Genomic DNA, 72,089 nt, shown 5'->3' with positions numbered 1-72,089 from the left:
CCCGAATCCAGGTTTCATTTCCAACTGTATATAATATTTATCTATTTATCCATGTGATCTTCATATCCATTAAATCGCTATGAACTACAGATTCCCTGAGGTTGCGGAGCTGATCGACGTCTGTTGGCTTGAAATTAATGGAAAGCTAAGTACGGAGGTTCTGTCTCGAAACACTTTGTATGGGGTTTACCTGGTATTTAAGCTGACATCTGAAGCACGTGGTATGGATTATAATGAATCGGTGGAAGTTTCTTGCGGGATAATCGGAGGTGCATCCAAAACACAAACTGTCTTTCTCGACCAAAGCCATAGGAGAGATAGGAGGAGTAGGAAAAGAAGTAGAGCAGGGAAAGTGCCAAAGGTGAGAAGAGATGGGTGGTTGGAGATAAAGATGGGAGAGTATTTCAGTCTGGATGGAGATGGAGATGACTATGCTGATTTGGTGATGAGTTTGAAGGAGGTGAAAACACTCAACTGGAAGAGAGGCCTTATTGTGGAGGGCATTGAGGTCCGTCCAGAATAGATCAGCCAGTCACATCAGAGCTACTAATTTTATTTTGACTTGGAAGATTAAAATAAGTAAATTTTAGTTATTCTAAATTCCAATAATATATATATATATATATATATATATATATATATATATATATATATATATATATATATATATATATATATATATATATATATATATATATATATATATATAACAACTACCAAATCACAATCATTTTAATTTAAAAAAAATTAAAAAATTAATATTTTAAATTATTTTATTAATAAGTTAAATTAACCTTTATAAAATAATTTATTAAATAATGGTTTATAATATGTAAATTAATTAAGAATATGTTGGATGATTCATATAATTAATTAGAATGTTGATATATAAACAAATTATTTACATTAACATATTTAAAATAATTAAAATTTATTTTAAGTTTAAAATTTTATATTATACAATTGCATCTCCTCACCTGTTACAAAAAAAAAGTTTATATTCATATTTAAATTTTAAATTTTAAAATATTATTTCATTTAATATTTTAATAAATTATAAATCAATATTTTTATATTAATTAATATCTCATCAACAAAATAGAACAAAATAAAATTACACAATTATTATTAAATTTAAATTTATTTTATTATTTATTTTTATTAATAATTTTTTATTAATTAACTTTTTAATTATTTTATAATTTTTTAGGTTTGTAGTTATATAAATAATTTAAAATTATAATTATATATTACTAATATATATGTAAAATATATAATTTTAAAAATTATAGATTACTTTATAATTTTTAAAAATGTATATTAATATATGTAAAATTATATATAATTAAAAAATATTTATAGCTTATATTATTTTATAAATTTCAAATATATATAGATAGACCTTTATATTTAAATTTATATTTTATTTAAATAATATATCATGTTACATATTATATTATATTTAAATATATAATTTAAAATAAATTGTATATAAATTATATAATAATTTTTTTTATTAATTTATAATTTAGCATTACTTTTTTTAATATTAATAATTCTAAATTAATAAATAATAAATATTTTTGAAATCATTTATATAATATAATGTAATCTAATAAATAATAAAATTAATAATTAAGGTTACTTTTTAAGTTTTATTTTATTTATGTTTATTTTTATTTAAATAACTTTGAATGGGTAAAACTTTATTTATAAAAAATGGTTAAATAATGATATATATTAATTTAAATTAATCATCATTTAAATCATTCAAATAAAATTTTTCATTTTTGAATGTAAAATATAATTTTTTTTGTAACGCTTAATTTTGGGTTAATTAATTAATAATTAATCACAATTCAAACACAAATAAAATAAAATAATTATTATTAAAATTGAAATTTATTTTATTATAGTTTTTTATTAATAAAAATTTAAATTACTTTTTGTAACTATTTACTTATTTTCTTATTATTTAGAGTTTTAGTTATATAAATAATTTAAAATTATAATTATGAAATATATATAAATTATATAATTTTAAAAATCATTTATTAATTTATAATTTACAAAATTTAACATATTTTAAAAATTATATTAATATATATAGAAATTTTATAATTAAATTTATATATATATATATATATATATATATATATATATATATATATATATATATATATATATATATATATATATATATATATATATATATATATATATATATATATATATAATATACTTGTCTATATTAGTTTATATTATATTTAAATAATATATTATTTTAAAAAAATTATTTACATATTTAATTTATAATAAATTTTGTATAAATTATATAATTCTTAAAAATATATATATTAATTTAAAATTTAAAAAAAAAAATATATATATATATATAATATTAATAATTCTACCATTATAAAATTTTAAATAGTTCTATCTATATATATTACAATAAATAATAAAATTAATTAAAAAATAAATTATTAATAAAATAAATTATTAATAAAATAAATTAAAAAATAATAAAATGGATTAAAATATAATGTCTGACTTTCCTTAGTTTTTATTTGATTTAGATGTAAACTGTTTATTTATAGAATAATTTGTTTATAAAAAATTGTAAAATAATAATATATATATAAATTTTAATTTTTTATTTAATTACATATAAAAAGTATTTATAAAAAAAACAAATAATATTATCAATTTTAATTTTTATCCTTTAATAAAAAGAACATAAACCGTTAATATTAATAATTAAATTGATATTTTATTTCATTTGTTTTTTAGATTTTAAAAATAAAAATGAATAAATATATTTATATTTTATTTATAATAAATATTTTATTTTATTTCAAATATCAAAATATTTTAATATACATTAATATTATTATTCATTTATAAATTAATAAAGATTTTATTTGTGCATTTGTTTTTTATTCTCTTATTTTATTAATAGCTTCTACAATTCATATAAAATAAAATAAAAATAAAAATAATTATCATTAAATTTAAATTTTATTTTATTAATAAAATTTTTAGTTAATTTATTATTATTTTTGTTTTTAGTTATATAAATAATTTAAAATTATAATATTATATATATTATTAATATATAGAGAGATCTATTCTAACTTAATTTATATTTTATTCAAATAATATATTATGTTACACATTTTATTAAATTTAAAATAAATTGTATATAAATTATATAATAATTTTTTTTATTAATTTATAATTTAGCATTACAATATATATATATATATATATATTCTTTTTTTAATATTAATAATTCTAAATTAATAAATAATAAATATTTTTGAAATCATTTATATAATATAATGTAATCTAATAAATAATAAAATTAATAATTAAGGTTACTTTTTAAGTTTTATTTTATTTATGTTTATTTTTATTTAAACAACTTTGAATTTGAATGGGTAAAACTTTATTTATAAAAAATGGTTAAATAATGATATATATTAATTTAAATTAATCATCGTTTAAATCATTCAAAAAAAAATTTTCATTTTTTAATGTAAAATATAATTTTTTTTTGTAACGCTTAATTTCGAGTTAATTAATTAATAATTAATCACAATTCAAAAATAAATAAAATAAAATAATTATTATTAAAATTAAAATTTATTTTATTATAGTTTTTTATTAATAAAAATTTAAATTACTTTTTATATATTAACTCTTTACTTATTTTCTTATTATTTAGAGTTTTAGTTATATAAATAATTTAAAATTATAATTATAAAAAATATATAAATTATATAATTTTAAAAATCATTTATTAATTTATAATTTACAAAATCTAACATATTTTAAAAATATTATTAATATATATGGAAATTTTATAATTAAAAAAATATTTATATATATATATATAATATATATATATATATATAATATATACTTGTCTATATTAGTTTATATTATATTTAAATAATATATTATTTTAAAAATATTATTTACATATTTAATTTAAAATAAATTTTGTATAAATTATATAATTCTTAAAAAAAAAATATATTAATTTAGAATTTAAAATATATATATATATAATATTAATAATTCTACCATTATAAAAGTTTAAATAGTTCTATCTATATATATTTCAATAAATAATAAAATTAATTAAAAAATTAATTATTAATAAAATAAATTAAAAAATAATAAAATGGATTAAAATATAATGTCTCACTTTCCTTAGTTTTTATTTGATTTAGATGTAAACTGTTTATTTATCAAATACTTTGTTTATAAAAAATTGTAAAATAATAATATATATAAATTTGAATTTTTTTTTTAATTACATATAAAAAGTATTTATAAAAAAACAATTAATCTTATCAATTTTAATTTTTATCCTTTAATAAAAATTTAATAAAAAGGAAATAAGCCGTTAATATTAATAATTAAATTGATATTTTATTTCATTTGTTTTTTAGATTTTAAAAATAAAAATGAATAAAATATATTTATATTTTATTTATAATAAATATTTTATTTTATTTCAAATATCAAAATATTATAATATACATTAATATTATTATTCATTTATAAATTAATAAAGATTTTATTTGTGCATATGTTTTTTTATTCTCTTACTTTATTAATAGCTTCCACAAATCAAATAGAATAAAAATAAAAATAATTATCATTAAATTTAAGTTTTGTTTTATTAATTAACTTTTTAGTTATTTTATTATTATTTTTGTTTTTAGTTATATAAATAATTTAAAATTATAATATTATATATATTATTAATATATATAGAGAGAGCTATTCTAACTTAATTTATATTTTATTCAAATAATGTATTATGTTACACATTTTATTAAATTTAAAATAGATTGTGTATAAATTATATAATTTAAATTATTTTTTATTAATTTATAATGTAGACATTATATAATATTATATATTTATTTTTATAATTTGTTTTTGTAATTCTTAACCTTTTTCATTTTAGTTTCTATTTGTTTTATATATTTTTTAAAATTAATTTTTTATTTAATTATATATATAATAATTTATATACCTAGTATTATTTTTAGAATAAAGTCTTTATAAATAAAATCTTAATTTGTTAGTTTAGAAATTAAGAAAGGAATGTGTTTGATTAGATGCTTCCATCTTATAAGTTAAGTTGTTTAGGGGGTTTCATATTCTCTTATATTACCATTTCTTTGTTTACTATGGTACAAATTATTAGAGTAATCTCTAATAGAAAAATAACATATTTACAGCTAACCATGTCAGTACTATACAATAATAAGTTAGGAGTTTTTCTCCCCAAAAAAGAATAAGTTAGGAGGCTAAGCCCGAAATAGATTTTATGCAAAAATATGACATTTAAACTTTCAAATGACAAATAGCACCCAAATTGATTTTATCCACTTAAATTGAAAATATCCAATATATTGAAATTTCAAATGAAAAATATAACACATTTTCTGTCAAAAGATATTATTAAACAAAGTTTAATGTGTGGGTAGAAACTACAATATACTAAGCTTGATAAATTTCACAACTTTTGTCAAAAGATTGTAGGACATATTAATTAAACACTAAAAAAAAAAAGAATAATAACTTATTTTTGCAATCGAAATGGACTTAATGTAATTTATTTTACCATTGGCAAGTAATTTAAAACCAAAATATTATAACTTATTTACCAACATAAATGATACAAATCTAAAATATTGATTTTTTAGTGAAATGGATGTAAAATAGTAAGTAATTTTAAAATTTTGTTCTAGTGAAATTTCATTTTTAAAATTTATATAAATAAACCATAACAACAACAAAAGAAATATAAAAATCAATAAAAATAAGGTATAGCAAACTATAATGAATTTTTCTTAAATCTTATAATTTTTTATTTTGTTTGTAATAATAATTTTTTTTCTAAATAACTAAATAGGTTGTAACTGTATAATATTTTTTTTATAAATTAAATACAACATGTATTACATTATAGCAAATTAGATTGAAATTGCAATCTATTTCGCAACTTGACACACTAGTATAATAGAAAAAAATTAAAATAAAGTGACTACTTTAGTTGTATATTTGCGTTGTAAACGTTTATTTCAAATTTGTTTGTATATATTTTCACCATTTCTTTAAAGTGCAACTTTATTAAAAACCCGTATTGATATTCATTAGGTTTTATTACATTCTCGAACATATTTTCTCCACGTGTATGAAATCAATGTTATGTCGAATAAGGAGTCGTTCCTGATATGGTAACTCTCTAAAAAATGCTCTTCGTCCACTTATGGGAATTCCCGTAGCCTCTTGAATATATCTAGGATATTCAGTTGCATACTCGAATTGTGAAAGTGCATCCTATATATTGACTCTATTAAGTAGTGTCTGTTTAGGCGTTGAGACGGTAATAATTTTAAGAAAATTTAATATATCTAATTTATACGGATGATCAATTGAAAAAAACTGCCTGCGAGAATCAAAATAACATAGCTTTGTCTCATACTTCAGACAAAATGATTTTGAATTCTTCATATAAATAGGGCAACCATTAATTTCATGAGTACTCTAACCAGATAACATACGATAAACTGGAAAATCATTGATCCATAACAACATTGTCCTTGTATTAAAAGTATCACCTCTCGATACATTGTAGGTACGCACACCTTCACTCCACAACATCTTTCAACTCTGCAACAAGTGTTTAAAGATAGACATCTATATTTTTCTAACGACTTTTTAGACACGGGACAATAAGTGAAATAAATATATGTGTGTCTTCGTGCACATTCTTAGTGGAAGATTGTAGGTGTGTTAAAATGACATGTCAGCATGAGCAGAGTCGGCCCCGAGTTTTGGGCTGTCCCAGCCTCTGGTAGAAAAAAGATCGATATTTTTGTTGTTGCTCTAGGTCTAATTTAAAAAATTGGTTTTTTATGAGATTGAACCCATGACCAAATAAAAGTTTTACAATATTTTATCTTCAACCACTAAACTACTAACCCTTTATGTTTAAAATTAAAAGCCTGGAGTTGATTAATTTCCCGAGCGAATTGAATGAAATCAAAGAAGCATCACTACTCAAAGCCAAGGGAAATAGATTTGCAACAAGCGTGTTCAAGTGCGGCTTTGGAGCAGTGGTGTATAACATTTGGCAAGAACGGAATGCAATGGTATATGGCAGAACCCGCATGAGCGTTGACGAGTTATGAAAAGATATTGTATCAGATTGCAGCGCCCTCGCGAGAACGTGGAGAGAAATTCCAAGCACGGAGCAGAACTGGAATCTGCAAGAACTGGAGTTTATCGTTTTTTAAACTCACTAGAATTGAAAGCATTGTAAACAGATAATTCATTTACGTTTTTAGCTTTTGTTCAGAATGTTACAACTTCAAAATCATTTTAGGCCTGTCTAAAATGATCTCTTAAACTCATGATTTTTTTCCCGTTTTTAGGAATTTTTAATGAAATGATGCAAAGTTATTTTTCCCAAAAAAATTACAACAAATTTAATAAAATATCTTCTTATTTTTAATCAATGGGTTGGGATGCCCTAGGAGCGGTCCTGAGCATGAATAAATCATACTAAATTGACCGAATGGAGCGAACCCATATGAACACAAACTCAAGCGTACATTGCACACTTCCTTTGAAAAACTTAGATACGCTTGATCAAATGTTTTCTACACATTGTCAAAATGGATGACACGTTATTCCGTGCATGTTAGGTTCACAACATGTGAGAAACCATCACATGTGAGGCATATAATCTTTGTAATCATGGGACCAACATAAGGTAAAATAGTTGTTTTTTTGGTTTACGTTGTTGATATATTCTATTATATTATGGATCACTACAAAATTTGCATGATTCTAATTAATGTTATCCCTCCCTCCAAAATAACATGCACCCTTATTTACATGCATCAATTCTCATTATAGATAATCCCAAGTCGTCAATCAACTTCTTCATGTCGTAAAAACTTTCCAGTAAGACAATCAACTTCTTCATGTGGTAAAAACTTTCTAGTGAGACAATATCGTTAGGTAACAACGATTGGATGTAGTTGATACCTTAAGACCAATTGTTACCTGACTTTATCTTAAAAATTCTAATTGAAAAGCTCTAAGGAAATTTTTTTCCTTCTCTTAGACAATATTTTTTTATAAGTCAAAAATATTTGTTTTTTAATTTTGAAGGAAAAATTAGGTGCCTACTTTTAATTCATAAACTGTTTATTTTTAAATCAATTTTCCAATTTAATTTATGATTCTCTAAGAGAGTTTTAATTTATTTGAAATTATTTATTTTCTTTTAGTAAACCGCAAGGATTTTAAACCTAGTACACAAATAAATAAATATCTATATTTATATATAATATTTAATTCTAAATTATTATTATTATTTAATTAATATATATTTATTTAGAATTTTAATTTTATTAAAAAATTATAAATAAATTTTTAATAACTATAGAAATATTCTATTTATTTCAAGCCAACTAAAACAATGTTAAATAAAATCATTTTATAATATATAATTAACATTTTAATTTAATTATTATTTTATTATTATAAAATATAAGCTAATAATATATATTGAAATTATAGATTTTTTATATAAATAAATCTATTTCTAATACATTTTATTTATAATAATTATTTAAATATTTATTAAATAAGAACCTATTAAGTAAATAATAATAATAATTTAGAATTAAAAATATTTCTATATATATTTAAATTTTAATTGATAAATACTTTTATTTTAAATTATTATTAATTTTAAAAATTACAGTTTACAAATTTATAGACACTCAAATTTTACTCCACGGTTTAATTAAAATTATCCCAAACCAATAAATAATTTTTTTAAAAATTCATATACTAACTTATTACATGAGATAAAAAATAAAAATATATTTTGGAAGGTTGGTTTTAATGAAAGAACCAACATGTTATTCTTAAAAACCGGATTATCAAACTCCTAATACATGCTAAGAAGGGAGAAATCACAATAGTAAAGAAAAATCTCAGCAAATAACAATTCAACTCAATATTCATTATCTTCGGGACTGAAATTTACTGAAGAAAACAGAATATGAGGAGATATATATATGGTCAGTTGATGCAATGAAAGAGCCGATGAAGGCTCCCAAAATTAAGACCTACACTATCTGGAGTAATTCAACATGGAAAGTCAACGAGGTTTGGAAGTAAAGTAGAAAAAAAATCTAAAGACCATGCCTACAAAGAAAAAGTCTATTTAGGAGATATCCAAACAAAGGTAGAGGTACTCAACTCTCCTTTTGAATTCAAACTCTCTTCTAAAATAGAGGAGAAATGTATTGAAGATTGAGAGTTTGTGATGGTTGGAAACTTTATTGGGAAAAATAGAGTATCATTCTCAACTACCAAAGAGGCTATAATTAAATAAAGGAGAGAAAAGAGGTTTGAAAAAGTTTATGAAAATATACACGATATCTACTTCCTGCAGTTCAAAAAGGACTCAAATCTGAAAGAAATCTTGGAGAAAGGGCATACTTACATATGATCAAATTGCATGAAACTGGAAAAGTGGTCAGAATAGATGAATCTATAAATCAGACCAAAAGAAATTGCCCAGATTTGGTTCAAGCTCTAGAACATTCCAGCCCACATGTACAATGCTGAAGCAATTAGTCATTTCGCACGTACAATTGGGAAACCATTATATATGGACCCAATAACTGAAGAAGGAGAGCACTTATCCTTTGCTAGAATTAGCATTGAAGTGCATCATACGAGTGTTCTGCCAATGAAAATGGAAGTAATTGATAGAAAAGGAAATCACAATTTCATGAAGATCTCTTATGAATGGAAACCAAAAAGAAGTGCTTTCTATAACACTTTCGAGCACAATAAATGTGATAAAGCTAAAGAAATAGATCAAAAAGCCAGGAAACAGAAAAGAAAAAGAAGGAAACAAAGGAGGCTAAACTCAAATATCAAACATTTGTAGAAGAAAATAAGAAAGATTCTAGGAAAAAGGAAAGCAGCGAAGGAAAGAAAGTAAAGGGAATCAAGGTGAAGAGGAAAATAAATTTTTTATGTAATGCAAAGGATTAAGATGAAAATGGAAGATGAACCTCAAGTTGTTGTTGAGGAAACTCAAGAAAAAGATACACATAATTTTAAGGCTGAAACAGAGAATTCTAAAACCGATAAAGAAGATTCCAAAATCAATGTGGAGTCTGAAACTGAAGTTGGAAAAAAGGAAGACAAGAATACATAAGTTCAAGTTAAAGATAACAAAGATAAAAACCCTGAAATTGTCATATTCTTTCTATCAAATCAGAACGAGATCGTATAAAAGAGAGAATTCAAAATAAGAAACAACAGTATTTATCATCCTCATCAATACAATCTCCTTTCATCGTTAAAGTAAGAGGAAGAAGTATGGGCTCAATAAAAATAGATGGTATGCAAAAATCCCAAGTTATGATGATTATGTTTGAATGTAGTTTTTTCTGTTTGTAATATCTATTTTTTATAAAATGTATGAATGCTATCAATCAGTTTTTTAGAGTATTTTGATTGTTATTTTTAATCATAAATAGGGTTTGTCTAGATTTGATTTCTGACCTTCCCACTTTTGGATTTTAATAAATGGTTTTAACCGTTTTTCAAAAAAAAAAGTTCTGAACTAAATAAATATGTTCATGTAAAAATAACTAACACATTTATGTAAAAACATTTATACATTCATGTAAAAGCATTTTGTCTTCATTTAAGTCTGCAAAAGAATAAAAAAAAAGCGTTACCCGGTGAAGCAAGCTTCACCTGGATATTTACGGCACTCAAATGATTGAAATAAGCACTACCTGGTGAAGTTTGCTTCACTCAATATTTACAGTGCTGATAGAAGTGAAGCAAACTTCATTAGGTATTTACATTTGTAAGATATTTAAATTAATTTATTTTAATTATTTTATATGATTATATATTAAATATATATATATAACAACATGTTCAAATTTTTAGTAATATATTTAAATGAGTTTGTAAAACAAAATATTTAAAAATTTATTTGTAAGATATTTAAAAAAATTATTTAAATTATTTTATATTTTATATAATTATATATTAAATATATATAAATATTCATGTAAAACCACTAACACATTTATGTAAAAACATTTATATGCTCATGTAAAAGTATTTATGACTTCATGTAAGTCTGTAAAAAATAAAAATAAAATTAAAACAAGCGTTATCCGGTGAAACAAGCTTCACTTAAGTATTTACAACGCTCAAATGAGTGAAACAAGCACTACCTGGTGAAACTTGTTTCACTCAATATTTGCAAGCTGATAGAAGTGAAGCAAACTTCACTAGGTATTTACATTTGTAAGATATTTAAATGAATTTATTTTAATTATTTTATATAATTATATATTAAAGATAAATGTAAAACAACATTATCAAAAATTTTTGTAATATATTTAAATAAAATTGTAAAACAAAATATTTTAAAATTTATTTGTAAGATATTTAAAAAAGAATATTTAAATTATTTTATATTTTATATAATTATATATAAAGTATATATATAAATGTTTATGTAAAACCACTAACACATTTATGTATAAACATTTTTACATTCATGTAAAAACATTTATGCCTTTATGTAAGTATGCAAAAAAATAAAAATAAATAAAACAAGCGCTACCAAGTGAAACTTGCTTCACTTAATATTTGCAGCGCTAATAGAAGTGAAACAAACTTCACTAGGTATTTACATTAGTAAAATATTTAAATGAATTTACTTTAATTATTTTATATGATTATATATATAATATATATATATATATATATATATATATATATAAAACAATATGTTTAAATTTTTTGTAATATATTTAAATAAATTTGTAAAACAAAACATTTTAAAATTTATTTGTAAGATATTTAAAAAAAATATTTAAATTATTTTATATTTTATATAATTATATATTAAATATATATAAATATCCATGTAAAATCACTAACACATTTACGTAAAAACATTTATATGTTCATGTAAAAGAATTTATGTCTTCATGTAATTCTGTAAAAGAATAAAAATAAATAAAACAAACATTACCCGGTGAAGCAAACTTCACCTGAGTATTTACAACGCTCAAATGAGTAAAACAAGCACTACCTGGTAAAGCTTGTTTCACTCAATATTTGTAGCGCTGATAGAAGTGAAGCAAACTTCACTAGGTATTTACATTTGTAAGATATTTAAATGAATTTATTTTAATTATTTTATATTAAAAATATATATAAAACAACATGTTAAAAATTTTTGTAATATAGTTAAATAAATTTGTAAAACAAAATATTTTAAAATTTATTTGTAAAATATTTTAAAAAAAATATTTAAATTATTTTATATTTTATATAACTATATATTAAGTATATATAAATGTTTATGTAAAATCACTAACACGTTTATGTAAAAACATTTATACGTTTATGTAAAAATATTTATATCTTCATATAAATCTGCAAAAGAATAAAAAAAATAAAACAAGCGCTGCTAGGTGAGCTTCACTTGGGTATTTACAGAGCTTAAATGAGTGAAACAAACATTATCTGGTGAAGAATGTTTCACTCAATATTTACAGAACGCTGATAGAAGTGAATCAAACTTCATTAGGTATTTACATTTGTAAAATATTTAAATGAATTACTTTAATTATTTTATATGATTATATATTAAATATATATATATATATAAAACAATATGTTCAAAAATTTTTGTAATATATTTAAATGAATTTGTAAAACAAAATATTTTAAAAATTATTTGTAAGATATTTAAATAATTTAAATAATTTTTTTAAATATCTTACAAATAAATTTTAATATATTTTGTTTTACAAATTAATTTAAATATATTACAAAAATTTTTGAACATATTGTTTTATATATATATATATATATATATATATATATATATATATATATATATATATATATATATATATATATATATATATATATATATATATATATATATATTTAATATATAATTATATAAAATAAAGTAAATTTATCTAAATAATTTACAAATGTAATTAACTAATGAAGTTTGCTTCACTTTTATCAGAGCAACAAATATTGAATGAAGCTTGATTCACCGGGTAACGCTTGTTTTATTTATTTTTATTCTTTTGCAGACTTACATGAAGGTATAAATGCTTTACATGAATGTGTAATTGTTTTTACATAAATGTGTTAGTGATTTTACATGAACATTTATATATATTTAATATATAATTATATAAAATTTAAAATAATTTAAATAATTTTTTTAAATATCTTACAAATAAATTTTTAAATATTTTGTTTTACAAATTCATTTAAATATATTACAAAAAAAATGAATGTTTTGTTTTACAAATTCATTTAAATATATTTACAAAATAATTTAAATATCTTTCAAAAATAATTAAAAATATGTTGTTATATGTATATATTTAATATAAAATTATATAATTATATAAATTTTTAAATAAATTTTCAAAATATATTTTAATACATTACAAACAAATTTATGCATATTGAATATATAAATATATACATTATAAAATAATTTGTACAAATTCATTTGAATATATCACAATTATAAAATATAATTATAATCATTCATAAAAATTAATTTAAATATCTCAAATCACATAATTTATGATTATTATTTTAAACAGATCTTCAAATAAAATTATATTAATTCATAATTATTATTTTATATATATCAGAAATAAAATTATATGAATTATTATTTAATTATTTAAATACATCACAAATAAATTTATAAACATATTTGTAAGATATTTAAATAAATTTATTTTAATTATTTTATATAATTATATATATATATATATATAAAATAACATGTTAAAAAAATTCTGTAATATATTTAAATGAATTTTTAAAATAAAATATTTTAAAATTTATTTGTAATATATTTTAAAAAAATTATTTAAATTATTTTATATTTTATATAATTATATATTAAATATATAAAAATGTTTATGTAAAACCACTAATACATGTAAAAAATATTACAGCGCGCTAATAGGAGTGAAGCAAACTTCACTAGGTATTTACAATTGTAAGATATTTAAATAAATTTACTTTAATTATTTTATATTTTATCATGTTCAAAAATTTATGTTATATATAATTATATAGACGATAAAATAATTAATATGTTTATTCTTTATTTATTATTTTGTAGATTTATATGAAAATATAAATGATTTTTAAATATTGAATAAATGATTTTACATGAATTAATAAGTGAATTTACATGAGTGAAGTGAAGTAAGGTTCACTAAAGAACACTTCCTAATGTGCCTTCCTTTGCAATGTGATTCTCAAACATAATTTTACATGAATGAAGTTGACCCATAATTATATTCGGGTTTCAAGTTTTTTTCTTTATTTCAACCCAAAATATAATTTAATAATATAATAATAATAAATATAATTTAATAATGTAATAATAATGTTGTATTATGATTGGTCAAAAATAAAATAAAAAGTATTCAGTAACAAAAAAAGATCTAGCAGAATATCCGATCTGCGAAAATTAGCAATTAGACCTTTTCTTTTTGTGAGTCAATGATGACAACTACATAGCACTAAGTTTACCTATCAACTTAAATATAATATTTAATTTTCTTACATACAAAAAAATAAACATAAGACATATAACTGTGATTAAATGTATATCATAACATATACCTATAAGGCTATAAACTCTTAAAAATATAAATTTAGACAAAAATATTAATATATTTGATGCTAAAACAAACTATTATTACTATTTTTTGTAATTTGTCAAACAACCCTAATTAGCAACCTAATATATATGCTCTCATTTCCCAATATTTTTTAGTATAGAATTAAATTACTAAATTATTAGATTATGTGTAATTGTTAATTTAAAAAAATATTGTTTTTATATATTGTGCCGATTAATATGTTTGAAAATGTAAAACATTATATTGTTATATTTTCTAATTTTGAATTGAAAATGTAAAACAATTTCTTTAATCCATTTTTTTTTAGAAGTTTGCATAATAAATAGTTAACTCCTATCCAAAAACATATATATAATTTGTTATAAATTATTCAAAAAAATATAAAACAGATTCAAGAACTAACCAAAATCATGCTCACATAGCATAAATAAAAATCACATTCAATCATCCCCTCTCATGCCCTCTCATGGTCTAGCGATAATAAGATATGGATATTAACCCTAAGTTCTTGGTTCGAGCCCGTCAGACAGCAAATTCTGCGTTTAATTAAATGATTAAGTGTGTGTGCGGGCTAAATAATTAATCCGTTGTCCCATTTTTTTTTTCAAATTACATACTTAATCCGTTGTCACATTTTTGGCAATAAAAGACGATTACTAACCCTAAGTTTCCGGGGGTTCGAGGTCATGCGACAAATTCTATGTCTGATTAAATGGTTAAGTGAATTTGCAGGTTACTTAATTAATCTTTTTTCCCTTTTTTTATCAAAAAAAAATAATCACATTCAATCAAAAATATAAAGTAGTTATATCTCAAAATCACGTTTGATACGAAAGGTTAAAACTTCAAGAGGCAGGAGATTCTGCGTTTTCTCACTCCTTTAGGAAATGTATAGTTATATTATTAATTGTTTTTAATTATATAATACAGCTAATGTTATATAATTGTTAACATAATATTAAAAAAAATGATTCTATTCAATAAATAAAGAATTTATTAGAAATAAGAGTTGAATAATTAAACAGCTGTCAAAATGAATTATTAAACCTACTTTGAAAAATGAATTTATATCTCTTAATAATTGATGTGTAAGTTAATTTATTTTTAAAAGAAAGTTAAATATATAAAATTAACTGGCCAGTCCATTAATATGATTAAAAATAGAAATTAATTATTTTTTGTCAATATAAACCAAAAGTGTGATCTCCCGTATATCTCTATGATCTCTCTCTTTAATTAATTACTATTTGCTTTCCTCCTATAACTTGTGCATTTGAAATATTGAAGAAACAATAGAGAGAGAGGAATGGATTTGTTCAACAAACTGACAGAAAATTGCATAACGAAAGTGATCTCCCTTACGAGTCCCCAAGATGCCTGCAGAATTTCTGTAATGGGGTCCATCTTCAGATCGGCGGCAGATTCCGACTCTGTTTGTTCATTATCATTTTCTGCTTTTTTTTTTTCATCGGTGGTTTTTGTATGTTAGTGTAATGTTAAGTGTTTCTGTTCAGTATATATTTTTTGCCAGTAGGGTTTCTGTTCAGTATATTTTTGTTGCCATTAGGGTTTCGCTAGGTACTTTCCGATTCGGTAAGTACCTAGCGATTCGCTAAATACCTAGTTGTGGTCGATCATTTTCTGGTTTTTTGTTTATGGATTTTGGTCTTTGCATGTTAAGTTTAAGTGTTTGTTTCAGATTTTTTGTTTAGGGTTTTTGCATGTTAAGGGTTTCTAATTAGTTTCGTATTGTTTCCGATTCGGTAATGCTGTCTTATGTTCAGTTAACGGTGTCGCCCGGTACCTCTCGATTCGCTAAGTGCCTCCCGAATCGCTAGGTACCTCCCGATTCGCTAAGTTCTAACGTTGTATGTGTTTGTTCTAACATTTTTGATGATGTTGTTTCCTTTTGTAGATGGAAGAAACAACTGTTACTGAGTTTCCCGGTCGGATTTCGTGGAAAAGTGCCCTCACCCTGAAGAAGATTGTGAATAAGTTCGAGGAAATGGATCTTCTGGAGAGTGTGTACAATACCCAGTTCAGATCATTATTCACAGCCCCCCTCTTGCAGTTCTCAGGAAGTATTGTACATCAAATGTTGTTGAGGAGGTTAAGCTCAAACTCCAAGGAGATAACTTTCATGGTGAATGGGCAAAAACTTGTATTTGGTATGAAGGAGTATGCGTTGGTTACCGGCCTATGTTTCGGCTTTTATCCTGAGTTGGACCAAGAAAAATTGCGCTGTTGTCCACCTCTCTCGGTTAAATACTTTAAAGGGAGCATGAGTGTGAAAATGTGCGACTTCGAGAAGGCTTTTTTCAAATGCAAAGACAAGGAAGATGCATTCAAGATGGGGCTGGTATGCCTGATTTGCCAGTACCTATTCACATTTGACCTAAAAAGAGTTATATTTCCAAAAATACTCAACATGGTGGAAGACAAGGACACTTTCCTCCAATATCCATGGGGGAAGGTCACCTTTAGAGCCACCCTCAAGGGTTTAAACAAGAACATGAAACATCTCTGTACCTCATTTTTTGACAAGAAGGAGAAGGCTGAACAACCTTATGCTCCTTTTGCATATAACATCTATGGGTTCGCATTGGCACTTCAAGTGTGGACGTATGAGGTCATCGAAAACTTTATCCCTAAATTCGCCAGAAGGAATCAGATTAATGACCCTCTACGCCCAAGGTTGTTACTCTATCATTCCAACAGGAAAAACACATCGATGGAGGTAAAGACTGCCCTAGAGACCACGGATGTGACTGAGATGGAAGAGTCCTCCATGGAGAAGAGGTTATACAGTGGTGATGTATTTGAGCAAATCGACGAGACAGCTGATGATTTTTTTGAGGGATTTACTGATGAGAAGGTAATAAAAGATGATTTTGATGAAGATGATGAAAGTGAAGATGAAGAAGTTACTCCGATTCCCCCCAAACCTGCCACGAGGAAGAGAAAGGCTGATGCTACTCTTAAAGAAGCAGCCAACTTGAAGAAGAAGCTTGCTTATGAATCGATTCCGGCCCGCATTCTTACTCCCCCATCCGCGACCTCAAGTCCTCGGGCTGACACACCTTCTCCTCGAGCTCCAACACCTACTGATGGATGTGATTTTAATGAGATGGAGGAGCTGAAAATAGAGATGAAAGAGGAGATGAAAAAGATGAAAACAGAGCTCATCAAAGAGCTAAAAATCACAATCCAAGAAACTCAACAAGAAAACATTGAGTCATTCAAGAAGATGGTTTTTAATATGTCCAAATAGTTGTTAGAAAAATCCAACAAAAGGATGTCCATATTATTAACCAGATTAGATGATATGGAGGAGAATATAAAGAAGAAGAAGAGTAAGAAGAAGGATTCTAAGAAGGCTGTGAAGGTCGAAGTGGAAAAGAATACTGAGGTATGGAGATATTGAATTTTGCACTTTACATTTCATTTCGTTAAGTACATATCTGATCTGACCAGTACCTATTTTGCAGGTTAAGGATTGTAAGAAGGATGTCGAAGTTGAGAAGAGCAAGGTTGAACAGGAGGAGGAGGAGAAGAAAGAGGTATTCTGCGTACTTTTCGTTTCGCTAAGTTAGTATTTTTCGTTTCGCAAAGTACTTTTCGTTTCGCTAAGTTAGTATTTTTCGTTTCGCAAAGTACTTTCCGTTTCTCTAAGTTAGTATTTTTCGTTTCGCAAAGTATTTTTCGTTTCGCTAAGTTAGTATTTTTCGTTTCGCAAAGTACTTTTCGTTTCGCAAGTTACTTGTTGTCGATTCGCTAAGTTTGTACTGACCAGAATTTTGTCTATTTTGTAGGAGATGATAGCGATGCAGGAGACTGTGGGGGATGATGAGAAGGTGAATGATGGGACTGATGGGAAGAAAGACGATGTAATGGAGGACAATGAGAAGGTGGAGGATGAACAAAAAGAGGACGGTGAGAAGATGGAGGACGCACAGAAGGTGGAGACCGATGAGAAGGTGGATGATGATGAAAAGATGGATGAGGATAAGGTGGAGAACGATGAGAAGGTCGATGATGATGAGAAGGTGGAGGATGAAAGAAAAGACAACGATGAGAAGGTCGATGATGATGAGAAGGTGGAGGATGAACGAAAAGACAACGATGCGAAGGTGGAGGACGTAAAGATGGAGGTTGAGGCTAAATTGGAGGACGGTGAGAAGCTGGATGGTGTGGCTAAGGTGGATGATGTGAAGGTTGATCTGAAACTGAAGGTGAAGGATTTGAAGGTGAAGGATGAGAAGACTGTGGGGGATGTGAAGGCACAGACAAATGATGACAATGATGACAATGACGATTTCCAGTTATACAATACTCCTCCTAAAGGAAATTATGGGAGGAGAGTGAGGAAGCCGAAAAAAGATGACTCGTACACCAACCCTTCCTTGTCAAAAATGCCCAAGACAAAGGATCCTATGAAAGTGAATCACCTTCAAAAATTTGAAGATGAGCTGCTGGATAAAGTAAAGGCGTGGTTGGATGATCCAAAAACCGATAATTCGACAACGGATTTACATACGGTTCAAGCAAAGAAGGAAGTGTTGGTTAGAATTGTAACAAGGTTTACATGGATTGAAGACACTGTAAGTCGTGCAAATCAATTCATTAATCTTCGTTTCGCCAAGTACTCATCGTTTCGCTAAGTACTCGTCGTTTCGCCAAGTACTTGTCGTTTCGCCAAGTACTTGTCGATTCGCTAAGTACCTCTCGTTTCGCCAAGTACTTGTCGATTCGCTAAGTACCTCTCGTTTTGCCAAGTACTCTTCGTTTCGCTAAGTACTTAGTCAATGTTGTTTGATATGTACTGAATGTATGTTGTATGCTCCCATTGTGCAGGAAATCGATGCATTCTGCCATCTTCTGCGGAAAAGGATTTCCTGCTATCCCAAGACATATAAAAATACACATGCGGCAATTGGGGATTGCGTATTGTCGGATAGAATCAGGCGACAGCACAGGGCTTTTATTAAGGATCCTGCCAAATATCCAGTCGACGAATTCAAAGACTATTGTATGGGCGCACCACATAGATATATGCCAGAATGGTCAACAATTGACGATGTCTACATGCCAGTGAACATTAACCAGAAACATTGGATTTTGTGTGTAGCACGTCTTCAAAAGTACCGCATTGACGTGTACGACTGTGATGCCTATCTTTATAAGAATCTGGATCCTTATTTGAAACCCTTCTGCGACATGATTCCAATTATATTCGCCAAAACAATCACTCCCGGTGAGAGGGTAAGGTATCCTAATTTCAACTTCGAAGGCCCCATCCAACCAATGACTTACAAACGGTTTCCACACCCCAAAGTGAAAACCGCTGCTGCTAAGGTTGGAGAAGTCCCACGGGCAACAGAGAGCGGGGACTGTGGGGTCTTCACGCTAATGTACATGGAACACTTGACCGCTAATCAACCCGTGCATAATGTGACCTCAGAAAATATGGGATTTTTTAGGCAGAAGATGGTGGTCCGGTTATTCCATCAGATTATGGAACCTTAAACATTATTTTTTGTAAATTGGATAACTTATTTTGATGTATTGTAAATACTTGATGAATATGTTGGAAGTTGGATTATGTATTGTAAATTATTTTGTGTAAATTGATGTATTGTAAAATTTTGACCCTTCAACCTACAAAAAAGATAAGTTAGTAGCCTTCGTTTCGCCAAGTACTCTTCGTTTCGCCCAGTACTTTTCGTTTCGCCAAGTACCCTTCGTTTCGCTAAGTGCCTCCCGTTTCGCTAAGTGCCTCCCGTTTCGCTAAGTTCCTCCCGTTTCGATAAGTTCCTCCCGTTTCGCTAAGTTCCTCCCGTTTCGATAAGTTAATACTCATATACTACTACTATTAGAACATACAACAAAAACCTTAAACCTAAATTAACAACATACCAGTACCCCATAGTTCAATTAACAACATATATTACAACATAGTATCTATCAAGCTAAAGGTTCATATTGTTGAGATGATGAGTCATGCTGCTTAGATGATGAGTCATGCTGCTTAGATGATGAAGCTCGTGCAGTAGATGGTGCAGGCATCACTGCTTTGCATGTTGCCCTATTATGTCCAAGCCCAGCACATGAGCTGCATCGTCTCGGGATCTTACGGACCTCACTCTGGGATGACCTACGCTTTGTTTGTGGCCTGCCTTTCTTAACCTTCACATTTGGTTTAAGACACGAACGTTGCTTAATATGTTCGGGAACATCGCAATTTTCTTCATCACCGGGAGGATAACATGTCTCGACATATGAATTTATCCAACACTCAGTTGTGTAATACCTGTGTGTAGGGAAAATATAACGAATTATTAATTGGTTAAACAGAATGAACACGTGAGCTAGATATTAATACCTTGAACAGAAGTCATAAGAAACCAAATTCCGACTACGGGCAGCAGCCATTGCATGCGTACAAGGAAGTCCCGAAACTTCGAATACTCTACAAGTGCAGTTCATGTCTTTCAAATTGACTTTGAAATGGGACTGATTGTCATGCACATAAAACTCGAATCGGTTAAGCGATTAGACTGTATAGAATCTGGCCTTCTCGAATCCCTCACGTAACACCTTCTCATAATTTGGAGATAAAACTTTTTCGTGATTAGACGCTCTTTCTCTTCTATCGTTAAACCATTGTTATATTGTGAATCTTAAATACTCAGCCATTTCTGAAATGGGATACTTTCTGGCTTCCCTGCTCTGACTATTGAAACTCTCAGCATAATTGCTTGTCAGTTGATTGTATCGCTTACCGGGAAAAAATGCTCTACTCCATCTTGGGAATCCAATTTCTTCCAAATAGGCAGCAATCCTGTGATCTTTAACCTTGATTTTCTCAAACCAACGATTAAATTCGTGGACAGTGTATGCCCTTGAAGCCGAATCAAACTCCGCATGACACTTATCACTTTTGAATTTGGCCACAATATTCATCTTTATGTGATATGTGCACGCACCGTGGTCTACTTCTGGGAAAACAGCACACAAGGCATTAGCGATGCTTGGGTGTCTGTCGGATACGAAGACGAGATCATCAACTAATCCAATTGCGTCTCTCAGTTTTTGCATGAAATAAGTCCAGGAGTTATTATTCTCTGAATCAACAACGCCGAATGCGACAGGATATAGTTGCTCATTCGCATCCAATGCAATAGCCACCAATAATTGACCACCCACCTTGTGCTTAAGAAAACTAGCATCAACACATAATACAGGACGGCAAAAGGATTTGAAACCCCTAATTGAGAGGCCTAGGGACATGAACATATACTTGAAGTGACCGAGCTCGTCTCTCTGTATGTCGGTTATGGTACCAGGATTACACTTCTCCAACATGTAAAGGTATGATGGCAGTATTCCATAAGAATCCTCTACTGTTCCTCGCACCGCTATTAAAGCATTTTCCCTTGCCCTCCATGCCTTATTATAAGTCAAAAATATCCCATAAGTTGTCTGCATGTCTTCAATTATTTTCTTAGGCAAGTGGTTATGATGATGGTCCATGTACTTGCTCTTCACGCACTGCCCAATAACCCATGCTGGTGTTTGCATTTTTTTTCTTGGGCCTCGACAAAGTTGAGCATGAGTGTTGATGCTCAAATGTCCGGATCTCAAACATCTCAGAAAACTTACCTTTCACAGCCCGCAAACTCCACTTGCATGTCTCATCCAAACATTTGATTTCCCAAAGATTTTTTCCTTGACTTCTCCACTTTGAATTCAAAATGATTGGTCATCGCATATTTATATAGAGCAAGTTGAAGTTCTTTTTTATTTTCAAACAACGAACCAACTTCCAATACGGTTTCACTAGTTAATGCCATCGCAAATGTGGGGTCTGGCGGTGATGTGTTTGTCGGGTCTGTCGATGGTGTACCCATTGAAGATCGTCTTGCACTAGATGGTGTACCCATTGATGATCTTCTTGCACTTGTTGGTGTACCATTTGATGCCTTTCTTGCACTAGTTGGTGTACCCAATGATAATCTTCTTGCACTTGGTTGTATAGGTATTGATGCTTTTTCACCACTATTAACATGCAAGTCCTGAGTAAGTGGGATGTGAGGCAAAGAGGTTTCTCCGGCTTCATTTTGACTTTCAACAAAGAATTCCAAGGGTACAACAGGTGGAACAAATTTCTGAGTAAGTTGTGGTGGTAGTATACTTTCTTGAGTTGGGTATGTAAGTAGTGGTATCTTTTCTTTACTAAACGCTGACTTCTCCACTACAGATACACACAATGGTGACACTGTTCGACCCAAAATCAAGCGTGATAGATATGTGTTCAAATCCCCATCATTATCAATAAAAACAGATTTTGGATTTCTGATATTCGGAATATCATACTTCACTTGGAGCACTAAATCGTATGCTGATATCTGGAGATTAAGTCTATCGTAGAGTATATCAAGTAATTCAGCATAACGAGTATTTTGGGGTAGATCAAATGTTTTGATTGAAGATGCATCAAAATACAGTATTCCATCAGCATCAAGTTTCCACTCTCCATTATAGAAAACGAAAACTTCAGCTGCAATATAAAATCATGATTTGATTTAGAGACGGATAATTAATACTTCGCGAATCGCTATGAACTTAGCGAAACGGGAAGGCCTTCGCGAATCGTAAGGCACTTAGCGAAACGAGAAGTCCTTCGCGAATCGCTGGGCACTTAGCGAAACGGGAAGTAAATCCTAATCAATCTCAGAAAACGAACATCAATAAAACATGCTTCAAATAGACGTACCTATTGGAACAGTGCTCGTGCACGTCGTCGAGCTCATAGTGGATTTCGAACGAACTTCGCCGCCGAGATCTCCGACGAGATCGCCGCCGCCGCCGCCGGAGTTTAGAGAGAAGGAGGAGAAGAGCGGGAAGAGAGAGAAGGAGAAGAAAAGAAATGAAAAAAAAGTACGGAGGTTATATTAAATAGTCACTAGTAAAAAAAGAGGTATCAGTAAGGGCGAAAACCGTTACTGAAAGCATCAAAAGCCGTTACTGAAAACCATCAGTAACGGTAAATAAAACCGTTACCATTCGTTACAGACACACTCGTCACAGAAACTTCTTAGGTATCAGTAACGGCTTTCGAAAGCCGTTACTGATAGTCATTGAACAACAGTAACAGTACTAGCCGAGGTAAACCGTCACAGAAACTTTTCAGGTATCAGTAACGGTTTTCGAAAACCGTTACTGATAGTCATTGAACAACAGTAATGGTACTAGCCGAGTTAAAACCGTTACTGTTGTTCAATGACTATCAGTAACGGCTTTCAAAAACCGTTACTGATACCTGAGAAGTTTTTGTGACGGATTTTGTTTTGTTAAACCGTTACATAGCAAATTACAGTAACGGGTTTTTAATGCATAAAACCGTTACTAAATAATAATCGTTTTTTTATATATATTTCATATTCATTTGTACCTATATAAACCTAACATTCAAATATGATCAAAATCGAATCCCCCAACAATACCTGCAAAGAGGGACTTTACAAAGATCAGGATTATCGCAGATGGAAGAGTGGAGTTGAAGCAGCTACCACTTTCGCTTGTATCGGTAACAACTGCTGTTAACTCTCCTCTTGCACGTTGAGAAATGGCGGAACAGGAGCTGCAAGCCTTGGTAGGTTGCGAACTTCTGACATGGAACCTTCTTCTTGTTCCCCGGCGGCTCTATGTCGTAAGGGCCTATGTTTGTACATCCTTCTGTGCAGATGTGCTCTAAACACTCCATTGCTTCGCTTAGCTGTAAACACAGCCTCTTCTCCTCCCTACGCTTTCTTCTCATTTTCCTCCTCTGTTTTCATCAATATCAGTTATCAGTATTGGAATTTCATAAAAATTGGTTAGATATGAGATTGGATGTTTACCGATTCAATTTCGTCTATGAACTGGAGAATCTCAAGCTCCAGGCAAGGATCATTCTCCTGGAGGAACTTCCATCCCACTGTTTTCTGAACAAACTTTATGTTGGCTGATACAAGTTTCATGGTGCGGAAGTAAAGCTCGGATGCATCACAGAGCCTCGCCAGCTGAAGCGTATCGATGGCGTCGTAGATCTTAAGCCGTTGAATCAGTGCTTTCGCACATCGTTGCTTCAGCAGTTGAACGGAGAACACATGAGATAGTGTCAGCAGGTGAAATCCATACATGTTCATCTCTTCTTCTGTGCATCTGTAAACAACATTGTAGAAGAAAATTCTCTGTTACTACTACATACTACTCATCATCAATTCATCCGTGATGATGATTTTAGGCTTTACTTATTATCATTGAGAGAAACTAACCTGGAGGAATAGAGAAATCGAACGAATACGGCGACGGCTTCGGTAGGAACGCCTAATATCTGAATTGTCCTATTATTATCAAAATTCTTATTCTGCCGATGATCTATGATGTTCTTCAGCACAGAAGACGCCGATGCCTGCAAATAATTATTATAATTTAACAATTCATTTCTCAACTGTTCCGATATATCTACTGCCTGCATAAGAAAAAGCTCTAAGAACAACAAATCGGCTTTTGTTTTGAGATTCAGATTGAACAGAAAAGAAATTGAATATAAAATTCTCAGATTAATCGGAGTCACAAGTGGAATAATACCAGGATGCTGGGGTGGACAGGAATGCGGATTCCTCCGGTGGTGAGAACATAAATAACTTCGTCGGAGTATATCTGCTGCTGCTGATCGGAAGATAATGATTGACCTATATAAACCTAACATTCAAATAATTTAAGAAGTAAAACCCTAAGATAAACAAATGAAGAAGTGTTTACTTACCTGAATGCAGAAGAACTAGCGACGGTGGAAGAATTCTATTTGAACCAGCGGCGGAAGAGGAAGAAGAACCCGCGGAGGAACCGGAGAAGAAGAAGACAGAGCGGAGAAGAAGAAGAACTTACCTGTTTGTAGATCGAAGACGACGAATTACGTACTCTTTCTTGTTTGCAGATCGACGGCGGCGGCGGAGGAAGAAAACAGAGGAGAAGAGAGAAGAAAGAAAGAAGAAAAAAGAAAGAGAAAGGCGTAACGAGGTAAAATTAGAGTATTAGTAACGGCTTTAGATAAACCGTTACAGATAAGAATTCCACAAATCTTATCATGAGACAGTATCAGTAACGGTTATACTAAAATCGTTACTGATAACCTTGTAGAAGATGAAACGTCAATTAACGTATTAGTAACGGTTATGAGTAAACCGTTACTGATACGTATCAGTAACGGTATCTGTCTAAAACCGTTACTGATAAGAATCTCACAAATCTTATCACGAGACAGTGTCAGTAACGGTTATATTAAAAATCGTTACTGATATTCTTGAAGTAGACGAAACGTCAGAAACGTATTAGTAGCGGTTATGAGTAAACCGTTACAGATTCTTATTAGTAACGATGTCTGTCTAAAACCGTTACTAATAAGAATCTCACAAATCTTATCATGAGACAGTATCAGTAACGGTTATACTAAAACCGTTACTGATACCTTTAATTTGAAAAATTAAAATTAACTTGTTATTATCTGTAACGGTTTTTTCTTATGTCCGTTACTGTTTCCTTCTATTAGTAACGGTCTTTAATAGCCGTTACTGATATGTTTATAACAGTAACGGTCTTTAATAGCCGTTACTGATAAAAATCTTCAGTAAGGGCGTTCGGCCGCCGTTACTAAGCATCGTTACAGAAACCTATTTTTTCACTAGTGAGTAAGGGAAATTTGGACATTTCACATATCGTTACTTCGCGAAACGATAAGTGACTTAGCGTTTCGCGACAAGGGCAAAATCGTCCAAAAAAAATAAAATCACCACGAGCGCAATTAAATTATCAATTTTCCACCAGGTCAAATAACCCAGTTTGTAAGGTCATTTCGTCAAATTTCCCAACTAAGGTACCTACTAATAATTAATAATAATGGGTTCTCAATTGTTTTGGGTATAATTTGATTTTTCAAATAAATATATATATATATATAGCTTTTCATTGGAAAAACGAACTGGGCGGAAGTGTTACATGTTGGCTAGTAGAGACCTCAGCATTACATGGAGTAATTCCCCCATGTACTGAAGATTTAGATCTCTACCCGAATCCAGGTTTTATTAATTTCCAACTGTAGATAATATTTATCTATTTATCCATGTGATCTTCATATCCATTAAATCGTTATGAACTACAGATTCCCCGAGGTGGCAGAGCTGATCGACGTCTGTTGGCTTGAAATTAATGGAAAGCTAAGTACTGAGGAGCTGTCCCGAAACACGTTGTATGGGATTTACCTGGTATTCAATCTGACATCTGAAGCATATGGTATGGATTTTGATGAATCGGTGGAAGTTTCATGTGGGATAATGGGAGGAGCTGCTGCATCCGAAACTCAAACTGTTATTCTCGACCGTAGGAGAAGTAGTAGCAGCAGCAGCGGAGTAGGGAATGAGCCAAAGGTGAGAAGAGATAGGTGGTTGGAGATAAAGATGGGAGAGTATTTCAGTCTGAATGGAGAAGATGATGGTGGTGATCTCGTGATGAGTTTGAAGGAGGTTGAAAGACTCAATTGGAAGACAGGTCTCATTGTGGAGGGCATTGAGATCCGTCCACAATAGATGCTACTCATTTTATTTTGATTCATCTATTCATATTTGGAAGATTTGGTAAAATTGTACGTGTCAAATAATTACAAAAATATTGTATTATTATTAGAACAAAAAAACTACGATTCCTTATACTCCTTCAATTAATTAATGACATATTTGATGAGGAAGTGGGATGAAATGCCTTAATAAAGGGCCTAAATACAAAACTAGACCCCGTTCGATAATGTTGGTAAAAAGGGCCTTTTTGTCATGCGAAAAGTCCGTAAAGCCCCTTGCGCGCCTAATTTACTGCTCAATTACGAGAAATGTCACTTGCGTGGTTTTATCTAAAACGTGTGAGTTCATATACGCGTTTTAGATAAAACGCGTGAGTGACATTTCCCATAAATGGAAAGTCGAGAAACGTCATTCACGCGTTTATGAACTCACGCGTTTTAGATGAAAATGTGTGAATGACATTTCTCGTCTTTCATTGTATATATAATTTTTTTGCCCTAATTAAAATAAACCCCATTCACGAATATCGACTCTCTCACTTTCCCCGCTCTAACTCTACTCTCAAACCCTAATCCCCTGAAGACCACGACTATGACCATAAGCAGCAGCTGACTACGACGACTACGACCACGACCTCTCCGTTTGAAGTCGTGACCCACTACTCTTCGTTCTCAAAATAGGTATGTTTATTTTATGTTATTTAGTGATTATGAACACTAGGTTGGTTAAATTATAGTATAGTTAGGTTGTTACGCGTATAATAGTATAACTCCTGAATGAATGTGAATCAAAGATAGATGTTACGCATAATTTGCTCACTCACGCGTATTGTTTCCCACTCACGCGAAATACTCACTGAGGAAGAGTTTTCTAGTATATTTCATAGAAATACAATGTGGCAAGAGTTTTCCACAAGTTTGCTTCAATGGACCTATTGGATAGGGGGCTCCTATCCCATTAGATTCATTGAAGCAAACTTATGGAAAAGTTGCTGCATTGAATTTCCTGAAACTCTAACAGCAAACTCCTCTTCGGTTATGGTTTACGCCATCTTCAAAAAGCAAACAACCGAAGTAATTCTTGTAATGTTGTTGAAATGTTTTCAATTGCATCTCAAGTACTTTTTTGCTTTGATGGAGAGTGAAAAACTACGAATGATATTACTCATTTTTCTGTAAAGTCAAACAACGGTATGATTGTTCCCCAAAATTCTACTTATGCCCAATTAGTTAATATAATCTATTCAGCTACTGATGTTGACAAATCTAAATATGATTTATTGCTTCAAACCAAGTATAATGTTCCTAGCATGAATGTCAAATTTTCTTATATAACTGATATCAAAAAAGATGTGGATATGAAGTTCTTTTTACATGAAGCAGTTTCAGTTTACAACCGCACTCTATTGTGTGTATCCTTAGTAGAGAAGTCACTACCTAGAAATCCAACAAACTCAACTCAAGAAAGTTTAAGTTGTTCTAGAAATTGATGATCCTGACGTATTCCCGAAGCAGCGGGAGGTTTTCTTTGAAACTGAAAATGACATTGAAGATGAACCATGTTTGCGTCTGATGAGGGGGATGATGATTGGGTTCTTATTACCCAACCTAGTAGTGCTGCTTGGGTTGCTAGTACCAATCCAAACAGTGTTTGGGTTCTTAGAATTGGGTTCCAACCAAGCTGCAGTGATTGGGTTGCTAGTAACATACCTAACATTGAAAATCTGATACTTGAGTCATTAACTTTGGAAATTGAAGTTAGTTCGTTGTTTGAGAATAAAAGAGAACTTCAAATGATGTTACATAAATATGCGATGGCTAATCATTTTGAATTCAAAGTGGTGAAGTCAAAAAAAAATATTTGGGTGGTGAAATGTTTAGATCAGAATTGCAAGTGGAGATTGCGTGTTGTGAAAGGAAATTTTTTGGAAATGTTTGAGATTTGGAAATTTGTAAAAGATCATACATGTTCAATTGTGACAAGGCGAGAGAATGAAAGACAAACATCATCATGGGTTATTGGGGAATGCATGAAGAGCAAAGACATGGACCATCACCATGACCACATGCCTAAAAAAATAATGGAAGACATGTAGACAACTTATGGAATAAAGATGAGTTATAATAAGGCTTGGAGGTCTAAGGAACATGCCCTAATGGCGGTGCGTGGAACTGTAGAGGATTCTTATGGTAAATTGCCATCATACCTCTACCTATTGGAGATGAATAATTCGAGTACCATAACAGACATCCAGACGGATGAGCACGGCCATTTCATGTATATGTTCATATCCTTAGGCCTCTCAATTAGGGGTTTTGGAACCAGTTGTCGTCCTGTATTGTGCGTCGATGTCAGTTTTCTTAAGCATAAGGTTGGAGGTCAACTATTGGTGGCTATATCATTGGATGCAAATGAACAACTATATCTTGTTGCTTTCGGCGTTGTTGATTCAAAGAATAATAACTCCTGAACATACTTCATGCAACAATTAAGAGTGGCAATAGGAAGTCCAGGATCTTGTCTTCGTATCCGATAGACACTCAAGTATTGCCAATGCATTGTGTTCGGTTTTTCCAGAAGCATATCACGGTGCATGGACATACCATGTCAAGATGAATATAATGGCCAAATTTAAAATGATCATTGCCACGCAGAATTTGATTTGGTTTCTCGTGCATACACCGTCCCAATATTTAATCGGTTTTTTGACAAGATCAGGATTAAGGACCCTCGTATAGCTGTCTATTTGGCAGATATTGGGATGGAGAGATGGAGTCGTGCCTTTTTCCCCGGTAAACGATACAATCAAATGACAAGCAATTACGTTGAGAGCTTTAATAGTCAGAGTAGGGAAACTAAAAAAATTTTCATATCAACCTTAGCAAAATATTTAAGATTCACAATATATGATTGGTTTCAAATTAGAAGAGAAAAAGCGGATAAACACAAAGAACGTTTATTTCAATATTATGAAAAATTCTTACATGAACAAGCTGAGAAAGCTAGACTGAATAACGTCAATTTACTTAACCAATTCGAGTTTTATGTGCATGACGGTGAATCTCATTTTAAAGTTAACTTACACGAAATGACTTGTAGTTGTAGGGTATTTGATGTATATGGTCTTCCTTGTACTCATGCCCTAGCTTCTGTCCGTACACGGAAATTGAATCCCTATGAGTTTTGCTCAAGGTAACAATTACATTTTTAACCAATTGCTCACATGTTTAATCGTTATCTTCAATCTATATATCTAACCAATTGCTTACATGTTTAATTGTTATCTTTAATCTATCTATCTAACCAATTGCTCACATGTTTAATCGTTATCTTTTTCAGGTATTACACAACTGAAATGTAGTTGAATGCATATTCGGAGACATGTTATCTTCTTGGTGATGAAAAAAATGGGATATTTCGAAAATTATCAAACAACGCGTCTGCCTAAAACCACATGTTAAGTTGAAGAAAGAGCGACCAACAACAAAACGTAGGTCATCCCAATGTGAGACTCGTAAGGTCTGAAGACGATGCAGCTCATGTGGTGGTCAAGGTCATAACATGACAACATGCAAATCAGTGATGCCCGCACCATCTATGCAAGAGTAGTATCTCAGCGACAACATCAACCATCATCATCTCAACAGCAACATGAACCATCATCTCAGCAGTTGTTCTAAGTTTACTTCAATGTTCTAAGTTTACTTCAATTTTGTAATGTGTGGGTTGTCTATTTTATTACTTTTTTGTGTTGGTAAATAGTATAGTTGTTTTAGCTATCAATTCGTAGTTTTACTCTAGGTTAGCCATGCTAATAACTCAACTTGTTGAACAAACAATATAGTTGTTTCAGCTTCAATGTTTTACTTTTGATGTGTTGGTAAATAGAGAGAAGCCACAAAGTATCCATCTAGGTTGGCCATGCTAATGACTCAGCTTGTTGAACAAACAGTGACTCACACATATTACAATATGCGTGAGTGAGCCATGTTGTAATACGCATGAGTCATAACTCACGCATAATCACGCATATTCAATATGCGTGAGTCATAACTCACGCATAATCACGCATATTCAGTATGCTTGAGTCATAACTCACGCATAACTCACGCATATTCAATATGCGTGAGTCATAACTCACGCATATTCAATATGCGTGAGTCATAACTCACGCATAATCACGCATATTACAATTAAGTATTACACAACATGTTAGGATACCTGACTGCCCACTTTCTAATGATGATGATAAATAACAGTATTCAGTATTACACAACATGTATTACATAACTAATGATGATAAACAGTATTCAGAATCACACAACATGTTACAACAATAATATTCAGTATTACACAACATGTTAAACAATATTCAACATATTACAACTTCATGGCTCTAAAATTTGGTGGAACAACCTGACTGTCCACTTTTCTTTATAAAATTTCATCTTATCGATATGCAATTTTGTAGACCAAGTTTAGCAGTCAGGTATTATATATACATTAATACAAAAACGCCACAGTCCTCACTTATTGTTGCTTTTGGTACTTCTGGATGTGGGATTCTACGAAATCTTAAAGTCTCCATTTTCATGTTAGGATACCTGGCCATTTGAACTTCATACGTTGCTTTATGAAGGAAAGGCGGTAACATTTGACACATGGGTATCATGAATTCTGCAAAATCGTCATCATTGAAAATTGACGGATCGCAATCATAAACATCAATTCTCCATTCTTTCATTCGTAGAACACACAGTGCCCTGTGATTGAGGTCGAGGTTGAGGGGGAAGTAAATATCATCAATAGAGCTCCAATTGAGCATATGTCTATCTTTTATACCTCAGTAGTACAAGTAAAAGGATTCATCAAAAGAATGGCCTTCTAGTTTATCAGCATCAGCCGAATCAACAACAAATTTGACATAGTGTGATGTAAACAAATGGATGAAATGACAATCTAAGATGGTGAAATCTGTTGCGTACGTCTTATGGTAGGTGAATGCTCTTTTTCTTAGCAGAGCACATTCGGCATTGATCTCCACATCAGTTAGCCACTTACGTGTTCTTGGAATTGTATTGAAGAATATAAAGCCTATAGTGCCAACAAAGAGCTCCAGCTTTTTACATTGACCTCTTTTCGCCAACTCTTTCATCAAAGTTGTCTTAAGTTTCGGATTAAACTTCGTCATAGGATCGACAATGATTGGATCTTCAACATCTTCTTTCACCATCTTTTTTAGACGAGGGACGATGTAGGGACTAAGTAGAGCTTTCGACCTCAACCTCTTTCTCTTAAATTGGACGTGGGATGCATCGTCCAATTCCACCACATCCTCCTCCTCCTCCACCATCTGCTTGTCCTTCTTCTGCACATTGTCTTCATTCTTCTCCACAAACAAATCATTGTCCACCTTCTTCTGCACCATCTACTTATTCTACACCACCTTCTTATTTTGTACCACATTCTTATTCGGCACCTTGTCCACCTTCTCCACAAACAAATTATCGTCCACCTTCTTCTGCACCGTCTTATTTTTCTGCACCACCTTCGTCTTCTGCACCTTCTTATTCTACACCTTGTTATTCTACACCACCTTCTTCTCATCCACCTTTTTCTCCACAATCCCATCCTCAATTTTCTTCTCCATAATCCCATCATTGGATTTCTCATCAAGCACATCAGCTTCCTCCACTAGCCCATCCTACAAAAAAAATAAAATGATTGAATTAGACCATATTCGAGAAATAGACCATATGCGAGAAATACACCAATTGCGAGAAATACACCATACATACCTCAATATCTTCCACCTTCTCCTCCACTAGCCCATCCTACAAAAAAAATGATTGAATTAGACTATTTGTGAGAAACATAGAAATTGCGAGAAACACACCATACATACCTCCATATCCTCAATCTTCTTCTCCATAATCCCATCATTGGATTTCTCATCAAGTAAATCAGTTTCCTCCACAATCCCATCATTGGATTTCTCCTCCACTAGCCCATCCTACAAAAAAACAAAATGATTGAATTAGACCATTTGCGAGAAATACATTAATTGTGAGAAACACACCATTTGCGAGAAACACAGCAATTGCTAGAAACACACCATACATACCTCATTATCCTCAATCTTCTTCTCCACAATCCCATCATTGGATTTCTCATCAAGCACATCAGCTTCCTCCACAATCCCATCATTGTTCTTCTCCACAATGCCATCATTAGATTTCTCCTCCACTAGCCCATCCCACAAAAAAACAAATGATTGAATTAGACCATTTGCGAGACACACACCAATTGCGAGAAACACACTATTTGTGAGAAACATAGCAATTGAAAGAAACACACCATTTGCGAGAAACACAGCATTTGCGAGAAATACACCAATTGCAAGAAATACACCATACATACCTCAATATCATCAATCTTTTTCTCCACAATTCCATCATTGGAATTCTCATCAAGCACATCAGCTTCCAACACAAGCTCATCATTGTTCTTTTCCACAATCCCATCATTAGATTTCTCCTCCACTAGCCCATCCTACAAAAAAATGATTGAATTAAACCATTTGCGAGAAACACACCATATGCTTGAAATACACCATTTGCGAGAACACATCAATTACGAGAAACACACCATACATACCTCAATATCATCAATCTTCTTCTCCACGATCTCATCATTCACCAAATCATCCTCCACCACATCCTCATTATTCTTCTCCTCCATAAGCCCATCCTACAAAAAAACAAAATGTTTTAATTAGACCATATACTCGAAATACACCATATGCTCGAAATACACCAAATGCTAGAATTAGAGCATACCTCAATATTATTATCATTCAACAAATCCTCAATCAACACATCCTCATTCTTCTTCTCCTCCACAAGCCCGACATTGTCTTTCTTCTCATCCATCTCTTCCAAATCTTCCACATCCATCTCCTCCAAATCTTCTTCATCCTTGTCTTCCTCATTCACATTCTTTTTCTCCACATCCACATATTCCTCATTAAATCTTCTCCTTCTCTGTTCCTCCCCTAGTGTGGCTGATAATATGCCAAACTGTTGTTGTAGTTGGTTTAACATCTCTTTTATGAGATTTATTTCAGTTCTTATTTCAGTTTTTAGTTCATTTAGCTCATTCGTAAGTTCATCCAATCTACATCTATCCTGAAGAGTTGTTGTTGTTGGAGTCATGGGAGAGGATTCATCATCTTTTCTACTTGAGGCGCTCTCGACAAAATAATAGATGTTGGGTGTAGGGTTGCGGGTTCTTCTACTCGTGGAAGGTTTGACTTTGGTAGGAGTAATTTGTCTTTTCTTCCTCATGTCAGGTTTATGAGGAACTACATCTTCTATATCTCAAAACTTCCTCTTTATGCAATCAAGATAAAAAAAAATATCATAAACATTACCTCTCATATCTTCAAAGTCCTCCCCAGCATATAAGATCTTCTCTTCTTCATGACAATCTTGCCTTGCAGGGCAGTGTGAAGATCATAGGCGGTGCTCATCCTGCTGGATTTGTATTGTATTATCCTTGGGCAGACATGCTCTTGCGCTTGAAGCATCGTATTCCTTGCAAGTTTGGGGACAAACGTTTGGATAACCTCATAGGTCCACACTTGTAAAGCTAGTGCGAACCCATATACGGTATAAAAAATATCGATATTCTTGTCTTTGTTCTTCTTCCCCAAGGCTTTCTTTTTATCCAGATATAGCAACCTGTAGCGACCAAGGTCCTTGTTCAAACCATTTATGGTTGCTCTAAAGGACACCTTTCTCCATGGAAAATTGAGGAAAGTGTCGATGTCCTCGACCATGCTGAGGAGTTTGATCTTTATTATCCTCTTTGGGTCAAGGGTGAAGAGATATTGGGAAACCTAGTATATCAGCCCCAATTTCCATGCATCTTCCTTATCAGAGCAGGACACGAATTTTGAATGAATGTCTGATGTTCTAACAAATTGATTACTTTTAAAATATTTAACAACCAAAGGTGGACATTCTTCAAATTCATTGAAAATGGTTTCCTCCGTAGGAAATCTCCCAAAATTGAGGTATGTGACCAATACAAAGTCCTTCATACCGAAGCACAGCTCCTCTCCATTCATGAGGAACTTCACTCCATAGAATTTCAGTTTCACTTCCTCAGGAGCATTTGGTGTATTATCGTTCTTGAGAACCACAGTAACGTGAATCCTTTGAATAAGAATCTAAATTGGGTTTGCTCTACCCTTTCCGTTAGATTCATTGAAGTAAACTTGGTGGCAATTCTTTCGATATTGGTTTTCCATGAGACCCTCCCAGCAAACTCAGGAATTATGATGAACTCCATCTATAAAACAAGGAACAACATTGGAGTAATCAAATCCAGTAAATTATAATTACCTAAACTATAACATAACAACTCAAGCAACATCAAAGAATACACGAAAATTCTATATCCCAACATCAACATTGGATTTTACATAATTCTTTGTTTCACTTTAATTAGGCATTTGTTAAGAATTCTTAACAAGTTGCTTGAAAATTATAATTACCTTAACAAAACATAACAAATGTAATTTTTCGTTTGTTAAGAACACTGATATACGAGAAATGGTACAATGCTCGTGAAAAGTATAACTATTTCTCGTGAAAGAATAAACGAAAAATACATGCATGCAAAATAAGAACACTGATATAATACTCGTGAGTGAAGAACACTGGATAAACAACAACAACATCATATACACACATAAACGAATATAAGATTCATGAACCCTAAAAGCTAAGGATACATCAATATCAAACAATATAAACGGTAGAATATATGATCGAAGAGAACATTACAAATTAAACCAAAACATAAACATAAACATAAACCCAAAACTCTAAACTCACCTGAATATATGATCGAAGAGATGGACGGACGACGAACGATGATGTTGAACGAGATTGATCGATGATGTTGAACGAAGATGGAATGGAAAATCGATAGTTGTAAAGACGAAGTTTTGGAAGTCGGAGTGGGAGAGAGTTCATAGATATTCGTGATTGGGGTTTTGTTTTTAATTAGGGCAAAAAAATTATATATACAATGAAAGACGAGAAATGTAATTCACGCATTTTCATCTAAAACGTGTGAGTTCATAAACGTGTTTTAAATGAAACACGTGAGTGGCATTTCTCGACTTTCCATTTACGGGGAATGTCACTCACGTGTTTCATCTAAAACGCGTTTCTGAACTCACGCGTTTTAAATGAAAATGCGTGAATGGCATTTCTCGTACTTGAGCAGTAAATAAGGCGCGCGAGGGGTATTACAGACTTTTCGCAGGGCAAAATGGCCCTTTTACAAACATTATCAAGCAGAGTCCATTTTTGTATTTAGGCTCTTTAGTAGGACCATTTCATCAAATTTTTCTATTTGGTGTGTAATTCTCTTGTAATATTTTGACTTGTTAGTTCAACTAGTAGGATACCTGTTCTACTTAGAAAATTATAAACTAAGTTTTATATTAATTAGAGGAAAAAATAGAGAAAAGAAATTAATTATTAGTAATTGTTTCATAATATAAGTAATCATATGAAATATTTATATAAATTATATATATATATATATATATATATATATATATATATATATATAATATATATATATATATATATATATATATATATATATATATATATATATATATCGAAATAATTGTAAAAAATATCTTGAATTTTTTATGTTTATGTATTTATAGAAAGACATGACCACTAACTAGACAAACAATGGTTAAAGAACAACTATTAGAGAAGTCCACTTATTTTATTAATATATCTTCAAATATTTGACCTACAAAGAATTTATTGGTTAACATATCTTCAAATATTAGACCTACAAAAATTTGTATAAGGTCATTATAAAGAAAGGAAAAAAATGTACACGTCCCTAAAAAAAGATTTAACAAAAATTAACCCCATCAACGAGAAAAGAAAAACATAGTATTAAATTATGGAAAACCATATCTAAAATGTTAAAACTCTTTTAAAAATAGTTACAAGAACATACACTTAAAATAAAAAAAAAATACATATTTATTTCATTATATATAAAATAGACATTATAGTATAACGTTCCACAAAAAGTTATGAAAAATAAAAAACTTTAGAGGTAGACACCAAAATACTAGTCTTGTTCTCATGCGAAATATCTCCATATCCAATTTTTTATTTGCAAAAGTTTTTCCAAACCCTAGCCATTTAATGTTCCTCACCAACAAGGGTACAAAATTTCCTCTTCAACGAGACTAGATGAACAGTTCTTTTGACGAGCATAAGGCGAGATTTCTTCATATACCTCCTCAACTTTGCAATTCCTCCAAGTATACAATTCTACACATGTCTACTAAACATATGAAGAACTCCTTAGAATTCATAAGAAGGGCCTCCACAAGCTTCATAGACCTCAAACCTCGCAACCCAAGGTTGATGATCATATTAAAATCGCGGAGAAATCCAGCATACCGACACATTAAATTTAAAAAAATATCTTTCAAAAGAGCTAAGAAATGTTAGCTCCTTGTACATAGCTAAAAGATTATTTTGAGTCAAATAATCGATCCACCCAAAAAAATAATCCAAATAGAGTCTAAGTGGATTTATAAAAAAACAAATATTATTTATATATATATATAACAAATATGTAATATTATATATAAATATAAAAATTACGAAAGTATGTGCATTTATAATAAAAAAGAATTGTTTTTATATTATATATATAAATAAAATAAATATGTAATATTATATATAAATATAAAATTATGAAGGTGAGTGTATTTATAAAAAAGAAATTGTGTATCTTGAATTAATATTTAATAATAAACTCAATTAATATAGATAATTTTTTAGATAATATATGGTAAGAAAATATATATGTTATATATATATATACTAACATGTAGCCGTGCATTTGCACAAGTAGTTATATAAAAACTAGAAAAAAAAATTACGATTAAAATGAGATAAAATTTTTAATTTACTCTTACATATGTATTCAAATTAACCATAATTCTCGACCCGACAATCCGGACACTTTGAAAATTAAACATCATTTTATATATATATATATATATATATATATATATATATATATTTAATTACTATCACATATATATCCAAATTAACCACAACTCTCAACCGGCAATCCAGACACTTTGAAAATTAAGCATCATTATATATATATATATAAATTAATTACTTAGTTAAAAAAGTTAAACTTATATTGTTAAATCGTCCTGCGTTCATCAAATTTGATGTTGAATTTAAAATATAAAGTCTTATTAGCCTAGTTGGTTAAAATGTTATATTTATTTTGTTAAGTTGCAAGTTCTAAACATACTTATAGCAATTTTAATTTTATTTTTAACCGTTTTAAGTTTCTGGGCGGGTCAACCTACAATCCGACCCAATTATTCATTACTCTCATATATATATCCAAATTAACCACAATTATATATATATATATATATATATATATATATATATATATATATATATATATATATATATGGTAGTGAAGAAAGATAGAGTAGGAAAGATGAGAGAGATAAATGTAGATTATACATGATGATGTGGATTATTGAGGTGTCTTGTTGCCTTTTTTATTTTAATAGAAGATTGATGAAATACGTAAGATGTTGTCGTAGCAGCTTGAAACGATTAAATTCATAAAAAGGCAAAATAGTGAACAATGGATTGTTGAAACATAACATAATACAAATTCAATTATTAAAAACATATTAATGATAGAGAAATTGACAAGATTACGATTGAGACCGCAAAAACTAAACGATTTTGGGTTATAGTAACTGAATATCACACTCTTCTCTCTTCAATTGGACATTCTCTCTTTAATTGGACCTTGTTAATATATGATTATTTATAGAAACTCACTCATCAATCAGACATTCATAATTTTGGTGTGTATTAAAAAATTTGGATGTTGATGAAATAAAATTAAATGGAAATAAAATTTAATCAAAAAAAGAGAGAATAGGAGAGAGGAGAGAGAAAATAGATGAAGTGAATTATACCTGTTGACTGTTGACGTGAATTATTTTGGTGTCTTGTTAACTTTAAGCATCATTATTAGAGTCGTCAATTAGGGTTAGGACCGTTGGGTTGGCCCGCCCCTCCAAACAATTTAGACGGGTTAGGTTGAAATATTAGCAACTCATTTAAAAGTGGGCCTACACGGGCCAGCCCGCTCGAGTCGCGGGCCTAGGTGGGTTGGCCAAAAAAATCTAATCTAATCATATGCCGCATAGCCTGAGTTTTTTATCTCTCTCAAGCAGCACTACAACAATCAATACTCAATACTTTGCCCATCGGCCTCCGACTACTTATTTGTTCTACCTTTATTCTCTTCGTTATTGCCTTCAAGGGTTCGTGGATTCAAACTTGGTTCCAGTTCTAGAAGCTTCACACTAAAAGTCTGAAACTTAATATTCTGTTAAATAATAGATTCATTTTCGAAATGGACTCTTCTCAAAATTAAGGTATTAATTTGGATGTTGATGAATTTGAAAGTGCTAAGCATGATAAAGGGTCATCTAAAAAGTCTAGGGAATATTATGATATTTGGGTGTATTTTAAGAAAATGAAGGGTATTGATAATATAGAAAAAATTGAATGTAATAGATGCAAAAACAGTATAAATGTGGGGGTAAACATTATGGGACTTCTACATTGTGGCGTCATGTTAAAACTTGCAACAAATTGAAGTTTACGACGTAGGACAAATGAATCTTGATCAAGATGGAAAGATGAAGTCTAAGAAAATAGACCAAAAGATTTCACGTGAGCTATTGATTTATGTAATCATTAGACATGATTTACCATTTGCATTTGTTGAGTATTATGGTATTAGAGCCTGGATGAAGCATGTAAATCATGATGGTGTTTTTATTTCTAAATATACTGTTGTTTCTGATATTAACTGATTCTACATGAGGGAGAAAGAGAGACCTAAGTATGTTTTCGCTACCATTAAAAATAGGGTTTGTTTAACTTCAGATTTGTGGACAGATGTACTAGTGAGGTGTATATTTGTTTGACTGCTCATTTTGTCCAAGCAAGGATCAAATGTTCTAGAGGATGGTGATGCAAACATTAAAGAGAAAGGCGATGAAGGAGAAGAATTTGACATGGATTATATCTTGATTAATGATATTTAAAGATGTTGACTTTACTGAAAATTCTTTTTTATGAAATTTTCAAATTTTAGTTACTTTATTGAACTATTTGGTCAATTAATGTGTAACTATAGACAAGACTCTTATTTGGTGTGTATTATGACTATTTAATTATGTTCTTGAACTCTTATTTTCTAGAACTATTAATGATTTTTATTTGTAGTGAGACAACCCGCGGGCTGGCCCACTTAACCCAAGATTGGGAATTTTCAGCCCGCCGACCGGGATGGTGGGCCGGCCCGCCGTCGATCCGTCAAACGATGTGTTTTGGTGGGTAGGTCCGCCCCGTCATGGGTTGGCATGTTTGACCGCTCTAATTATATATATATTTCTTGTTTTAAAAAAGGGGAAAAAATTCAGATGACTCTTCAAATAAAATGTATATTATCTTTGAAAAATAAACTCTATGATATTTATCTTTTAAAGTAAGATATCTTGTATATTAAAAATAATTGTAGTAACATTCACTTAATTGGAGTTTATGATTAGTCTATGTGTTTAAAAAATATTATATCATATTTTGTTTATTATACTTGTCCAAAATTAATATTTAAAATAATTTATAATTTTTTTTATTTTTTAATTGAACGTAAAAAGTGCACATATTCTAGCTAGTTAATTATAGTAATACTAAACTAGTGTGAATATATTCTTTTCTAGCTAGAAAATAAAGGTAAGACGTTTTGATTTGATTCCATATATATGAGGGAGGAAATAGAAGTGGAAATGGAGAAATGTATAGACACTTGTACATTTGTGCCTTCGTGGAGGAAATAAATTCTTACAAGAGTCGATTCTAAAGTAGTAAACCCAGCAAATTTATGTGCTCTGAGTGGAAGCCCATTTAATAAATAAAAAATTAATTAAATATAATAATATTTTTTTTATATAAATAGGTTTAACAGAGTGATTTAGAAGAAAATTTATTTATAAATAAATATTTTACCATTGTTTTGAATAATAACTAAGGCAGCTCAAATTATTTTTCATATATTTTTTATTTGTGGGTGGGGCAGCCAAAACTCGTAGTCGTCACTTGTACAAAGATGGTTGTGATTAGGTTTGTGCATAGTGTTCATAGTATTATGTAAGTTAGAATCTGACCAAAATAAAGATTTGGTTTTAAGAGAATATTAACGTCCTAATATGTGTTTGTAATGTTTTGTTTCCTCTTGTGTTTTTATGGATTAATTCATTTGTTTTTGTAAGTATTAGGATTTGTTTAGATTATACAAATAAATTATTATTTTTTTAGGGTTTTAATAAAGTGACAAATAAATTATTTTATAAAATAAATATTTACAAAATTGTGGAAATATAAAAATGATCATAATTATAATTTTAATAAAATTAAAATATATACATAAATTAAATATATAATTATATTATATATTATATAAAAATTTCATAATATATACAAAAATGTTAAATTAATTGAGAGAAAAAATATTAATTAATTTATAATATATATTAGTTAATTAATAAAATAATTAATAATACTATATTTATTTTTAAAATTTGAGAAATTTGGATAAAATAGGTGACGCAATTGGATAGGTTCTGCTATCATGACTACATAAGTGGTCCTACTTCTGGAATTGCCTTCAGTTGTATGCTAATATTTCTTGGTCTCTCAACTTTTATTTCTATTTGAATAATTTGATATTTGAATTAATGTACAAGTGGGGATAGTAATAGGGATGGCCAAACCTACGGATTGGATACGATTCGATATTTCGAATCTGATATCCGCTTTTATTTTTTTCAAAAATTGCGATCCGTATCCGATCCGGTATCCGACCACTATTCGATCCGAAAATACCGGATCGGATCGGATCGGCCAGCCGGATACCCGCTGATCCGATTTTTTTTCATATTTTAATTTTTTTTTGTATGCTAAAAAATTAAAAATGTTCTATTAAGGATTTCAATTATGAATAATGACGATTTGAGAACAGATCTAAAAGGAAATGGGAAGAAAAACAAATGAAAGAGACATATTTTTGTTTGGGTTTGTAAAAGAAAATGGGAGAAAACATAAGGAAGAGAGAAATTTTGTATTTTTGTTTGGGTTGGTAAAGAGAAGAAATGAAGAGATAGATTTTTGTTTAGTTTGTAATTGTTTAATAATATTTTTATTTGGGTTTGTAAAGAGAAACATGAAAGAAAATATAGGAAGAGAGAGATTTTTGGTTGGGTTTGTATTTATTTAATTATATTTTTGTTTGGGTTTGTTTATTTAATAAATTTTAAAAATGATCGGATCGGCTTCGGATATCCGAAATCTTTTTTGCCCGATCCGTATCCGACTCGGAAATCCGGTAAAAATATCGGATCGATATCCGAATCCGATCCATCAGATACGGATTTTTTCGGATCGGATCGGCCGGATCAACGGATCGAATCTTTCGGATCGGATTTTTTGACCACCCCTAGATAGCAAGTTACCTGTTAGGAATGAATCCTAAGGTAGTTGTTCATAAGGCAATTATATATATTAAAAATATTTTATTTATGTGTATTTTATTTCATTAATAAAAATAATAAAAATGTTATTTTTGTAGGTTTATTATTATTTTTTAATTCCACATTTTTATCACCTAATAATTTAGGGGTATTCAAATGGTGGGTTAACCGGTTAGGGTTAAGTCTGATTTTACCTCTTATTTTACAAACCGATTAACCGACAATATTGATATCAATTTTACCAATTTTGGGTCTAACGATTTTGATATTGCGTCTAACCGGTTTAATAGATAATTCATTTATTTTTAAATTAAGTATTAAATTTATTAAAAAAAAATTAAAAAATTATGATTTGTGCCATGTTTTAATGATATTCTCCATTTTTTTTATCTATGTTATAATATATTATATTATTTTTATTATTTAATAGATATATTTAAAAATATATTATATATTATTGTAATAATATATTATATTTCAAAATCTTCATTTTAAACTAATATATATAAATTAGATTTTTTAAAAGAATTTTATAAAAAAAAAATTATAATTTAAAATTTAAAAATAACTAATATATATTATTAAATAGTATTTATAATATATCTAATATCTAAAAAAATAACTAATATAAATATATATGATTAAATTATTATCGGTTTAACGCTAGAAAATTGTCAGTTTTTCCAATAATATTATTATTTAATTTAATATTTTTTCACATAATTGAAATATTTTTAATTTGTTTTTAATATACTATTATATTTTAACATAAATATTTTATTTTAAAATAATATATTATAAAATTATAATTTTAATTTAAAATATTATAATAAAATTAACCATTCTAACAAAATAATTGTATTTATAATTATTAAAATTAATAATAATTTAAAATAAAATATTTGTAAATAATTTTAGTTTACAAAATTAGAAATTCAAATATATATATATATATATAATATTTAATTCCAATTTTTATAAAATATCCTATTTATTTTAAGTCAACTAAAACTCCAATTTTTATAATATATATAATTAATATTTAAATTTAATTATTTTATTATTATAAAATAAAGGTTATAATATATTTTGAAACTATAGATTAAATATATATATTAAATAAATTTTATTTATAATAATTATTTAAATATTTAATAAAATAAATACATATTAAGTTAAAAATAATTTAGAATTAAATATTAATTTATATATTTGAATTTAATTTATTAAAACTTTTATTTTTAATTATTTTTAATTTTAAAACTGATATTTTAATATTTTTATATTGTCATTTTGCTCCAACTACTTTCTTTCAATTAAATAAAATTATTTCAAAGATTAATTATCTTCATATATTTGTAGAAACTCAAATGTTACTTTACAAATTTATTTAAAATTGTTTTAAATTAATAAAAAAATAAAATTAATTCATATACGGATAAAAAAAAATAATTATTTTGAATATGATGTATGAGATTCCAAAAATAATTAATTTTGAAATATTTTAAATAAAACTCAATGTGTAAAAATAAATAATAGATTGATAAATAAGTTAATTTGGATGAATTTATTTATTATTTTATTTATTTAGGAAAATAAATTGAATGATAGTTGGCTGAAAAATTGTCACTTATGCAAAGGATGAGGTGCGGGTCAAAGAATGTAGGACATGATCAACTAAGGCTCAAGTAGGCTTGGCAGCAAACCTAGGCACGCAATTAAGACACAGATCTAATTCCAGACCCAGGCCTAGGCACAATAGAATGTGAGGCACTGCGAGATCATGCATAGTAAGGCACTGCGAGTCCACGATAAACAATCTATTTAGTCGTCTCATTTTCAAAAATTAATTCAAAATTTAATATTATTCAGTATAAACGGTATAATATCGATATCGTATTGAAATAGCAGACCGTCAATATTCGGTATAATTAGTATAATACTTGTATCGTACCGAAATTTCAATATATAAAAATAAATATATAACTAAATAATACGGTAACAATATGTTATTTTCTAGAGTTCTCTCTATTGCCAATGAGGATAACCTCGTCAGGCCCACACGCATGAGGCGCCCTTACGGTGCTAATAACGTTGATTGAAGAGGGAGGATGGCTGGTGACTGATGTGACCTTTCGACTCTTCTGACCCTCTCACGATATTCTACGCCATTTTACCTCTAAAACTCAGATAAAGTTTTCTTACCATCAATCGGATATCGTTCTCCCTTCTATTACTAACCAAAAATTAGGTTTCCTCGTGAATAACATGTTCATTGGAAATAGGCGTACCGTAACTGTATTGAGGGTATGACTCTAAACCTTTCAGTTCATCTATCCTCTAATTGTAGAAATGATCTACTTTTACAAAGGTCATTTTATAAGTTTATTTCTATTAAGAAACATCTATCAACACTTACTCTTAATTTAAAAAAAAAAGAAAAAGAAATTCAAAGTAGTGAACTAAACCAAATAGTAAAGCTGAAAATGTGAAATAGAGTTGGATTTAATAAATTAGTGTGCATGGAAATTTCATTCTAAGGAGAATTAGGGTAGGTTTATATAGTATTAAACTAATATTGTAATTAATAAAGGGAAGAATATTAATTTTATTTATAAAGTTGGAAGGATGTGTTAAATTTGTTTATTAGTAAAATTCTATTTATGTATAGAAACTTGTTAAAAAGTGTCAAATTTATTGAGCTTAACAGATTTCTCTAACGACATTAAAATGTAAACATGTTGTCGTTGACATGTCATATCCACGTATTATTTTTATAATCAAATTTTTCAATTCAAACGAATCTTAACATTAAATAAATAAAATTAAAAATAACTTCATCTCTTCAACATGTTAAGCTCTCATAACTCCGACAACAATTCCGGTAACCAACACCGATAAAATAATGTCTTTGCACAACATCAAGAATGGTGACGCCAGAAGGGATGATTATTATTGAAGTTTTCTCCTATAAATAAAGAAATGCATAAACCTTAATCAATTTCTCTCTATTTCTATTTCGTTCTCTGTTATGGTGGATTTTTCATAGACAGTGATGAGAAGAGATCCTCAGCCAAGAAATGGACAATTGTGTCCTCGAACAGGTGGCTGCCGTCAATTGTGTTGGCTTCGATCCCGACTCCGTTCTCCCAACTCACCTCGAGACTCGCTCCCGCAAACTCAAATCGTTGCCAACCCCTTCTTCCGGTTCAAATATCAAGCTTACTTCAACGAAATCTATGGAAAGATCCACTCATCAGTCAAATGATGATGAAGAAGAGAACACGAAGCCATAGCTGGAAAATGGGTATGTTTCTTCGACATCGAATTCGTTGACTGTAAAAGAAAATCTCTCGCCAATGAAGGAAACCTGAGCACCCCAAAATCTAAATCAATGACTTTCCTTCGGATTCGTCGAATCTGTATGAGTCTTTTTCGTCTCCTTCATCGCCTAATAAAACGAGTTATTTCTGGTGCTCCCCGAAGAAGGATTCGTCGTCGAAGAAGAGCAAGCAAAGGGGAAGAATGATTCCGGCGGCATTTGTGTCGGAATGGGGAAGCGACGAAGAATTTTTATCGGACTTGAATATGTTTTCGAAGAAGGAACTAGAGAAAATGTTGAAGAATTCTACAAAAGAGGAAAAACAAATTAATTCTGAAGCATTTATAATCTCTAACAAAATCTATTGCAGATGAGTTGCTGATGTTGGTTGACGGAGTTGTTTCCTGAAATATATTAACGGGTGTTAGATAAAAATGTCTTGAGAGGAGACAAAATTATTTTTAATTTTATTTAATTTTATTTTTAATAATAAGATCGGTTTGAATTGGAAGATTGTTTATAAAAATAATATATATAATAATAATACGTGGATACAACAACACTACATATTAACAACAACACTACATTTTAACGTTAGAAAAATCAGTTAAGTTAAATAAATTTAACACTTTTTAAAAAAGTATACATAAATAAAATTTTACAATTTTATAAACAAATTTAACACATCTATCCAACTTTATAAATAAAACTAATATTCTTCTCTTCATTAATTATATAAACTAATTAACTAACTCTATACATGTTTATAATAATAATATATTAATTTTACTTTATATATATTATGAAACTTAAATAAATAATAATTAACTAAAAAAAATTAGAATAATATATTTATAACATAGACCTTAACCTTAATGTTTAAATGAAAATTATGAGCCCAATAAGCAAGCATAAAGGCCCAGAGATTTCACTTTGGCTTCTTCATGAAATAAATATATATATTCGACTTTCTGAATGAAAGTGACGATGATTAATAAAAGAGTAGAGGAATTTTCTTTGATTCGTATTAGTAATAATTTGCTTTGACTGGAATTAAAGGCCGACGACGATGGCTGCTGCTTCCACACCGGCCGGCGGCTATACCAACATCCCGCCGATGAGCAATCCATTACATCAGCTACCCACCGACTTCTCTTCCCGCGCCGCTCAAATCCACCACTCCTTCGCCTCCGCACTCCGCCCATGGCGAGAATTCCTCGACATCAACGTAATCAGCCCTCCAATCTCTTTATCGGAAGCCACCTTCCGCGTCCGCAAGAATCTCCACTACTTCCGCTTGAATTACACGCTCCTCTCTCTTCTCGTCCTCTTCCTCAGCCTCCTCTTTCATCCGATCTCACTCATCGTCTTCTTGATAACCTTCGCCGCCTGGCTCCATTTCTATTTCTATCGGGACGAGCCTGTGACGATTTTCGACCATCAGATTCACGATCTGGCGGTGCTGATTGTTTTGAGCTTGGTGACTATCATTGCCCTAATGTGGACCGGAGTTTGGCTTAACGTGTTGGTTTCGGTACTGATTGCCGGTGGATTGATCTGTTTTCACGGTGCGATGAGGTTTACGGATGATTTCGATGAAGCCTCGCCTTATGGATCTCTGCTTGATAGTCCTCGAGGGTCTTATTCTCAGGTTTGAATACGGATTTTACAATTTTAACTTGGATATTATTATCATAGGTATCATCATCATCATCATGTACTGCCTAAGAATTATTATCTTAATTTATTAAAATATTTCACTACTGGTATTCAATTGGTTTGCATATTCTGATTCTTTGTGGTTGTAATTCTTCTTGTTAGCTAGGGCTAGCTTCATGAATCAAAACCCAATTGTCAATTTGTGTTCTTGCTTGATAAGTCTGGATTAAAAACTCTTTTTTTTTTTCAAATTGAATTTCTACAGTGAGGAAATTTCCTATTGAGACTGGCTTAGTAATCTCATTCCTTGGAAATTGGCTCTATTTGACTTTCTTAAATTTTAGACAGGCAATAAAGAATTCATTTTTAACAGGGGACTGCTTCTAAATTATTCTCAGTTTCTCTAGGAAGGAAGGAAGCATTTGTGTCCTTACTGTCCTGTTAAGCTGAATTATTTGGTTTCATAAACTGATTAGTTTGAGTTGTTCATAATTGGGCTCCTTTTAGGCTTCATGCTGAAGAAAGGGAACTTTAAGAAGAAGCTCTTTTAGACAGAAAACCAAGAATTATGTCAAATGAATCTTCTTACCCCTCTCATTCTTAACACAAGATTTGCTTGAAGCTTTAATAGCTTAAGGGTATGCGAATTGTAGGCGATAATTGTCTAGCTTCTGCAATATTGTGTAAGAATCCCTAAGAGAGACACAATGGGAGAACACAAAGGTTATTTAACCACACATAAGATTGTTACATATTGTTGAAGTGCATCATATGTGCTCATTGAAATAAACTGGTTAGAAATCTTTTTATTACATAATAATGATTCCTCCTGCGGTCACTGTATTTATACTACAAATCTTAGTTAAGAAGCTCAAAAGCATTCTAGTTGGACAACTCTTGTTGTCATAGATCTTTGTGTTTTTCTTTTGTGTCTTTTCAATAAAAATGCCCCGAATTGGGAAACTTTTAGCAAGAACAATCATTTACATCAACATATTCCAAATTAACCAATTATATCAGAAATGTTAACAATCGTATAAAAAGGGAAGTTATCTATCTAGCGTTATATTAAGTGATTTTTGTGACTTCGGCAAAATCAATACTCGTAGGCAATTGCCTTATTCAAAGATGGGGCCGGGTGACTTCTCCTCTTCTTCTTGTTCACATCTACCTCGCCATACTCAAACTATTTGGTTATAAACTTTGACATGTTTTCTAGTTCAGTTGGTTTATGGAGATTCTTATTGTACGTGTGAGTGATGCTTAAATGTCGTGTTCCTTTCTAACTATGAATTCCATCAAATTATAGGAATTGAGAACCATTAGTGCAATGTTGTAGTCTACCCAATACGAACATACCTAAACCCAAGTTTTTATGGTTCTTTTTTTTAAATGGGATAACAAATTTATTAGTCCAGTCGGATGATAGTGGTGAAACATTCCAATAGAAAGTTACATGTGTATAAGCTATATCACATTTACATCACAAAACAATCAAATGACACATGCTTTGAACGAACCTTAAAAAGCAAGATTGAGATTATTGAAGGTAATGAAGTCAATTTGGGCACTTGTTCATCTCAATTTGCATAAGAGAAATATTGTCTTTTATATGAATTTTAAAAGTATATAATAAACTTTCTAAATTCAATAAAATCTCAAATATCATGAACACATATGTTTTTACAAATACTCTAGATAACACTAGTAGGACTTCACACCTTCATTCAGTATTATCCATCTTTTATTGCATAAAAGTATGATAACACATTATCATTTTTAATTTTGTTTATTAATCTAAGTTGTCACAAAAATTACTTAAATTTGGAGAGAATTAAAAAATAAAATGAATTAGGCAATATTTTTTTTATAAATATATATATATATATATAATATAATATAATATAATATAATATAATATAATATGATGCTTAATTTTTAAAGTGTCCGGATTTTCGGGTCGAGAGTTGTGGTTAATTTGGATATTTGTGTGAGAGTAAATGAATACTTGGGTCGGATTGTGGGTTGACCCACCCATAAAATTGAAACGGTTAAAAATAAATTTAAAATGTTATTTGTATGTTTCAAACTTGTAATATAACAAAACAATTACAAAACTCTTTAACCAACTAAACTAACAACACTTTACATTTAAGATTCAACACCAAATTTGATAAACGCAAGACATTTTAACAATAAAAGTTTAAATTTTTAACTCTTAATTTTTAAAGTGTCCAGATTGCCGGGTCGAGAGCTGTGGTTAATTTGGATATTTATTTGAGAGTAAATGGATATTTGGGTCGGATTGTGGGTTGACCTATCCATAAACTTAAAACGGTTAAAAATAAAATTAAAAATGCTATTTGTATGTTTCGAAAAAATTAAAAATGTTATTTGTATGTTTCGAACTTGCAACCTAACAAAACAAGTACAACTTTTAACCAAGTGTGATTGAGATGTGGTTTGCCGATGGATAATAGACCGGTATCATTTGAAAGTGGTTAAAGAAATATGAATCAAATATTTGATTGATCAGAGTGTGAGGTCACGATGCTAATTATTAAAAAAATATGAATCAAATATTTGATTGAAAAAGTGAAAGTGTAAAGTCACGAGATGAGAGATTTATTCGGAAAAAAATATGTGATGAAAATGTGAGAAAATAAGTTGTTTTAACGAAATGAATAAAAGGTGGAATGAGAGCGTTATATTTTTATTTTAATAATTTTAAACATTGAATAAATATTATTATAATTTTTTTAATTTATTTTGTTTTTATCCTTATCGTATGCATCGTACGAAAATTTTCCTAGTTAAATTAATTTCATTACATTGTTTACTACCGAAAAATTTTAAAAAAAAAAGAAACATCCAATCAAAATCTAAATTACTCAGGTCTCAATATCTCGTTCTATTAGAGAGATAATGTATTTGGGTTCAAAGTCTATGAACTAGATTAGAATCTTTTTCAATGAGTCCATAAGCAGTGATCCCTTTTTTTCATCGGTCCTGAGTGACTCATGAAGCATAAGATAAAAGCTGGTCGGAGGGCAGTAACTAAAAGATCCTGGAAGACCAGCATAAAAGCGGGGACCGTTAGACCATATACGCAAGATCCTTTTGCATATCATTAATTTGTTCATGCTGGTTCCAAGTTTGTGAATTTTTTCTATTCCTTTAGAGGATGTATAGGTATATTATTAATTGTTTTTAATTACATAATACATCTAATGTTATTTAAATATTAACATATATGTTATTTTTTTCTAAAATTAATTATAAATAAAAATTTAATAAAAATAAGAGTTGAATAATTGAACAACTGTCCAAATAAATTATTAAACATGCATACCTTGTTTCATGTTTCTTATTATTAATTGATATGTGAGTTATTATAAAAAAAAATCTAAAAAATTAAATATATAAAATGAGCTAGTCAATTAATATGATTAAAAATATAAATAAATATATTTATTTATTTATTTTTTTGGTCAAATTAAACAAAAATAAAATGGAAAAATCAATATAAACCAAAAGTGTGCTCTCCCCTATCTCTATATATAATCTTTTTCTTCAATTTCTTGCGAGAGAAGATATCAAAGAAATTGTAGTCTTCTCTTGTGAGAGAAGATAGAATGGATTTGTTCAACAATTGAATAGCGAAAGTGATCGGAGATCTCTATGATCTCTCTCTTTAATTAATTACTATTTGCTTTCCTCCTATAACTTGTGCATTTGAAATATCGAAGAAATTGTATTCTTGTCTTGTGAGAGAAGATAGAAATGGATTTGTTGAACAAACTGCCAGAAAATTGCATAGCGAAAGTGATCTCCCTTACGAGTCCCGAAGATGCCTGCAGGATTTCTGTAATGGGGTCCATCTTCAGATCGGCGGCCGATTCCGACTCTGTTTGGGAGGCGTTTATGCCGTCTGGTTACAGGGACATAATCGCTCGAGCAGCTGCTGCTCCTCCAACGTCCTTCTCCTCCACCAGGGACCTGTTTTTCCACCTTGCCGATAAACCTCTTATAATCGACAACGGAACTAAGGTATCTAATAATTAATGGGTTCTCCTCAATTCATGTGTTGTGTATAATTTGATTGATTTTTCAAATAAATATATATATATAGAGCTTTTCATTGGAAAAACGAACTGGGCGGAAGTGTTACATGTTGGCTAGTAGAGACCTCAGCATTACATGGAGTAATTCCCCCATGTACTGGAGATTTAGATCTCTACCCGAATCCAGGTTTAATTAATTTCCAACTATATTTATCCATGTGATCTTCATATCCATTAAATCGTTATGAACTACGTACAGATTCCCTGAGGTGGCAGAGCTGATCGACGTCTGTTGGCTTGAAATTAATGGAAAGCTAAGTACGGAGGTTCTGTCTCGAAACACTTTGTATGGGGTTTACCTGGTATTCAATCTGACATCTGAAGCATATGGTATGGATTTTGATGAATCGGTGGAAGTTTCATGTGGGATAATGGGAGGAGCTGCTGCATCCGAAACTCAAACTGTTATTCTCGACCGTAGGAGAAGGAGAAGTAGCAGCAGCAGCGGAGTAGGGAATGAGCCAAAGGTGAGAAAAGATGGGTGGTTGGAGATAAAGATGGGAGAGTATTTCAGTCTGGATGGAGAAGACGATGACGGTGATCTCGTAATGAGTTTGAAGGAGGTGAAAAGACTCTACTGGAAGAGCGGCCTTATTGTGGAGGGCATTGAGGTCCGTCCAGAATGAATAGATCAGCAGCCACATCAGTGCTACTAATTTTATTTTGATTTGGAAGATTTGGTGAAGTTGTGTCAAATAATTACAAGTAGAACAAAAACACAACCATTCATTATACTCGTTCAATTAATTAATGACATATTTCATGTGTAATTTTCTTGCAATATTTTGACTTGTTAGTTCAATAATTCTTGTTTTAAAAAAGAACAAAAAAATATATATGTGGGATGAGGGTGGTTGAAGAAACTGAAGGAATTAGATGGATGGACGGATCATGATAATTGTCGGAACGGACGGACGAGCTTTCCGTTTGATGGACTCCCACCAAAGATATGACATTGAAAATAGAGCGACCAGGTCTGCAGATGTTGAGCATCATGGTTCGGACAATGCTAAGTATGGTGGGATGGATAGAGCTCATTCTCTTATTAGGAGACCTCTTGCCGTCGTCTCCAACATAATGTGTGAGGAGATAGGTATATAAGGGTTATCATTTGCAAGTATGGCAGGAAAACCAGGAAAACCAAGGCGAGCGGTCTGGGAAGCTTGGATGGAATCGATTGTGTGTGGGCCAAAAACTATCGAGCCGTTTACTAGTCTGTCGGATCTAGAGCTTGTCGGCGTGGTTGAATCTGGCCCAAGACTTTGTAGAGAGTTTATGGCAAATGCTCAGGATTTACGGCTGCTATGTAAGGCAGTGGTGGCGAATGAACGTAGCAATAGGCGTTTGGGTTCGGGACCGTTGAAAGGTCCATAAAATAGCGAACTTTGGTATGGATTCAATAATCGCGATAAGTATGTCTCTCTATGAAATAACAATAAAACTATTTTTATTTTGCCTATAGACGTTTCGTTGCTGCTATTGTTAGATAAGAGATTAAATAGACTAATTAACGGTCGTCCCAGGATTTTGAAAGATGGGTATCCAATTTTGGTGCCATCATCATCTGAGGTCCCTTATGTGAAACCATCAGGCACACTTCCAGATGTGTCGCTAGTTTCTCCGATTGTGGAACCTTCTTTGGAGGAGACTCAATCGATGAATATAATGCCTATTACTCCCAATGTGTCATCTATACCTAGTATGTGGGTTCGCTTCTACGGTTTACTAATGATATGTGGAGTTTTATGATATTAAGAAGGGCAAGAAATATTCTAGGGGAATTTATGTATATGGACTCGAATACTAGACATCAGAAAAAGAACGATTGTCATGGATAACGAAAAATTACCGTCTTCGATTGTCATGGATAATGAAAATTTTGTTGTGGAAGTAGTTGTTTGACTACAACAATCTACAATATCATTTCGGTCAAGTGGTATTGGAGTTCAGGTTTCTGATATGCAGGTTTGTTTGAGAGATACGAGTGTTCTGTCGTTTGAGGTTGAAGATGTTGATCAAGATTCTGTATTTTAAGGAATTGGCTAATCTTGCTCATGTCGAATGGATTGCGGTGGAAGTAGAAAATAAGTTTGTTGGTCCCTTTAATGGTACATCGGTGTTGGCGGAATCTCTTGGGAGTTTGTCTTCAGCAACGATCCAAATTTCTCATCATGAAGTAGTAGAGTGTCTAGACGAGAGTTGCTTTTATTCACTTGTTCCAATTATGATTGATCAACCGTCTTCGTTTGTTGAGCAATATTTTTTATCGTCTATCTCAATTGAGATCACTACCCAAGTGGGGATGCTCTGATTGTTTCGTCTCCGATAATGGGTGTAGTTATTAAGGAGTCGATTTTGGTTTCAGAGACATCACCTTCAAAAAAATTTTATCTAATTGTGATCTCATGGTTACATCAGATGGACCTCCACCACATCTTGAGCTTCAGCTGACAGTGTTTAATGAATGTGGGATGATGTTCCCGCATCATATCTCTGAGTTGACTGCCAATGTGGACACAGTGAAGTTGTTCAAGGATGAATTTATGTCTCATATGACCAATGTTTTCTTTGACTCCCCTATTAGAACTTTTTATATCTTGAACCACATGTGTACACGCATGATGTTTTAAAAGAAGAGTCTGTTGATTTAGAACCTGAGTAGATATTGATGAGGAGGTTTGTGAGGGTTTCTCAATCCATAATATGTTTTTAAATGAAAATAGATACCCTGTTCATGAGACAGTTCTTGAGGCTGAAGCAGAGATGTGGCCAAAAGTTCATGAAATTCCTCCACTATCGTATAGCTATCAGCGTAAATAATGAGAAAACTTGCACTCCCTATCAGTTATCTAAATAATTGGAAACAAGTTTCGAAGCATAGTAAGGTGTATTATAATCAGTTTACCTAATGATTGGAAATATTATTGCGTGGAACGTTTATGGGATCAATGATACTAATAAGTGTATGGTATTTAAGTCTATGTTTGGTACTCTCAGTTGTTAGGGATATATTTGTAATTGGAGGCATTGTGGTTGGGAAACTCTTGATTGTGTGGGAGCCTCATGTGGTATTTTAGTGGCATTGAATGATGACATGTTCGAAAAAATAGATGCTAGTATTGAAAGTTTTTTGTGAGCGTTTATGGACCCGTACTTCCACAACTAAAGACGGTTTTTTTTTCTTTGAGTTGGCTAGTGTTGCTAGTCTATATGATCTTCCTATTGTGTTCACGGGCGACATGAATAGGATTAGATCCCCTTCTGAAAGAAAATGTGCAAGAAGACTCACGAGCGGTATGCGTGAGTTTTCTAAAACTATTGAGAATCTTGAACTTGTTGATTTACCATTAGAAGGATGTCAATATACTTTTAGGTGAGGAGACGGTCATGGTGGGCTCGTTCAGTCTCCTTTAGACATGTTTCTCGTAAACGATTCAATTTTTCGTGGAGTAGATAATGTCTTCCAGAAAGTTCTTCCATTGAGCTACTTCGATCATCGACCAATCTTGATTAAGCGTATGTTGGTTTTGAGGGTGTGTCGTCAATTTAGGTTCGAGAATAAATGGTTGATCATACCATATATCCTTCCGAGAATGCAAACTTGGTGGGAGAACCAAGTGATATGTGGGTCACATTCTTCCAAGATTTTTGTTAACTTTAGAGATCTTTGGAAGTTGCTTAAAATTTAGTTTGTAGGAGACCATGATTATTTTTGATATAAGGTCGATATTTTATGCTATAAGATAAAAGTTATTAATGGGGTTGAAGAGGTGTGAGAGTTCTTGGATTCTATGATTAACTCTCGAATTCATTTAATTAGTGAGTGTCGGCCCCAAAGGTTGGGAGGCCCAATGAAAATTCAAATGTTGTGGCCCCAAAAATTAAAATAAATATAATAGTTGTATATTTTATCAAAAACATATTAAATATACAAATTAAAATATATATAACTAGATTATTGATTTAAAAAAAGAAAAAAAATACATATAATGGTAGGTATTGATATATTTTTGATGATTTTAAAGCCTTCTTTAATAATATTTGTGATATATTGTGTATGATGTTTTTATAATAAAAAAAATATGATAGATATTTTAAAATAAGAATAGATTATGAAAATAAATATAAAAAATAAGAATAAATAAAAAAATAAAAAAATAAATTTAAAAGCATGAAAATGTAAGGATAAAAAACTTTAAAATATTAGAGATAGAAAGATGGATAAATATAAATAATAAAATTAGAATTAGTGATGTAAAAGAGTTATAATAGAGATAGATAGAAAATAAGCATAATATTAAAGATAAAAAAATGTTATAAAAAAATAATAAAATAAGTTAACAAATGATTACAATAAAGAAAAGAAAGAAAAAATTAATATATTATTATATTAGATATAATATGAAGAGAGAAAAAAATTTAATATATTATTATATAATATATAATATATAGAGAAATAAGTAATATACTATTATATAATATGGAAAGAGAAAAAATATATTTTTATATATAATATATAGAGAGAAAGTTAGAGTATTAGGAGGAAATAAATATATAAAATAGATACTTTATAATATATAATTAATAATATTATATACTAAAAATTAAAAAATTTGGGTCCTGAAAAGTGAGGGGCCCTATGCAATTGCATTGGTTGTATTGCCCTTAGACCGGGCCTGAGTGAGTTTATATCTTTATGCAAGGAAGAGAAAATCGAAGTTCGTCAGCGTAGTAGGGCTACCTGGTTAAGATACGGTGATAAGAACACAAAGTTCTTTTATAGTGTTTCGAATGATCAGGCTAGAAATAATATGATTAATTCTATCTCAATTCTCGGAGTTACTCGTGAGTAGGGATGACAACGGGTACCCTACTTGCCAAGTGGTGAAGTACTCATCTCCGAACCCGAATTTTATTTTATTATCCATCCCCGAACCTGACGCGTATATCTATTTGTATACCCATTCCCGATTCGCTGGGTACCCCATTACCCGATTAAAATATAAAATTTTATTTATTATTTTCTAAATATACTAATTATTAAAATTACATATAGAAATATAACTTACTTTCAATATATATGTTATAAAAGTTGAACAATAATATATATATATATATATATATATATATATATATATATATATATATATATATATATATATATATATATATAATATTTAAATTTGTAATGATCTCAAATTGCATAAGAGGGAGATTGTCTTTTATATGAATTTTTAAAGTATATAATAAACTTTCTAAATTCAATAAAATCTCAAATAGATGAACACATGTTTTTTTACAAATACTCTGGATAAAACTAGTAGGACTTCACACCTTCATTCAGTATTATCCATTCTTTATTGCAAAAGTATGTTAACACATTATCATTTTTAATTTTGTTTTTAAAAAAATGATTATGTTCATTAATCTAAGTTGTCACAAAAATTACTTAAACTTGGAGAAAATTAAAAATAAAATAAGCTATGCAAAATTTATCATAAATTAAATTCATTATATTCTTTTACTACCCAAAATCTAAAAAATATATATATATATTCACAACACAACAATTAGTCATCACATTTTTATGGAAATAGTTGAAATAGAAATTTCTATGCTTCTTAATAGCTATGGAAAACAGGGGATTCATGCATATAAGTCACATGGATTTATTTTTATACTACATTTTCGTCAGGTTTGATTTAAGAAATCAGGCACCTCTCTACCATATTTTCTAATATATTGTAAATTTATATTATTATAAAAATAAATTTAAAACACTTATATAATATTATATCTATAATTGTGTTTATTAGTATTCGAGGCGGAGACAATTATTCTCGTTCCTATCCATCTCCAGTCAAATTGAGAGAAAAAAAAGTTAAAAACAGGATAATTCAAATAAAAAAGTCTGAGAATTAATTATAATGGTCTTCTTTTGAATGTTATTTGAATTTAGAAAGTTTGTTATTTTTCATTGAACATTCTTTTTTTTTTAATTGAATATATCAAACTCTATGTATATCAAAACAAAATTAGTATAAATTACTTAGGGCAATATCTATTTTAAATTTTTAGATGTACATGGACTAATCCAAGAAATGGATTTATTTTTTGGGTTTTAAGCCCACCTTAGATCCGGCCTGGATGGGCATAAACATTTTTTATATCCATGGGGAAGGTTTGATGATCGGTTGTGTGAGCATGATGAACAGGTACCTTATCAATATTATGTTTGATCGATTATATTGATGGATTTCTCTATATTATTAACTGAGAAAATGATAAATAGTGAAGAGAGAAAGGAGAAATAAATTTTGTTAATTTTTCGTCGATCAGATTGAGTCACGTAATTTCCTCTCAAATTTCATCCTCAATAATTTCTCAAACAAATTATATATCAAAACATTTAAGGATCAACAATGATTTTATCTCTTATGACTTGTTTTGATTGGGATTTCAAATTTATCTTTTGGAGTGTTGTTGTAATGGTATTTTAAAATCTCATTAAGCTTTATTTGTAATAACTCATGTAAACAAATTGTTTTAATTTTTATGTGTGTGGATGGTATTTATGACTTTTATGGAGCAAAAATTTAATTAAAAAATCACTTTTATTTATTAGAAAAACTTAATTAATAAGCCATTAGAGACAATAGAGATAGTTGAAGTATCGGTCGTTGTTGGATAAAATATAAATTGAGAAAATACAACATTAAAAAACGTCGCTTTTTGTGCAAATTACCGTCGTTAAATATCTTAGCAACGGAAGTTGCATCCGTCGCTAATCCTTGAGAGTTTTTGCTTCTGACGATTTGATAATTCTCACTAATCTTGTAAATAAAAAATATTATTGCTTCTAACAATTTGATAATTCTCGATACAGTCATTCCTGCAATCGTATTGAAGATCTAGTTTGTTGCTGTAATGGTATATATGAATGTTGAATGAATGTAAACAAAAGCAAAAAGGATCTAGTGTTAGCGTTTGTCATCTTTGTTGTAAAGGCAAATACTAATTTTAATTATATTTTTTTCTTTATTAGAGTTTTATATTTCTTATAAAGAAAATGAATAATTGATAAGATTCTTTTTCTAATTTGTTATTGCAAAGAAGGTCTTTTAGAGTGTTTTTATATTTTCGAAATTATAAGTATCCAAATTTTACCTATTAAGTTTATAAATTTTAAAATAATAATTATTTTGAATAAATAAAATCAAAATTATTAATTAAGGTTAAAACACAAATAAATAATTAAGTGGATTAATTATTTAATAATTAATTTTCAATTAATTAAGATAATGAACAAGAAAAATAAATAAAATAATTTGAGAAAAATATTATATATATTCATCTCAAATAAATTTTAAGAAGTCAAAATAATTAAAATAAATAATTTAGGATAAAATGTTGTATCCATTTTATCTCAAATAAATTATTTATAAACCATAAAATATATATTAAAAAAATAGACAAAATAAATGTCATATTTATTAAGAATATTTTGTAGGTTAAAAATGGAATCAAAAGAGATTGGAAAAAATCGATTTCAAACATGCTTCAAGACTGGAAAATGGTCAGAATCTATTGTAGCTGAAATTAAAATAAACCAGTGCAGCAGACCTCACAGCCATTGGACGAGCGTTGGAATGTCATCCAACGCCCAACACTCAGTCGCGTCGCCGCTGCAACAGAAGAGACACGCGTTCGCGAAGCAGGGAAATAACAAGTGTCGCATCTACCCCATTAGCACAAACGCAACGGAACGCCCAAGCGCAGACGGAACGCCCAAGCGCCCGTGCTTTGGCCCGAAATGACATAGTTTCTCTTCTTCCTCGAAACGAACGACAATGATGAACAACCAAGATCTTTGATTTCTCAAATATGGAACCCCGACGTTAGTCTACCAAATCAGTTGATTCAAAAGATGATCACGGTGATCATTTCACCTACAATCATAGGCTTCATCATGGTCTGATCGATCAAGTTGGATGAAGAACAAATAAAACGCCATTAATGGGTTTTCACTGAAATTCGATCCACTTGGTCGATCAACCAACCTTGGGAGGTTATAAATAGTCTCCTTTGGATAAATCGAATGCAAGAAATTCAATCACAAGCCCTCAATCACTCCCAAGAGAAATCTGGCATTAAAACTTCCAAGCTTTTCTAAAAAAAATTGGAAATTTTGTGTAAGGTTGTAAAACTCAGATTCAAGCATTCACAAAGCTTCTAAAAGAGTTCACGAGTATTCTCCGACTCATAATAAGCTTCCAATCATACTATAATTCGATTTACAAGTTTTAATTGAAATTTTTACACTTCAGTTCCACTAGTTTCATATACTGCTTGATTGTCTGATTTCTTGATTGAAAAACGATCTTAAGATCATTTGTAAGTTTTATATCGAAAAAAACTGAATCATTCAACCTAAATCATAAATACCTAAATTTGATTTTAAAATTTTTCAAAATCAAGATTATGCTCAAGAACAACAAACTAGAAACATTTCTAATATTTTCCTAGAGATTTTAAGAACATAATCAAACCAATTTCATGTCATCCCGATCATGTTTGATCAAAAACTAAAATTTGTATAAGAATTTTAGTTCTTAAATTGAGGCCAAACAGGTGTGCTTTCTGCAATACTTTCCACCATGTTAGTACTAAATGTGCAAAAGCAATTGAGAAAGAACATAAATCATGAAAGCCCAGAAAGCAAAAAAATAGGAAAATGAAACGAAAGAATCAAGAATGAAAGAGCATATTGTAAAAGTCAAGGATAGTGATAAAAAAGACAAAAATGAGGAAAATACAGAGGAGGAAATTAAGAAAGATTATGAGAACAAGGAAATCAGAGAAGAAAATAAAGTAAAGGGAATCAAGGTGAAGAGGAAAAGAAAATTTTCTATAATAATGCGAAGAATCGGAATGGAAATGGAAGATGAACCTCGAGTTGTTGTTGAGGAAACTCAAGTGAAAGATACCCAAAATTTCAAAGCTGAAACAAAGAATTCTAAAGCCAATAAATAAGATTCCAAAACCAATGTGGAGTCTGAAGCTGAAACCGAAGATAATGAAGACAAAAACACAAAAGTTCAAGTTAAAGATAACAAAGATAAAAGCCCTGAAATTCTCAAAAATAATTCTTTCTATCAAATCAAAACGGGCTCGTACAAAGAGAGAATTCAAAATGAGAAACAATAATACTTATCATCTATAATACAACCTCCTTTCATCGTCAGGGGAAGAAGGTCTCTCAATGAAAATGGATGGCATGGGAAAATGCTAGACTGAGATAGTTAAGTTTGAATGTGGTCTTTTCTGTTTGTAATCTCTATTTTTTTAGAATGTATGAATGTTACCAATCAGTTTTTTTATGGTCTTTTAATTGTCATCCTTAATCATAGCTAGGGTTTGTCTAGCTTTGATTTCTAACCCTCCCACTTTTGGGATTTTAATGAAATGGTTCTAACCATTTTCTAAAAAAAACAAACAGACAATGTTCATGTTTTGGTTTCATTCAACCATATGAAGTATAAGAAAATTATTGACAACCTACTTACACTTTATCAAGCCTTAAAAATCAAAAACCCATTTTTTCCTAAAAACTATTTAATTTGAATGGAATGGAATATCATCCCCATGGAATGATACATCGGGTTGATGTTATAAATGATCATTGGGACTAGGCGAAGCTCCCCATGCCATTGGATCAACAGACCATGGTCCTAGTCAAAATCATTAAATCTGAAGTTTTATGTTCTTGACGACCAGTCGAAGGTTTGACCTGGGTTCAATTTCTGACCTAGGGAACTTAGCCTAGGACTAGCCTAGGACCGAGAAAATCGAACCCTCTCATACGCCTGATCGAGAAAACTTAACCCATGATTAACCCAAGACTGAGAGCTCCTTGCACCCCGACCGAGGAATTTTGCACCCAACCGAGAATTCCTAGCCTAGGATCGAGAGCTCTCAGCACCTCGATAGCACCTCGACATCACCTCGATCGAGGACCTTCCGCACCTGACTGAGGATCCTTAGCTTGTGACTAAGAGTCTCTCGCACCTCGACCGAGAGACCCCGACCTAGGACCGAGAGAGTTTTAGTCCAAGACAGAGGGATTGACACCCTAGACCGAGAGGGTTGTTCCTAGGGCTTGTTTGGTTGAGATTTTAAAATTTCAAAAAAAAAATAATTTGAAACCTTTAACCATTTTCTAAAAATTTGAAACAAAATAGAAAATAATTTCAAAATATTTTTCGAATATTTTCATAAAAATTATTTTGATAAGGGCATGTTTGAAATTTATTTTTAGATCTTATGCCTTAAATTGATATTTTTTAGGTACTTTCCTCAACAACCATCGATATCAATCGCAGATACCAGCATTTAAATATTAATTTATAATTTTAAATGCATGAAAACATGTACATGTTTAGGACCTAAAGAATAATTTGTTAAGTAAAACGTAATAAAATAATTTGTCAAAACTTTATAAAGTAGAGATCGTTCTTTAATGGGTACAAAAGATATAGTGCGAAAGACTTTTCTGGAGTATCACTAAACACCAAAATTAAAAGAATCTTTGGTCAAATATGAGGCAGGATTCTCTGCTCCTAAATTGGTGTATTCCCCATGTTCCCTCTCACAGGAGAAAAGCACTTTCGTAATAAATAAATAAAAAAACACTTTTTTTTATTATGAAAGTGTCCTTCCCCTGCGAGAGGAAAAGAGGGAACACATCAATTTGGGAGCATAGGATCCCAATTGGTCAAATATAGGTCTGTTGACGTATAATTTTATTGATTTTAAATTAAAAATCAGTTGACGACTCTTTTATCAAATAGATGATCTTTTAAATTAATTATTTTTTATTAATTTAATGATTATCTTAAATCTAAAAGATTATTTAAGATTGGATCAAAATTAATTATTGTTATAATTATTTTCAAAATATCCAAGCATATTTTTATAAATCTTTTAAAATAATTTTTGACACGTAAACCGATATTAAAATTTCTCGAATCGCAAACTTTTATAGGATAAAGCATTTTAGAAACACTTGTTATTATTGCAGGGTAGAGAAATGTGAAACACAAGAATCCCATCTATGTTGTAAAATATGTAATTGGTGAATGTATAGTTCTTAGAAATAGTGAAATTGAGAGAGACAGGTCCTAAAACAAAATCCATATGACTTGTGTTTGAGGGTAAAATATACTAGTAAAAATGATTTACCCATATAAAATATAGTAGTATTCATATTGCAACTTATTGCCAATGAAAGTGTGTAGTAGTATATAGTATGGAAAGGCTATGGTTTATCTTGTAAGCTTGATATCTTGGTCTACTTTATGAGGATGATAGGGTTGATGGTTCCGCGAGTCAATTACCCCTAAGTTTAAAAGATATCTCATTTGTCAATAAAGACTACTATTGTGAAGGAGGTGTTAAAGGTTCTTGTAAAGAATGTCAATCTTTGATAATGTTATATAAGGGATGAAATTGATAAATTAATCAAGAAAATATTCAATAAGATGTTATAAATCACCTTGGTTAATTAATGGAATAACTCTATTATCATTTCCAAACAATAAGATATTGTATAAGTCAAGTTGGAGGATGGAAAACAATATTATTAATTAGAAGAAATGCAAGAATTTTTTTTTATTCACACTAATAAATTGATAACAATTATTTTTCAAAACACAAATATGATAACAACAAATTATTATTTACTACAGAAACATTATTTAATTTATTTTTAGTATATATATGTACAAAAAGACATCTGTTTCTTTTAAATTATAAAAAAGAAAGAAAAAGAAGATGCTTATGAATCATTAATAATGAAAAGACCCATGAGCATGCACATGGGTTTGTTTCCTTGCCTCAATATTTTTGGTTATGTAGATCTTTTAAACCCCATATTCAATAATACAGTGCCAATTTATTATAAATTAATATTACAAAAAAAACCCACCCCACCATACACAAATAATAAACTAGATGGCATGGGGAGCATTAATATTAGAAAACTATCAAATTTTTTTATAAAAAAGAAAAGAATAGGTGAAATGTCACTTTTATTATTAATTTTTATTTTGTTAGTCATCAATTTGAGTCTTATTCACAATAATTTTACAAAAAGAGTGAATATTTCAAATTCGATTATATGTTAATTAGCACAACAATTTATTTAAAAAAGATAATTAATAATTAATTAGGTAAACATGATAAAACAACAATTGTGACAGCAACAAACAACTAAGCAAATTAAACAGAACAATAATACAAGAATAAAAATGAGATTTTATCAAGACAGTCATAATGACAATTATGAGCAAACCATATTGCAGACAACAAATATTACCTAAGTTTGATCTGTTTCTTCTTGTCCATTACATGAAAAGTCCATATGAACATCATCATCATCATCATCTTCTTGATTTGATCATCATTCCCTTTTATATACTATATAATTAGAAAACATTACAGTACACAGTACAGACAACAGACACATCCAAACATACTTCTTAATTTGCTTCTTTCCAAATTCCATCCCCACCCTCCTTCATTTCATCCCTATCAGCTCCTGCTCTTGCATTTCTCCATAGCCCTTGGTGCTGATAAAAATAATTATATATCAAGAACATATCTCAATTTCAAGACAAATTCGATGAACAAATTAAATAACTATGTACATACCAAGTCCGATAGCTTCAGATCCCTTCATTATGCGCAAGCGTTTGCACGAATTCACAAACATCCTATATATATATACAATCATATTTAATGATTTTTTTCTTCTTCTAAATTTATAACAACAAGAGACAAGAAATTAAAAAGAAAAACTTACTCCCATGGGACATCTCCCACGAGCATCCAGTCACCATCTTTATCTTCATAGGTAGGAACATACTCAGAACTATTGAGGAGATCTATCAACTTACTCTCATTCATGAAATCAATCATTCCTTGGGACCCATATTCACCTACAAAAAACACAACCAATTATATATAAAAGAATTGAAACCGGGATTTAAGTTGTAAACAGTTTAACCTAATCTAACTTACTCATAGTGAAAGAACTGAACATCTTGGCCAAGGCATTAGAGAGTTGTTGATAACCAGTGTACATCTTTAAATCAACCTTACGAAGGTATGGCGCTCCATCCATGCTAACTTTCACGAACGATGCCGCCGCCGTTGGCGATACCTGATCATGATCTAATTCGACACCAATATTGCTCTTTATCTGAGTAGTGGTGGATGAAGTCATCACGTTCTTTCTGTATGATCTCACCGGTGGCCAACCCACCACTTGTGCCCTATAATATTATTAAACTTACATGAATATTCTTTCAAATACAAAACATAAAAGAAAAAAAAAAAACAGATTTTTCAATTAATTACTTGGCCGGTGGCTTAGCATGATGATGATGATCATTGGATGAAACAAGATTAAGATTCTTCTTGTCATGAGTTGTTGATGGTGGTTTCATAAGCATCTGATCATCATCATCATCATCATCATCATCTTTCAGATCCATGGATGATGATAATTCATTGGTTTGAAGATTAAGCTTAAGATCAACAGTTTCAGAGAACCCTCTTTTTCCAGTGACTTTTACTGCTCCCGGCAAGCCAAGACAGAGCTCAGTCTCTTTCATGTTCAAGCTGAACCCATTAACACACTGATCATCTCCTCCGAGCAAGTTGGTTATTTTCCGGTCAAGTATTTCCATTGATTTGATGATCTGATATGAATGGAAAACAGTCTTCTTGTTTTTCTTCTTGTTTGTTTGTTTGTAGTAAGATAAGTGAGCAGAGAAGGAACAAGGAAAGCCATATAAGTTTCATGTGCATATATACAAGAGGGGGTGTACTGTCATTTGTAGTCCCGAGGCACAGAATGATGACACGTGGAGATACTTTAAATCATAATTATGATTATTATCATGATCATGATCATCTTGGATCAAGCCCTCATTTCAATAATACTAATCCCACCTTTCAAATTTACTAAAATACCCTTTCTTATCAAGAGATTATTATTATTATTAAGGGTGAGTGACATGATTAAAGGACTTCTCTCTCTATATCCATGTGGTCCACAAAAAAGGCAATATATTACTATCAATGTGCTGCTCAATTAAATCATTAATCCTCTTGTTTTATAATATTAAAATCAATTAAATTTGGGAATAATTAAAATATGATGATAGAAAAGTTATAAACAAACATGCATTAACGCCGGATTTGTGGCTATCATCATGAAAGAGAGAGCGGTCTAATTGAGCACCCTATGACTATAGCCTATAATTATAATATAAATTTATAAATTAATAATTGTCATGAGAGGGCTGTACTTATACATGACCTCATCTACTACGTCATTGTTAAAATCAACTTAAATTTATTTGATAATAAACAAATGATTAGAACCAGTGGACTTAATTGCTTAATTAGTTTGATGTGGGTTATTTAAGAATTTTTAACCGACATCAAACAAATTTACATTCATTTATTTATTTTTATTTTCATATTTTAATAAAATGTTATAGATCTCTCAGGAGTACTCTACTCTTTATCTTGAACTATCAATTGTTTGTTGAATTTACAATCATTTATATTTAATTATATATATGAAAGTTAATTGATCACATATTCTTTGTTTATAGTATTAATGGCTTCTTTTTTTATTATCTTCGAGTTTGATTAATTTGTTTTCTGATAATTTGTTTGTCCATATTTTATTTTGAAGTTTCATAAAATCAATAAAATTTGATATATGTGAGTGGATTAATTGCGGAAACTCCCATAGTATGGATATGACTTCTCCCATGCATTACATTAATTGATTATTTTATTTCTACAAGAAAAAAATTAGTTGGAATCCCCCTACGACACACAGGAATCCCAGCTGGGAAAAAATATATTTGTATAAAATAATAAATAACCTATATGTATTGTTAAAAGACGGTAAGTTATGCACGTCTGGCTAAATTGGTTGAGTAAATTTACGGGTTATGCGTTTAACCCGCGAGAATTAGTCACATTCTAAAAGAGTTGCGAAACCCAGCGTTCTAAAAAAAACATTAATAAAGTAGTTACTAAATATGAAGATCAAAATCATCAATGAGCTAAGAGATGTGCATTGTATGGACTTAAAGGAACTATTTCGTTCAAACATGTCTCAACTATGCCATGAAAGCGCGCAACACCTTATAATTGTTTATCTAAATGTTACCATTAGCAATGAGATCTATCTCTTCTTCTAGTCTAATAGTAAAAGAGATGTAGATATATTTAGCCTCTATAAGATCTTGAATCGTCTAAGTCCGTTAAGGAACACATTTAACACTTGTTGAGTGTATTTGCGGACTATATATCGCACTTTGAATGAGTGCGGAACCCAAAAAAAAATCTTAAGTTTGTTTGATTGTTGCTTCATTACAAATTCTTATATTAATTCTCCATTTTATATTTAGTTTCTTAGTGAGATTGTCTTTATTTCTAGAAATTTGTCTTCATATAAAAGTATTTATATTTCTTAAATCCTAGGGATTTTCCAACCTCGATCAACATGTTCACTTGTGCTCCCGCGCGATTCTAACATAATGCTTTGCGCGATTCCAACATAATGCTTCGAGTTCCTAGTTTATTCCAATATATGAATTTGATATCATAAATTATACCCAGTGTAATTGTTCTTGATGTACTTGTTGGAAGACCACTTGTAACTCAATATTAAAAATGACAAACTACTTTATCACAATTATTTAATTTATTACAAGTTAAACAAAATACATATAAATCATGAAGAATATTTTTTAAAAGTAAAACATCAAAGCTTGAAAGAGATAGAGGACAACAGTTGGATCTTGACTCTCTTAGCGCAAACATGAACGTTCTTCTCTTTCTCTCATCGTATATCACTCATATATACCGCTACAAAGTTTAAGGTCTCTCTTCCAAGCTTGTATTTAGCTACTTGCTTTCTCCGGTTACTCCTAACAATATTCTCAATGTTTTTTTACTACTCATCTCAATAATAAGTGATTATGTAATAATTGTAAATATGAATCTAATTAAGATTGTTAAATCAAGTTGACCTCAATTTAATACCGACGGGAGGCCCACTCTACCATCTGTAAAAGGCTTTATCAGCGGTAAAATTACCGTCACCATCCGTCCATACGTAGAATTTCGAGTACTTGCTAAAATTATTGCTTGTCTAAGAGATGTTATGTTTTTAAGAGCGTATCATCGTCGGGAGGATTTATTTGTTGGAAATAACATTCTAGTACTTCCTAAAATTTGAGTTCTTTTTTTCTCATTTGAATGATTTAAATAATTGGATCAAAATAAATGGTCAATTAGTTTTAATTATTTAGAAATAATTTTGAATAATTCACCTCAAACAATCTCTTTAGATATTATCCATTAATTATATTATATATATATATATATATATATATATATATATATATATATATGTTAATGTAAGGGGAATTTGAAAATCAATATTCTTCTTATTGTTATCTTATTGGAATTTGAATAACATATAATGTCGATCAAACATTAATGTACAGATAAACATCTATATAAATATCGCAATATCTTGTTACAAGAGAAAGGATATATAAATTCACCTTCCAAATTATACAAAAGAAACTTATATTAATAATTAAATGTTTGTAACAACTAACAATATTAAGTATTTCTATCATATCTTCATTCTTTACAACAATATTATCTTATATTTGGATACTAACCAGCCATATATATAATATCTTAGGCTCTTTGGATATAATCAATCGAAGAAGAGGAAAGGAACATATCAATAGTTCGTCAATATCAATATCTTCAAAATATGCTAGATTTGTGGTGGTGTGTTGATCACTGAATTAGCATGTCTCATAGGTTACAACAACAAAAGATATATGTGTGGCTATTAAGTGGCCCAAACAATCAATCGAGCCATTAGACATTTAATTGGGTCACGATGTGACCCGACATAGAGAAGTTTGGGGAAGAACTTAGGTTTGGCGCCTCGTGGAAATTATCTTAAGAGTATTGAAGATAGAGGGATTTTGAATATGTGGAGGAAGCATTCTATATAAGCATTTAAGGAAATGGTCCAATTTGAATAGTACTAATGTGGTCACCACCAATATTGAAACATTCCATCCTAACCTAATTATTAAACATCCTACATATATACTTGAGAGAATTGCATGGTTGTCGTGTCATGAATTGTTTTTCATCTCTTCATAACTCTGAACACGACCTTCACTTACGAACAATTATCATTTTTTAAAAATTAATTATATATAAATAATTATAAGCTGGCCGTGATGAAGTGTGCCAGCTGCAAGAAAATAAAAAGAAGGTTGAATCGGTAGATAGATAGCATGCATGCAGCCAGCCAGCCATTCATTGTAGACTTATTAATAGTATCTTTTTGAAGGTATGGTAATGCATAAGAGACAGGTCACATCTTCAAGGAAAGGAAACACCCCAAACCCTAGCTGTGCCCCTGCCTTGTCAACATCCCTCCAACTCCATCCCGCCATGCCTTCTTTCTTTCCCTCCAACCATGCACAATTATCAACTCAGATGACCTAATAAAATATCAAATTCGCATCTCATAAATTGCGGGAACAAATTGATTCCAGAGTAATATTGTAACGCAACAAAATTGTCATGTGTTTATAGTTGCGGAGATTGTGATCATGTCCTATATTCAGAAATCACAAAAGAAAATCATAAAAGAGGGTGTGAGAATATTACGATATAGTTATATACTTAATTTTTTACCAGGAAAGATGTAGAAAATTAATGAGAAGACGAGGAGACACCAAAAATATTACCATATAGTTACTATTTTTTCAAATTTTCAATATCAAAATTTATGTTTTAATTTCTTCAACAATCTAAGAATAAGAATAATCATAATTTCAATTGGAAGAACAATTTGAAGTTTAGCTGGATTTATAGTGCTTCAAAATTATTTTGATTGATTTTAATTTATTACGACTCACACCTATTGATTCTGATTCCGGTGATAACAATTCAGGTATATATGTTCGTGTGTAATGATTATTATGTTAGAAACTACCGTATCCATTCTATTTAAAAACACGCCAATTATATTTATAAACTCAAATACAAACGGGACAAAATATATATGTCCAATCTTTTATGTACAATGTTTTATTTTTATTATTGTACTTTATTGTAAACAAAATGTGTAATGTATCTTTAGGTATTAATTGTCACCTAATCCAACAACGGGTCTTTGACACATGAATTTGATATCACACAAAATATGTTGGAGCTCTAAAATTTAATGAAATCAACAATTTTAGTATGATCAATCAATTATTCAACATAAAACAATATTGGATTGCAATCGATAAAATAATTTTTCTCACGGTGAAAAAACAATATAAACAAAGCAATTTTGAATATGGGCTACTTATCCTATAGATTCGGTGAATTCTCAATCATATGCATTTCCCAATATGAAAACGATAATTTTCCCCTTTTTATATAGCCATGATTGTTTTAACTTAAAACACTATCCCACATTGTTATATTTGAAAACAGTCAAAATAAAAATGATATATAAATTTATGTCCCATTAAAATAGAAAAAAATAATAATTAAGTTATCATTTTCAAGTAGACTATGAATGAAAGAGATGGTTGGAACTGTGTTGAGTCATGTTTAGGAACTGGGTTCAGTCATCTTCACACAAGAAAACAATAATCCATTTTAATTTCTAATGAGTGCTTATTTTCTTCTACATGATGTCCAATCCAAACACTTCCTTATCATTATTTTTCTTCTCTTGTTATCCCAAAAAATTAATCATAGGACTAGTTTGATTCATCTTATTATGTTATAATTAAGTTGCTATCTATAGTATTTTAGCAAATAAGTTAATAATATCTAATAAGAAAAATATGATGTAGCGATTCACACAGAGTTAACGATTCAAATAAGTTGAATAATATCTAATTGTTTAGCGAAGAAGATCAAACTCAGACATAATATTGTTCTTATCTAAGGTTTTGAGAATTCTAGGAAGTGGTCCTTTAATTATCCAAAAGGTAAGAGGTAATAAAAAGATGAGATTTAAGGACCACAATTATATATGTATACCCCCACCCCACAAGGAAGGAAGGAAGGAAGGAATTAATTAAAATGTTTTATCAGATAAAAGCAAACCAAAAATGGATCGACATCATGACATGATCGATCGTGTGATGACTCCTTTGAGTTGTGGTTTTCGGAAATTCAAACTTCTATGCAACTTGCACTCAAAATTAAGTATTAGTCCTATTAAATTATTTTCTTTTTTTTTAAATATAAATAGGAATTTTATTATTATATATATTCTTGTAAAAACCTAAACTGTACGGATTGAAAAATTATCACAAATTAATTATATGAATGGTACATGCAAAATGGATTCCCATTTGAACATCAATATGACCAGTACATCTCATTTGTTACAATAAAATAATAATTTAAATTATCAATTTTCTTTTATTATATATACAACTACATTTAATGTATAATTAAAACATCTCTTTACAAGTTACAAAAATCAGTTATACAATGTGATAGAATTATTTTGTTGGAAAGCAATCATAGTATTTTTAATAACTTCAAACTTTCTATTCATTTTCTTCACAACGCTTTCCTTATTACATTGTCTAAAATGCATTATGGGTGTATATATGTCGAATTCTAGAGAGTAACTAATCGATATTAAGAACTTCGAGATAATTATTTTGTGTACTATTATTTGTCTTTAATTAT

General features: G+C 30.1%; 6 protein-coding genes and 1 pseudogene across 6 annotated transcripts in view; 5 read left to right on the top strand and 2 right to left on the bottom strand.

Moving 5' to 3' along the window:
- LOC124922533 (F-box protein At2g02240-like) overlaps positions 1–523 on the top strand; it is a 1,011-nt gene extending 488 nt beyond the window's left edge. Inside the window, exons 2-3 of the mRNA XM_047463265.1 lie at positions 1–11; positions 91–523. The exon at positions 1–11 is cut by the window's left edge and continues 108 nt beyond it. Of these exons, the coding sequence (XP_047319221.1) occupies positions 1–11; positions 91–523 (444 nt within the window). The remainder of the gene's footprint in view (positions 12–90) is intronic.
- Positions 524–17,937: 17,414 nt separating this feature from the next.
- Positions 17,938–20,336, top strand: LOC124925831. Its single transcript, XM_047465946.1, has 4 exons — positions 17,938–18,060; positions 18,623–18,787; positions 18,857–19,411; positions 19,665–20,336. The coding sequence occupies exons 1-4, from the start codon at positions 17,938–17,940 to the stop codon at positions 20,334–20,336; spliced, it is 1,515 nt and encodes a 504-aa protein (XP_047321902.1).
- Positions 20,337–24,291: 3,955 nt separating this feature from the next.
- LOC124925823 lies at positions 24,292–26,899 on the bottom strand (annotated as a pseudogene).
- A 100-nt stretch (positions 26,900–26,999) lies between these two features.
- LOC124921992 (F-box protein PP2-B11-like) lies at positions 27,000–27,452 on the top strand. Its single transcript, XM_047462704.1, has one exon. It carries the CDS (start codon positions 27,005–27,007, stop codon positions 27,437–27,439), a length of 435 nt encoding a protein of 144 aa, XP_047318660.1. The 5' UTR covers positions 27,000–27,004; the 3' UTR covers positions 27,440–27,452.
- Positions 27,453–47,458: 20,006 nt separating this feature from the next.
- LOC124920567 (PRA1 family protein D-like) lies at positions 47,459–48,254 on the top strand. Its single transcript, XM_047461073.1, has one exon. It carries the CDS (start codon positions 47,534–47,536, stop codon positions 48,119–48,121), a length of 588 nt encoding a protein of 195 aa, XP_047317029.1. The 5' UTR covers positions 47,459–47,533; the 3' UTR covers positions 48,122–48,254.
- Positions 48,255–51,862: 3,608 nt separating this feature from the next.
- LOC124920566 (F-box protein PP2-B11-like) lies at positions 51,863–52,996 on the top strand. Its single transcript, XM_047461072.1, has 3 exons — positions 51,863–52,173; positions 52,256–52,374; positions 52,447–52,996. Exons 1-3 carry the CDS (start codon positions 51,907–51,909, stop codon positions 52,871–52,873), a joined length of 813 nt encoding a protein of 270 aa, XP_047317028.1. The 5' UTR covers positions 51,863–51,906; the 3' UTR covers positions 52,874–52,996.
- Positions 52,997–64,542: 11,546 nt separating this feature from the next.
- Positions 64,543–66,073, bottom strand: LOC124922543 (auxin-responsive protein IAA14-like). The gene is made up of 5 exons (XM_047463274.1): positions 65,667–66,073; positions 65,328–65,581; positions 65,110–65,245; positions 64,959–65,020; positions 64,543–64,876 (listed from the first exon to the last, which is right to left on the bottom strand). Exons 1-5 carry the CDS (start codon positions 65,996–65,998, stop codon positions 64,839–64,841), a joined length of 822 nt encoding a protein of 273 aa, XP_047319230.1. The 5' UTR covers positions 65,999–66,073; the 3' UTR covers positions 64,543–64,838.
- Between the last annotated feature and the right edge of the window lie 6,016 nt (positions 66,074–72,089).

The sequence above is a fragment of the Impatiens glandulifera genome, chromosome 1 (assembly GCF_907164915.1).
Source record: "Impatiens glandulifera chromosome 1, dImpGla2.1, whole genome shotgun sequence".
Classification (NCBI taxonomy): Eukaryota; Viridiplantae; Streptophyta; class Magnoliopsida; order Ericales; family Balsaminaceae; genus Impatiens; species Impatiens glandulifera.
The sequence above is the reverse complement of the archived record's forward strand: the minus strand, read 5'-3'. Positions and strand labels throughout refer to the sequence as shown.

Bases quoted from the DNA above. Each gene is read 5' to 3' on its own strand.
- LOC124922543 (XM_047463274.1), bottom strand. From the start codon at position 65,998: ATGGAAATACTTGACCGGAAAATAACCAACTTGCTCGGAGGAGATGAT. The intron at 65,021-65,109 runs GTAAGTTTTTCT...ATATATATATAG, and splicing joins GTGGGAGATGTCCCATGGGA to GATGTTTGTGAATTCGTGCA. The intron at 64,877-64,958 runs GTATGTACATAG...TATTTTTATCAG, and splicing joins ATCTGAAGCTATCGGACTTG to CACCAAGGGCTATGGAGAAA.
- LOC124920566 (XM_047461072.1), top strand. From the start codon at position 51,907: ATGGATTTGTTGAACAAACTGCCAGAAAATTGCATAGCGAAAGTGATC. The intron at 52,174-52,255 runs GTATCTAATAAT...ATATATATATAG, and splicing joins TAATCGACAACGGAACTAAG to AGCTTTTCATTGGAAAAACG. The intron at 52,375-52,446 runs GTTTAATTAATT...AACTACGTACAG, and splicing joins AGATCTCTACCCGAATCCAG to ATTCCCTGAGGTGGCAGAGC.
- LOC124925831 (XM_047465946.1), top strand. From the start codon at position 17,938: ATGGAGGAGCTGAAAATAGAGATGAAAGAGGAGATGAAAAAGATGAAA. The intron at 18,061-18,622 runs GTTTTTAATATG...TCTATTTTGTAG, and splicing joins TTGAGTCATTCAAGAAGATG to GAGATGATAGCGATGCAGGA. The intron at 18,788-18,856 runs GTGGATGATGAT...GATGATGAGAAG, and splicing joins AGGTGGAGACCGATGAGAAG to GTGGAGGATGAAAGAAAAGA.
- LOC124920567 (XM_047461073.1), top strand. From the start codon at position 47,534: ATGGCTGCTGCTTCCACACCGGCCGGCGGCTATACCAACATCCCGCCG.
- LOC124921992 (XM_047462704.1), top strand. From the start codon at position 27,005: ATGAACTACAGATTCCCCGAGGTGGCAGAGCTGATCGACGTCTGTTGG.